We start from the raw sequence: 72,089 nt of genomic DNA on the forward strand, positions 1-72,089 counted from the left end.
AGAAGTGCAGCAGATCCCCACGCGCCAACGACGCCAATAAGGCGAAAAAACGCAAAATTGAATCACCAAACACAAACTCGAACCAACAGCAAACAACACAAATTAACACTCACAATAGGTTCGCAATACTGGAATCCTCAAACGACGCCATGGAAATCGCAGGCCCACCACCAAACCACCACGCACAGAGAAGCCCCCTCCCCAACCAATATTTGTTAATGATGTCATCGACATCCAGACAATGATCAAGTCCTTAGAGAGAGATATCTCCAAGGAAGACTACAACCTGAAGATTACCAACAACCAAGTCAAAATCCTGCCGACAAATCCAGAAGCCTACAGGAAGCTCACCAAGACACTTAGGGCCCTGAACGCCAATTTCCACACCTATCAACTCAAAGAAGAAAGACCTTTTCGGGTGGTGCTACGAAACATCCACCACTTCGCAGACATCGACAAGCTAAAAACCGAACTATCTAAACTCGGCCACGAAGTCATCAATGTCAGCAACATAAGGCATAGAGTCACGAAAGACCCGTTATCCCTATTCTTTATCGACTTAAAACAGAAACCCAACAACAAGGAAATCTACAACACCAATCGCCTAATGAACGCTATCGTAAAATTCGAACCACCGCAAATCGAAAAGGAGATAGTGCAATGCAAAAGGTGCCAAAGATACGGGCACACGCAGAAATACTGCAACCATACCTTCCGCTGCGTCAAATGTGCAGGAACACACCCCACCGACCAATGCAGGAAATCACCGGAAACCCCAGCGAAGTGCATCCACTGTCAAGGTGACCATCCTGCCAACTACAAAGGCTGCTCAGCCTACAAAACTCTGTACTCAAACAAGTACCCCAAACTTAGAACAAAAGAGGTAAACTACCAAACACCCAGCTCGCCGAAATTCACCTTTACCCCAATCCCCCCAACCAATCAAACACCCAGCCCTACCAAACTCACCACTCCCTCAACCTCCTATGCCCAAGCGGTACAAGGCACTCGAAATACACCAAATAGCCACAGGGATCCTCCCCAAAATAGTGCCTCCACCTCACCTAATTCAGATAACGTCTCTAGGCTTGAAAAGCTAATAGAGAAACAATCAGAGCAAATAAACAATTTGCTATCGCTATTAACACTCATCATGGATAAATTAATACGCCCCGACACAAAATAAAACCAAGACGCATAGCTCTGTGGAATGCCAACGGTCTAGCGCAACGCAAACTTGAACTAGAACTATTCTTAAAACAACAGCAAATCGATGTGATGCTCATATCCGAAACCCACTTCACCGACAAAAACTACCTCAAAATACACAGCTACGACTTCTACCACACCCAACACCCCAGCGTAAAGGCCCACGGCGGCACCGGAATCATAATCAAATCAAACATGAAGCACTACGAACTTCCACCATTCCAGAAAGACTACCTCCAAGCAACAAACGTAGCAATAGAAGACTGTCATGGTACAATCACCACTTCAGCTGTATACTGCCCTCCCAGACACTCCATCGCCAAAGAAGACTTTGACAGCTTCCTGGACACCCTGGGCAATAGATTCATAGCTGGAGGAGACTACAACGCCAAACACACCCAATGGGGCAGCAGACTGGTTACAGTAAGAGGCAAAAACCTCCTCAACAGCATAATAACCAACAACCTCAACTACCTTACCACATACGAACCCACACACTGGCCCACCGACACAAACAAAATACCCGATCTCCTTGATTTCCTCATAACTAAAAATATCTCGTCAAGACACGTCCAAATCAATTCCTCGGCTGATCTCTCCTCTGATCATTCCCCCGTGATAGTAACAGTCAGTTCAACTATCATCAAGAATACACCTAATGGCTGCATTCATAACCAACACACCAACTGGTAGCTCTATAGAGAAGTCTTTACCCATACAACTTCAGCCTCAACCTCACTAAAAACCAATGAAGAAATCGAAGCAGCCACGGAATACCTAAACGCGAGCATAATAAACGCTATCCGCTTCTCCACACCGGCAAAAACGTCCATCAGCAATCACGAATACCCCCAGTACATATTAAAAAAAATAGCAGAAAAACGTAGACTAAGAAGGATATGGCAGACCCACAGAACACCGGAGGACAAACGAAAACTAAACAACGCAACTAGAAAACTATCCAAAACCATAAAAAAACTACTATAATGACCGTTTTCACAAATATCTCACCAGCTTGTCCCCCACAGCCGACTCTAACTACTCACTATGGAAAGCCTCCAGGAAACTCACGCGCCCCCCACAAATAATACCTCCAATCCGCCGCCCGCAGGGTGGATGGGCGCGTAGCCCTATAGAAAAAGCCAACCTATTTGCCAAACACTTGACTGAAGTATTCCAACCCCATTCCTCCATAGCTGCAGCGGACGTCACCGAATACCTGCACACTCCCTTCCAAATGTCCCCTCCTATTGAGCCCTTCACTTCTGCAGAGATCATAGAAGCAATCAGTCGCCTAAACCCTAAGAAAGCAGCAGGTCACGACCTAATAGGAAATAAAGCAATCAAGGAACTTCCCATAAAAGGGATTGCACTCATCACATCAATCTTTAACGCCACCCTCCGCCTTGAACACTTTCCTAAGGCGTGGAATATCTCACTGATCACCCTCATCCCCAAACCCGGTAAACCAATATATGAAACCAGCTCCTATCGCCCAATCAGTCTTTTACCTACCCTGTCTAAACTATTCGAGAGGATGCTCACGAATCGTCTCCTTCCACTCCTACAAGAATTGAAAACACTCCCAGATCACCAATTCGGCTTCCGAAAACAACACTCAACAGTAGAGCAAATCCACCGCATAACCCACATGATCAGCCAAACCCTTGAAAAGAAAAAATACTGCTCAGCGGTGTTCCTAGACATCCAACAGGCATTCGATAAAGTATGGCATGAAGGGCTACTCTACAAGCTTAAAAAAATCCTACCCCACCCATACTACTCCATCTTAAAATCCTACCTAACCAACAGACAATTTATAGTTAATTGCCTAGACGCCACTTCCGCAACATTCCCAATAGAATCCGGCATACCACAAGGTAGTGTCCTCGGACCCCTACTGTTCTCCATGTACACTGCCGACTTACCCATATCAAACGAGGTAACAGTAGCAACATTTGCCGACGACACAGCACTATTAGCTACCCACGCTGACCCAGCAATTGCCTCATCCACTCTGCAGCCAAGTCTCGACTCCATGGAAAAGTGGTTCCAAAAATGGGGCTTTAAAATAAACGAAAAAAAATCCTCTCATGTAACCTTCACGCTCCGAAAACAAACCTGCCCCCAGGTCACCATTAACAACACAATAATCCCAAGCAAGGACTCCGTAAGATACCTGGGCATGACCCTGGACAGGAGGCTAACTTGGAAAAAACATATCTCAGAAAAAACAAAGCAACTAAAGGAAAAACTAAGAAAATTCTATTGGCTCACGAGCCGACGCTCCAAACTAAACATACAGAACAAAATAACCCTCTACAAGGCCTTAATAAAACCTGTCTGGACCTACGGAATCCAACTATGGGGAACAGCAAGTAACTCCAACATTGAAATACTCCAACGCTTCCAATCGAAAACGCTAAGATTCCTATTAAATGCACCCTGGTATGTTACCAACGAAACAATCCACCGTGACCTCAAGATACCTACAGTGAAAGATGAAATACACAAGTTCAGAAGCAGATATAACACAAGAATCAACAACCACCACAACCCACTAGTCATCCAACTACTGGACACGACGGACCAGATCCGCAGACTAAAAAGAAAATACCCTCTAGATTAAATCCCTAGTTTCTACTAGAACCAACAATATACAACTATTATAGTCCATGTCATTGTATCACGCCAAATTAAGTTACTGAAAATTCTCAACGAGAATTGATTGTAAATATTCTAATAAATAAAAAAAAACTCCAGTCTGCCACCAGGCAGCGCATACTACCGATGGTTTACACTTGAATATTCGTTCCATCAGACGGTGCGTATCGTCAAAAATGTATTTATTAGCAACTAGAAAAAATTGCCATATATTTGAACATTTAATGTATATTAATTAGAAAAAAGTAGGATTTATTTTATTTCATTTCAATATTATAAACATAACTTATAAAACAAAACTTCGGTAGATAAAGCATAACAATTCAATATTATAAACTTAACTTAATTGTTTATGTATTTCTATGCAATGTTTGGAAGCATTTGAAACAGAGCGCCGGCTAGCCCTCACAACGGTTGCAATACGTCGTTACTCTTTTAGTTTTCTTCGTGGCATAATCTCTACCTTTTTTTAAATATAAGCATTTATAATATTCCTTACATCTTTTTGTTTACTTTCTTGCTGACCCTTTATATGGATGAAGAAAATGTGAACCTTTTTTCCAATGTATTTGCTTTTCAATAGCCATTTCTTCTATGTGGTGATTATTGATCAAAAGGTGATCAATAATTTTTTTTCCAAATTGTAAAATATTAATGTTTATTACCCCATCTTTGATGTATATACCATGCATTTATGAAGAAAGTCTCGCATATTAATTGTATAATAATTTTTCTGTACCATTTAACGGTTTTACGCAAATAACTATAGTACAATGATCTATACGATTTGATTGTATAAATCAACACCTTTTTTTTCATTATTATAAAAGAAACAGCAACAGGCTCTAGTTTATCATTTTTTCCTTGAATTCTTTGATTGTACACGTGTGATTCTTGGAAGTAGTTAACATACAAGCTGGTCTTTTTGTCAGTCGATTTCAAAAATTTAACTCCGCTACGATTTTCAATACTCATAATCTCATCCTATTTTTGTTTTTGTTTGGCCTGTGGCAGCAGAAACTTTTTGTTTATTTTTACAGTACCACAAATAAATGTTTTTCTCTGCTAAAGTTTTTCAGCCAAAGGAACACTCATATAATAGCTATCTATAAATTAGTATGCGGCCCTCAAAAAATAATTCGTATGAGCGCCGTCCCACGGCGAGAAACACAAATAGCAGCACCGACGTGAACGTGTTAATGAGAAGAGACCTGCATCTTACGTTGCCACAGTATTACCCAATGTGCATTACGTTATTAAACGTGTTTCGCTCACATAGCGCGCAAAATGCAACAATCGCTGCAATCTGTAACAATGTTCGGAATGCATTAAACTTAAAAAAATGTAATTTTCATATTGTATAGGATCTAGTATAAAATTGTTCTTATACAATAAAGTTATTATTACAAACGCTTCTTATTTATGTACTTATTTGTACAAACGCTTCCAACCGATTGTAAAATGTAAAATTATAATAATTACGATACTCTTGATTAGTGATTCAAAGACTGATTTTTACCGCAAGATCGACAAGGTATCGCTATTGCCATATTACCAACATAGGCGATTTTTATATAATACAATAAAATCTTCATGAAAAGCATGATTTCCTTCGAAACTCATTTCAATTTGTAGACACTTTCGATTTCAATTTTTAGACACAACGATTTCGAACATGATTGTTCCGGACGTTCCCGATTGCCAGTGCACTCGTGTTTACGCTCACTAGTAGGATTCTAGGACTCTAGGACTAGTAGACTCGTAGGACTCTGGTAAACGACAATCGATTACACCACCTGAAATGAATGCACGCGAGCCTGAGCCACCTCTCACACTCACTGGCGCGCACGTAAACGCATGCCTGACCCGACAACGAACTGTTCTCGACCGATCCCACTAAAGACGAGCTCGTGATTGAGCTATAGGTACGGCACGTGGGTGAATTAGCAAAGAGGTGTGGTTGGCATGATTTATTGGTGATGCATTTGATCGCGTCCCGATTGCGGAAATACGCTAAGCAGTGGTGCGAAATCCGCCAACATATCACCACCACCTGTCCGCAAAGTACTGCAGGTGGCTCAGTTCTGGAAGACGGTACCATTTAGTCGTTTTTTCAAGGAGGCAGCGTTGTATGAGGCACGGTATGGGCAGGATTTTGGAGATTACTGTTTCCAGAAATTATACAAATTACGGAAGCTGGACATCGACATGGTAGTTCAGATTTTAGCAAGGAATCGACATAAAGTTTTAAAAAAGACCGTCCTGTATACTGCATATATTATTTTGTTGTATTATTGTATTATATTGTATTATTTTGTGTATCATTTACTATTATGAAACTTTGTAGCTAAACTCAATTGTAACCATTTCAAGAGTCCTATCCAGAAAAGTGCCCAATGCCCGAAGGTTGTGATTACACACCTGGTTCATCCACGCCCACTTTTTTCTTTTATTATTTAATTTGCACGTTACAAATTGTCTAGCTGGACATTCGTTAAATTTTTCTACCTTACTTTCCTAACTCGTTTTTCTAAACGGATTCAAAAATCATGACGGCTCGATACAAACAAGAATTTGTGACGGCACTCGACGACAGAAATTTCCGACGGCTTCGCGACACAAAGCGCTATACCTTTAAAGCGTAAGGCCGACATGCCTAATGTACCATCGATATCCCTACGGTTTTTTCGCTGAATATTCAGAAGAATGCATACGCGGCAACGGTCGCGAATATCTAACAAACGCGTGCGTAGTGGGGATATCAAGGGGCAACAAAGTAAAGAATTCGTTTGAGTTTGAACAAAAGATTTATTGCGTTCCGAACTGCGAAGTGCGAAGGGTCTAGCGTAACAGTGAAGCAAACACATTCAAGAAGCGTGATTGTTAATTGTTGATCGTTGATTGTTGACTGTTAATTGTTAAATAAACTCTTTTTGTTAAACATCGAGAGTATTCCTTGGGCACTTACACCTTAAATCACCTCAAATTTTCCTCAATAGAAAAGCTACATTTTCTAAGCCGGAAAATATAAACATTGAACGTTATTTCGTTGTCCAAGAAGGGATAATCAATAGCTTTGGACAATATAACTTAGAAGGCAATTTGCACGCTTCTAGCGACGAAGACCTGCTGACTGAAGCTGTAACTGATATGACGACAACTGCTGAAGATTCAGAATAGAGAAAAGAAGAAATTGCGTTATTAATAAAGTAATTTGATAGTGAGGTGTAATAACGTCATTTTCTTCTACTATTAATAATGCATTTACTTTAATTGTTTTCTTAACTGTGAAAGTATTTTTTAAATCTCATAACTTCATTAAATACCTATAAAAAGAACGCTCGAAATACAATGATTTGTTAAAATTAAAATTCAAAATATGATTTTTATCCTCAAATTTTATTCGTCTTCATCGAGCAATAATTAACGCAGCGTCGTTGCACAGTGATCTAGATCATACAATGAGGAGGAAAAAATCAAAAATTGAGCATAAAAAGATATAAACAGTAGTGTATGTTTCATCTATGTACAATATGCATACTATACATCTTACTGAAATGCAGAATGATCTTTGGTACTAGTTAATCAACAATGAAATAAATTAGAAAGACGAATGATGCGACACATTATTGTTTCATGTTACTTGTTCGTTTATTGCAAAACGCATAGTGTAACATTAAAGAGTGTTCATTGATTATTTGATTGTTATAAAAAAACTTTCATATTCATAATAATATAAATTCAATGATTGAAAGTAAGTATAAAAACAAAAAATTAATTTCAACTTAGTGGTTCAGATTATGGTTCATATTTCAGAACATCTTAACCTTCAGGGTACTCGTTTTTTTACGATTAATTACTTCTATTAATTACTTCTAGGCATTAGTAACATTCCTACACTTGATATAAATTAAATAGTTCTTTGCTGTTAATTGCCATTTTATAAGAAATAATTCTTTTTGTAGGCAGCGAACATGCTTATGCTCGGCGAGACGTTAAAAGAATTAAAATTCATGCAATCGACCATAACTAACAATGGTCAAATTCTCGTAAATTATTTAAATAATAAATTAAAAAGTAATGGCAGTCAATATTTTTCAACTGATGTTGTCAACAAATATATCTAATTTCATAATAGTTTTAAAAAATGTACTCTGCCATCATACGTCCAAGAAAGTGATGCACTTCTCTCGTGCCGTGAAAAGTGTTATCTTCTTCGCAGTTAGATCTCTACAAACAAACCAGGTCGTTATTCCTTTTCCATAGCATTTAGTCTTGAAACAATCAATTTTGTCATACAAAATATATTCTTTGAAAAATCAAGTTTAATGGTTTATTTATCTAATTTTAGAAAACTTTTTGTGTATATAGATATTACATAATTGTCTTCATTTGTAGAGAATAGTTATATAATAGTTATAGTTATACAGTTATAATTATTGTACTGTCTATGTAATGCATTATAGTTTTGTGAACTCTGTTTTTCCTAGATTTTAATAGTATAAAGATATTTTTTTCATACAGTGCGTGGACATTTTATCCTTATTTCGTTAAGGATGTGAACGACAGAGATATTGAAGCATTTTAATATCGAACTAGAATCAGATTAGAATCTTAACATCGGACGGTGGTGGTTCCACAAGTGACAAAAGTGACAAAAGTATCATGAATTTATCTCTGTAATATAAAGAGAAATTGAAAAAGACATGTTATGATCAGAAACTGTTACAGCATTATCAAGAGGAAGATTTTTAGGGTGTGAAGATTTGACATTTCAGTTTACACCTTCCGATTAAAAAACAGATATGTTTTCAATTTTTTCGCCTATAATTGATACACGGTCTTAGAGTTGATGTTGCACAATACTTATGGAAATGAAGCTAAAGAAAATATTCTATCCCACTGTCAATCTCGAATGAGTAGGTGAATGGATAGAAATACAAACGAAATGACATTTCTTAGTGTGCTACCACTGACTGAAATATTCAATTTTCCTACTTTGGAATTCCAGTGGAAAACAGATTCATTATATTATCGTTCATTTATACACAATATAGAAATGGCATATAATAAATTTTCTATTTCCTAGGTATTTTTCTAGAAAATCTATATTTTCGTTAATAATTCTGCATCGAACAATGACCATACATATAAAATTCAACACCTAATTGATGTGATTATTGTTAACTGCGGAAAAATATATAATTCAGGAGCAGTAATGGTTGTTGATAAATCCATAATTCCTTTCTGTAGCAGATTATTTTTTCGATACCACAAAAAAAGCTGTGTGCGGCAAAAGAATATATTTGGTCATACAAAATTCACAGTAGCCAGGACAATACTGTTTTTGATTTGGCAAACCGGGTACCACGATAGCAAAATTATGCGAGTCGTTATCAAATTAAAGAAAGATCATTATAACAGACAATTATTACACAAGTATTCCACTAGCAGAATATTTAAAAGGTAAAAAGTGCGAATGGCACAATACACAAAAATAAGGAACATACCCACAATAACAACAAATGGAAAGAGAAAGTCCTGTGAATGTATTGCTAGGCAGGGAAATAACATAGCAATTTTGATAATAATATATATTTATATAACAATTTTGATAATAATGATATAAATAGATAATATGCTGCTGAGAATATAACTGCACCTAAATAAAACGAAGTCAATTTTACAATTTCAGGAAGAATTAATCAGACACTTGTTAGCCACATCAAATGAAAACGAAGAAAGATATATGCAGTCGGCGTGAAAATCCACACATTTCTTATCCAGAATTAAACACACGTCCGTGAGCACGCACATCAACGATTCTCCCTAACGTTGAGCACGGCCAGGGAAAAACTGAACTATACATCACTGCTCCATGTACACTAGTGACATTATCCCTTTAACCTACAACCTCGAGTTAGACTTGTGGTACGTCCTTCGGGCCAAACATAAAGAACACGAGCATGAAACGTAGTACGTTCTTCGATCAATTATAAACACGTGCGATAAACATGGTACGTCCTTCGGCTCAAACATAAACAATACGCGCGAGAAACATGGTACGTCCTTCGGGCCAAATATAAAGAACACGAGCATGAAACGTAGTACGTTCTTCGATCAATTATAAACACGTGCAATAAACATGGTACGTCCTTCGGGTCAAACATAAACAACACGCGCGAGAAACATGGTACGTCCTTCGGGCCAAACATAATGAACACTAGCATGAAACGTAGATATATTTTCTTGAAAAATATTAGAAAGATATCCTTAAAAATGTCTTCAAGAAGAATATTAAGCGTTGTTGAAGACAGTGAAAGTTCTGCTAACATCGCAAAAAGTGATTTGATAGATATTTTAAATAAAGTGACAATAGTGATATTTTAATTCCTTTACCAAAACGTTTTAAGGGACTGGTTAATGAAGATGATACCGAAGATGAAGATCACAGTAATCATCAACAATCAGAGCTATTAGAATTTAGAATTTAGAAGGATTTAGAAAGAAGAAATTAATGAACCAACAATCTGGAACTATACGGAAATTCCTGGCATAAAAGTGACAACTTTAATTCAGTTAAGTGAAGACAGAAAAGAATTAGACTTTTAATATAATATTTGATAATATATATTGGGAAAATATTGTCACAAAGACGAATCTATACGCAAATAATGAACAATAAAAATAAAAGACTAAAAATAGATGGAAACTTGATTTCCTGTAGACTGTGATGAAATGAAAATGTATTTTGCATTATGTATAATAATGCCTAAATTTTTGCAAATTTTATCAAGACGTTAATAATGTAAAATATGTGTTTATTTAGAAATTCTAATAAAGATGTTATTGAAATATTATTTATTATTCACTTTAAGATCTTTCTTGTTCAATGATCAATTTGTAGTAATTATTTATCATACATTTTGCAACATAAAATTAGTTGTACGCTATACATCAAAAGAGCGGTGCGACTTGCACAACGTCGAACGCTCAGCTTGACCGTCAAATAGCTCGATGTCTGATCGACCCTGTAGAGGAAATAGGTTATGTTTCTTTCCTTACTACGGTGCGAATTTCGACAAAAGAATCGGCAATCGTTGCACAGCAACCTCATCATTTCTCAGTTAATCAGTCCTATCAAGCATTCGGCCGCAAAGTGACCTCAAAAGAATTCCAAACGTTACTTCTGCAATTCTGTCTGCTTATATATTTAATATCTTAGTGTGAAATGATAAATACATTAAATGTCGTGTAGTAAGCGTAGGAGAAATATGTTAATTATTTGTAATAAAATTAAAAGCATTGGAATGTTTGGATTATGGTCAACATGCAAATCTGATATGTAATGATTTGTATATCAGGAAGAGTACATCGAATGACCGGCGGAGAAACCGGAGAGATTTAGAGCTCCATGACTTTAGCGTAAAAAAAATAATTAATGCGTTGTGGATATGGCTCGTCTGGAAACCACGAAGAGGAACAGTTCTTAGTGGGCCAATTTTAGAAAAGAAGGCAATCCAATCGCACAAGAAATTCAGCGACGGAGTATTCTTGGCGAGCTTGGTCGACTTTCACGATGGACATCGTTCACGTCCATCGCAATACCGTGTGCCTTATTTAAGTATGTGTGGTGAAATATGATCAACAAATCAAAACGCTGTAAATAAATTTCCAAAAAAATTTGCAGACGTCCGGATTTCTCACTCTTTCGACTTTTTTTATTGATCCGACTAGCCAACCAGATCAAATTTGTGTGAAAGTGTAAGAAAATTGACTTTCGAGCTCAGTTTGAATAACAAACATAACAAAAAAAAAAAAAAGAAAAGAAGAAAGTAAACGTCGTAATATAAAGTTCGTAAATCACCAAGGAATCAAAGAGAAATGCAAACTATTGACTTTAATCGAAAATTAGAAAGAGTTCCACGAAATAACATGTTTAATTAACTTATCAGATTCACAGGAAATTACAATTACAAACATAAACATAAATTACAAACACAAATTACAAACATAATTTACATAATTTACTTACTCACACCCAGCAAAGCCTCAAGAAGAAGCCAAGAAAGCCAAATTTACTCCACCACACATGTGGTTCCATGTTCGCATCCTGTCCGGGAATAATCACTCCGCAAATTAACGCAATATCCGATCCTCAATGAGGGTAAAAACAAAAATCTACTTTAATTACAAAAGAACATAGCCAGAAAGACTAAAAGAAAATCGCTGTCGCGAATTGTTTTGCACCTCGTGCCAAGACGGTCAGACACGTTCTGTCTTCAAGATGATCGCTCTACCTTCTTCTCGCGATCGGCGGCCGTGTCTTCCAACATGTAAGTTCGTTCGGCTCTTCGATTGGTGATCGATTACAGACCTTTCTAGCCGACGCGCGGCGCTTCCTTCGGCTCGCCGGCTTTCGAGATTAGGTTTCGCTTCTTATTGAAAAAGCGTACGTGATGCGTACGTGCGTGTAGTTGCGTGCGGTTCTCTCATCTATTTTGTAATAAAGGAAATCCACACGCACTCCATATTCAAAAAGCTCTTGACGGTCCTCCACTGTCATAAACACTAAACACAAAAATTATTTCATTCCTTCTAACTTATTGTTCGTTAACCTTTTGTCTTGTTTTATGTGTGGACTTGTATATTAATTTAATTTTTTGCGTTCATTTTCTACAATTCTATCTCTCCCATCGAAAATACTTTCTTTACGACGCTATCAAACCGTTCGAGTAGGCGCTTACTCGGATCGGAAGCTGGAGGATTTCAGGTTGCATTCTAGGATGTAACATAATACAAGAGATGCAAGAAAACATTATACCGGATGCTACATGGATCATCGAAATAGTGACATGGATTGGAGAATTGCAGCAAGGAAGACGAACAAAGTAAATACTGAATGCAAGATATGCAATTAAAAAAATTATGTTCTAATTTATTCTAGAATTATATTCTAGAATATATTCTGGAATTATATTCTAGAAAAAACATTCATGAAAATGTCAACGTGTGAGTCAAGAACACGCGACTCATACCTGGGACAGTGGTCTGTGAACGTGATTGGATTCAATGACGTGGACCTTCAAATTATTAGAAATGAATTATGTCGAATGGATAGACATTGAAGACTATTAGAAATAAAAAGTTATTTTAGAATATTTTAAAATAGAAAAGACAGCTGATGTAGCGGTATTATACATGTCGGAGATGAAAGAATACTGGAACCTTCCCTTCGGAACTTTGGGAAGACCCCTAGTGTTGTAATTTAGATTTCACCATAGCCGAATTAAGAAACTGTTGTCATTCGATTCGACTGTACTTATTTGAGATTTATGATAGTGAGCTCGGGCTCGAGGCGACAACCAGTCGCCGAACGTAGTCGCGGTCAAGGGATGAACGTTTTGTCTAACAAAGGCATGAAGTAACTCTATAGCTCTCCTTAAAAGAAATACTTAGGACGGGGCACGACGGTAAGCATTTCAACGATTTCTGTCCCGTGGCTCGCCACACGCAGACTCTATTCTTTGAGTAAGATGATTACCAGATGTCGACGCGTCTCCACAGTACATGTTCAGCTAGCCCGAGGACCTGCTATAAATCTTAAGATCTGTTTAACTAAAGTCCTTCAAACCGACAAACAGTCCTCGTCCCAACTACGAGAAAATAGGAGAAATCTATTTTTCTCGCGAACGACGCTTCCTCTTCTCGAACTTTCTCTTAAGGGCGGCTAGCACCCTTCCCTAACCACCAACATGGAAATTGACCAATTAACAGTAACGCCAATTTCCCTCACTTTCCGAATGAAGGCTTCTCTCCACGAATCCGATGATTTTGTGCCCTTGGGCACACCCGTCATAGTTTTCCTCGACAGCGTTACCGTGATGGAGAACCACTCTCCGGTACGATCTCAAAGACGATTCAAGTAACTCTCAGATACGTAGTGATTGCCTCGTGCATTAACATTGAGTACAACTTAGACGCTGAAGAAAAGTAGAGTTCGTCATCCCCTTGACCGCGGATTCGTTAGTGAGCCTAGAATCATTGTCATTAGCTTCTCGAGTATCTAATTATCGCGATTACTTGTCCAATTCCATCATAGTCATATTTGCACTAGTAAATATCTCCTCTATTGCATAATGATCACGTCTAGCGCCAATAGGGATTCGTTTCACGCCCTCAACCCTAACTCAAATCTTAACGCCAACCCGACATCAGAAGTGGGATCAGTGCCGATTATAACAGTGCTAGAACTTACGATCATCGTGCGCAAGTCGCAAGTCGTCTGCAATTCAGTCGCTAGTGCAAATCGAGTGTGAAACCTAACAATTATCGCTACCACGTTTTAATCCTTAAAATCGCGTGCTCCGACTCCGCTGCATGGGCTGCAGCTGCCAACCTGATTATGGAAGGAAACTATAATTTCAATAACGGGCGGCGAGTCGATTTCTACGTACTGGAAGCACCAACGGATAGATCAAGTCATCTGGATGAGTCGTTTCCATTTTACTCCGATTCGGGAGCCGAGCGTTCACTAATTAAAGAGTCCGCGGCCTCGAGATTTTCTGGCAAAGGAATGACTGACATATTAGTAATGCGAGGAGTAGGGAATACCTGTATTAAACATACGCCTCCCATTTGTTCATCGTGTGTATTAATGATTTTTACATCGAAGATAATTTCTCATGTCCTTGCTGATAGTTATTTGAAATATGATGTCGCGATTAGTTGCGGAACTCTAAGTCTGGTTTTCGACGTAACATTAAACAAAATAGCCTCGCTATGTGTAAAACAAAAATGATTGGTGTCTGTAATGAAACCACTGCAAACGAGATCGTCGTTAATGAAGTTGACGCTGATGTACATGGTAATAATAAAAGTCGATCAATTTCTCTTCTCGACAAATTCAAAGATTCATTCGTTACGGGTTTCCTACGTATTCGCGTAAATGTAGGCCGGTTAGAAATACGATTAATTGATCCTAACACCACCGTAGGAGGAAGTCCTTATAGACTTAGCGAGGAGGAGCGGAGAGCGGTACGTGAGAAAACAAGCGTTCTAATTAAAGCAAAGATTATAAGGCCTAGTAATTCGCCATTAGCGAGCCGTAACTCGTGAAGAAAAAAAACGGCTCAGATAGATTACGAGTGGATCCCCGAGATCTAAATCAAAGTATCGTCGCGGATCGGTACCCTTTACTCCTTATTGCGGATCAAGTCGCGAGATTGCAAGAGGCGAGATATTTTATTAGCCTGGATATGGCCAGCGGGTTTCACCAAATTTTTATTTATCCTAATCCAACGGAGTTTACAGCGTTCGTTACCCCGACAGACAATACGAGTAGATAACGATGCCGTTTGGACTGAAAAAATGCGCCGTCCGTCTTTTGGAGGGTCATTCGCAAGGCCTTAGGTGATCTCGCTCATTCGTACGTTGTTATTTATTTCAATGACGTCCTAATTATTGCCAACTCGATAGATCAAGCTTTAGAAAGATTGAACACCGTATTAGATACCCTCGTAAAAGCCGGATTCTCTTTTAATTTTGCGAAACGTTCTTTTTTTAAAGACATCGGTGCTCTATTTGCGATATGTAATTCATAACGGAGAAGTTCGTCCTAACCCGGGTAAAATACACACCTTAAGTTCTTCACCTGTGCCAATGACCGTTACACAGTTCAAGCAGTTCATAGGGTTAGCTCCGTACTTCCGAAAATTCATCCCTAAATTCTCACAGACGATGAAATCCCTGTATGCGCTCATCTCAGATAACAGAAATATAACTTGGACAGATAGACACGAGAAAATAAGACAACAGGTAGTTTCCGCCCTGACCGACGCGCCGGTGCTAACGATATTCAACCCCAATTACCCGATAGAACTACATACTGACGCTAGCTCGGAGAGTTACGGGGTGATTCTGACGCATCAAGCCGAAGGTAAGACCAAGGTAATATCACTTCTATGAACTCAATACATTAGCTATCGTAAACGCCGTAAAACATTTCTGTCACTATCTATAGGGACGGGAATTCCTTATCGTCACGGATTGCAACTCGTCGAACGCATCGAGTGATAAAGTACATTTAAATGACAGGGACCATAGGTGATGGGCTTACTTGCAGACTTTTATTTTTGACATTATGTATCGGGAAAGTAAACGGGCGGCTCACAAATTTCTTGTCGCGAAACCCCACAGGCGTTGACCCTATTAAATTCGACAAAATCAAAGAGAAAATAGCTGACTGGCCGAAGTTTCGGAAGATTGGCTATTAGCGGGACAACGTCGTGATTCTCAAACCTTGGAAATCGTCAAGGGATTGCAAAACGATGGACTCGCGGAAGACATCGCGAATACATACGAATTACGGTTCGGTACTCTGCACCGTAGGATACAAAGAAAAGGCAGGATTCTCTGTGTACCTATAGACCCAAGATGTTTTAGATAGTCTGTTATTAACCATGTGCACCAGTCAATTATGCACTTAGGGTGGGAGAAAACGCTGGAGAAACTATACGAGCATTACTGGTTCGAAGGGATGGCGAAGTACGTTCGCCGATTCATTGAGAACTGTCATGCTTGTCAAGTTTCGAAAGCTAGTTCAGGTAAGATACAAGCCGAACTACATCCTATACCTAAGACCAGCATGCCCTGGCATACGGTCCACATGGACATAACAGGCAAGTTGAGTGGTAAAAGCGATTCAAAGGAGTACGTCATTGTTTTGATCAACGTGCTCACTAAATTCGTATACCTGCATCATAATCGTAAGATAGATTTCCATAACACCATTAAAGCGCTTAAATCCGCTATATTTTTATTCGGAAGTCCCTGCCGGATAATAGCAGATCAGGAAAGATGTTCTAAGGGTAAAGAATTTCGAGAATTCTGCGAAAGCAAACGAATTAAAGTTCGCTTGATAGCGACCGGTGCTAGTAGAGCCAATAGACAGGTAGAGCGTGTTATGCGTACATTGAAAATATGTTCACGGTAGTAGAGACGACCGGGCGGTCATGGCAAGACGCGATTGGGGAGATACAATTGGCCCTGAATTGCACCACCAACCGCGTGACTAAGGCGAGCCCACTGAAACTACTAATCGGTAGGACAGCAAGACCGTACGACTTGTTGCTACCTGATAGCGTTGAAGAAAGAGGAATAGACATCTCCGATGTAAGACAACAGGCGACAAAAAAAAAATATAGCAAGTAGCGCCAAACACGACAAAGAAAGATTCGATAACACCAAAGCTAAAGTGGTTAGGTTTAATGTCGGTGATTTCGCATTGCGCAAAATCGAGGAAAGAAACCAAACCAAGTTAGATCCAAAGTTTAGGGGCCCATTCGTAATAGCAGAGATTTTGGAAGGGGATAGATATACTTTAAAGACATTAGACGGCAAACGATCGTATAAATACAGTCATGACAGATTAAGAAAAATGCCGAATAGTTGCGTTCCTGCTGAGTTGGACGTCTGTAGTGATGACAATGGCAGTGACAATGACGATATGACTACACCGATCTCAGAGGATCATTAACACTATGACTATGACATGTAACATAGTGTTTCCACACACAAGCCTAGTGTTACCATACACTAGCACACAAGCCTAGTGCGACCACACACTAGCATTCGATATTTCCACACAAGCCTAGTGCGACCACACACTAGCATTCGATATTTCCACACAAGCCTAGTGCGACCACACACTAGCATTCGATATTCCCACATAAGCCTAGTGTGACCACACACTAGCATTCAGTGTCTCCATACACGCCTATTACATCAATGCACTCGTGTTCAGTGTCTCCATACACTGCACTCGCATTCAGTGTCTCCATACACGCCTATTACATCAATGCACTCGTGTTCAGTGTCTCCATACACTGCACTCGCATTCAGTGTCTCCATACACGCCTATTACATCAATGCACCCGTGTTCAGTGTCCCCATACACTGCACTCGCATTCAGTGTCTTCATACACACCTATTACGTCAATGCACCCGCACTCAGTGTCTCCACACACGCCCAGTAACGTAAAAGTATATAACGATACACGTCATATAGATATGCAATATAACGTTATACGCGATAACGTAATAGTATATAACGTTATACGTGATAACGTAATAGTATATGACGTTATACGTCATAACGAAATAGTATATAACATTATACGTCATATAGTAATGCGATATAACGTAATACGTTATAACGTAATATTATTTAACGTTACACGACATAAGGTAATAGTATATAACGTTATACGTCATATAGTTATGCAATATAACGTTATACGTCATAATATAGTAGTATGTAACATTATACGTCATATAGTAATGCAATATAACGTTATATGTCCTATAGTGATGGAATATAACGTTATACCTTATAACGTAATAGTATATAACGTTATACATCATATCGTGATGCAATATAACGTTATACCATATAACGTAATAGTATACAACGTTATACATCATATCGTGATGCAATATAACGTTATACGTGATGACGTAATAGTATATAACGTTAGACGTGATAACGTAATGGTATATGACGTTATACGTCATAACGTAATAGGTTATAACATTATACGTCATATAGTGATGCGACATAACGTTATACGTGACAACGCAATAGTATATAACGTTATACGTCATATAGTGATGCAATATAACGTTATAGGTCCTATAGTGATGGAATATAACGTTATACCTTATAACATAATAGTATATAACGTTATACATCATATCGTGATGCAATATAACGTTATACGTGATAACGTAATAGTATATAACGCTAGACGTGATAACGTAATAGCATATAACGTTATACGGAATAACGTAGTAGTGTATAACGTTATACGTCATATAGTGATGCGATATAACGTTATAGGTGATAACTTTATAGTATATAACGTTATACGTGATAACGTAATAGTATATAGCGCTAGACGTGATAACGTAATAGCATATAACGTTATACGGAATAACGTAGTAGTGTATAACGTTATACGTCATATAGTGCTGCGATATAACGTTATAGGTGATAACTTTATAGTATATAACGTTATACGTGATAACGTAATAGTATATAACGTTATACGTGATAACGTAATAGTATATAACGTTATACGTGATAACGTAATAGTATATAACGTTATACGTGATAACGTAATAGTATATGACGTTATACGACATAACGCAATAGTAAATAACATTATTCGTCATATAGTGATGCGATATAACGTTATACGTCATATAGTGATGCAATATAACGTTGTACGTGACAACGTAATAGTATATAACGTTATACGTCATATAGTTATGCAATAAAACGTTATAGGTCCTATAGTGAAGGAATATAACGTTATACCTTATAAAGTAATAGTATATAACGTTATACATCATATAGTTCTCGAATATAACGTTATACGTGATAACGTAATAGTATATACCGTTAGACGTGATAACGTAATAGTATATAACGTTATACGGCATAACGTAATAGTATATAACATTATACGTCATATAGTGATGCGATATAACGTTATACGTTATAACGTAATCGTATAAAACGTTACAAGATATAACGTAATAGTATATAACGTTATACGTCATATAGTGATGCGATATAACTATAAAAATCCCCTATCGCTATTCTTCGTAGATTTAAAACAAAAAGGAAATAACAAAGAAATCTACAACGTCAACCGGCTGATGAACTCAATAGTTAAGTTCGAGCCACCCCTTGTAAAGAAAGAAATAGTACAACGCAAAACGTGCCAAAGGTGCGGCCACACACAGAAATACTGCAATCATAACTTCTGGTGCGTAATATGTGCAGGTAATCACCCCACTGACCAATGCACTAAATCCCCTGAAACCCCCGCGAAGTGCATCCACTGTCAAGGAGAGCATCCTGCGAACAACAAAGGATGCTCAGCCTATAAAACGCTACATAATATCAAGTATCCAAAGCAATGAACCAAGGAGATCACCATACAGGAACCAAGACCCCAAAAACTCAGCACACCATCAATATCCTATGCGCAGGCAACACAAGGAAACGTAAACAACTCGAAAACCCACAGTGAACACACAGAAAATAGTGCTCCCACCCTACAAAACACAGACAACTTCACCAGACTCGAAAAACTTATCCAGAAGCAATCTGAGCAAATTAACAACTTACTGTCACCTCTCACACTCTTCATGGACAAACTCATACGCACAGACGCAAAATAAAACCAATGCGAATAGCTCTGTGGAACGCCAACGGTCTAGCTCAGAACAAATTTGAACTAGAACTATTCTTAAAACAACAGCAAATCGATGTATTGCTCAAATCCGAAACCCACTTCACCGACAAAAGCTACCACAAAATACACGGTTGCAACTTCTACAACACACAACACCCCAGTGGAAAGGCACACGACGGCACCGGAATTATCATCAAATCCAGCATTAAGCACTACGAGCTTCCATCATTCCAGAAAGACTACCTTCAAGCAACAAGCGTAGCAATAGAAGACCGCCATGGTACAATCACCACCCTAGCAGTATAGTGCCCTCCCAGACACTCGATTGCAAAAGAAAACTTCGACAGCCTATTTGACGCCCTAGGCAACAGATTCATAGCTGGAGGAGACTATAACGCCAAACATATCCAATGGGGCAGCAGACTTGTCACAGCAAGAGGCAAAAACCTCCTGCAAAGCATAGCCACCAACAATCTCAACTACCACACCACATATGAACCCACATACTGGCCCACTGACACCAACAAAATCCCCGATTTACTCGTCTTCTTCATAACCAAAAATATCTCGCCCAGATACGTCCAAATCAACTCCTCGACTGAACTCTCTTCCGACCACTTCCCCGTAATAGCAACAGTCGGTTCAGCAATAATCGAGAACCCACCTAATAGCCTTATTCACAACCAACTCACCAACTGGCAGCTCTTTGGAGAAATCTTTAACCGCTCAACCTCTGCCTCAATCTCACTAAAAACAAAGACAGATATCGAAACTGCCACAGAATACCTAAACACGAGCATAACAATCGCCATCCACTCCTCAACACCTACTAAGACTTCTGCCAGCAAACACGAATATCCCCATTACATATTAAACAAAATTACAGAAAAACGAATACTAAGAAGAGTATGGCAAACCCATAGAACACCGGACGACAAACGCGAGCTAAACAACGCAACCAGGAAGTTAACCAAAATCATTAAAAAAAGCCAAAAACGACTGTTTCCAAAAGTACCTTGTCAATTAGTCCCCCACTGCCGACTCCAACTACTCACTATGGAAGGTTCCCAGGAAACTCACGCGTCCCCCCCCCCAAATAATCCCATCAATTTGTTGTCCGCAAGGCGGATGGGCACGAAGCTCTATAGAAAAAGTCAACCTCTTCGCCAACTACCTATCCAACGTTTTCAAACCCCACACCTGAAATAACAGAATACCTGCATTCTCCCTTCCAAATGTCTCTCCCCATTAAACCTTTCACTTCTCTAGAGGTTACTGAATTAATCCATCGTCTGAACACCAGGAAAGCACCGGGACATGATCAAATAAGTAACAAAGCAATTAAGGAACTACCTGTAAAAGGGATTGCACTCATTTCTACAATCTTGAACGCAATTCTTCGCCTTGAATACTATCCCAAAACCTGGAAAACGTCACAAATTACGCTCATCCCTAAGCTCGGAAAACCAATACACGAAACTAGCTCCTATCGTCCAATTAGTGTTCTACCCACTTTGTCAAAACTATTCGAAAAGTTGCTAACGAATCTACTCCTTCCACTAATAGAAGATCTGAAAACTCTGCCAGATCATCAATTCGGTTTTCGAAAGCAGCATTCCACAATAGAGCAAATCCACCGAATAACACACAATATCAGCCAAACCCTCGAAAAGAAGAAATACTGCTCAGCGGTATTCCTTGATATTCAACAGGCATTCGACAAAGTATGGCATGAAGGGCTTCTTTACAAACTTAAAAAGGCCCTACCACACACTTACTACTCCATCCTAAAGTCCTACCTAACAAATAGGCAATTCATGGTTAAATACGCAGACGCCATTACCACAACTTTTCCAATAGAAGCGGGCATACCCCAAGGCAGTGTCCTCGGGCCCCTTCTATTCTCCATCTACACTGCCGACTTACCAATATCAACAGGAATAACCATAGCAACATTTGCCGACGACACAACGCTATTGGCGTCCCACGCCAACCCGACAACAGCTTCATCCACTCTCCAGCGAGGTCTCGACTTAATGGAAAAGTGATTCTATAAATGGGGCTTCAAAATTAATGAAAAAAAATCCACTCATGTAACCTTCACGCTGCGAAAACAAACCTGCCCACAGGTCTCCATTAACAATATAACAGTTCCTAACAAGGACACAGTCAGATACCTGGGCATGACTTTGGACAGGAGATTAACCTGGAAACAACATATCGTAGACAAATCTAAACAACTCAGGGGCAAACTCAAGAAGTTTTATTGGCTCATTGACCGTCGTTCCAACCTAAGCACGCAGAACAAAATTACGCTCTATAAGGCCGTAATAAAACCAGTCTGGACCTACGAAATCCAACTATGGGGAACAGCAAGTAATTCCAACATTAAAATACTCCCACGCTTCCAATTAAAAACGCTGAGATCTCTATTAAATGCACCCTGGTATGTTACCAACGAAACAATCCACCGTGACTTCAAGATACCTACAGTCAAAGATGAAATACACAAGTCCAGAAGCAGATGTAACACAAGAGTCAACAACTACCACAACCCATTCGTCACCCAACTACTAGACACGACCGACCAGATCCGCAGACTAAAAAGAAAATACCCTCCAGATTAAATCCTTAGATTCTACTAGAACCAACAATATAAAACTATTATAAGCCATGTCATTGTATTACGCCAAATGAAGTTACTGAAAATTCTCAACGAGAGTTGATTGTAAATATTTTAATAAATAAAAAAAAAATTCTTGCTAACATGATTTTTCTGCACAAGGCCTGAAACCTTGCTCAGTCGTCTTCCTTCTTCACAGTTAACTATTAAGTATTCCGTTGTTAGTGGGTGCCGACATAATTTTCAAGTGCCGTCTTCTCACGTATCCACCTTAGGCAGTGGAATAACATATGTTCAGCGTCATCACCACCATTGCAGTCCCAACATCTGGAGTGGTCCTCGTTATTAATCATTTTACAATACACATTAAAAACTCCATGCCCTGCCAGGATCTGCATGGTGACGTGATCAATATTCCTTCTATATCTTCTAAATAAACATACATCCGCTACCAGTCGCTTCGTACAATTGTCTTTTCTGTAAAATCGTCACTTCTCCTTCCATTTTTCCATGATGCCATAATCCATTTCCACTGTCATTTTCGGCCCGAAGCTCCGCTGTGAAATAAATGAGCATAATGTCCATAAGTACGCACAGTGCTGCATGGGACACTGTACGGTAGGCCGTCGAAACTCCTGTCAATGCTGCCCTTTGGGCCCTCTTCAAGATGTTCCTATTCTTCCTAATTTCTACTACCTTGGCCCATACAGACGCCGCATATAACACCGTCGACTCCCCGATCTCATAATAGAGTCTTCTAACAAAGACGGTGGGCCCGTTGACATAGGGGGGCAAAGATTTAAATGCTCCCATAAGGGCGTCAGCCGCACATCTTTTCCAAGTGAGCTCCGAACCTTCTTTTACAATTCAGCTGGACTCCAAGGTACTTCCTATCTCATTATCAGGAGGTATCCCTCCACTTTTATCTCGATTACCTTGGGGGTTCGTTTGCCCGTCTAGAATATCATCCCAGTTTTCTCATGAGCAATCCCTAACCCACAATGGGCACACCACCGCGAAATCACATCCATCGCATCGGAAAACTTCGTGGTCGCCTCTTCCTGCTTAGCCACGTCAAGTATGACCGCTAAGTCGTCGGTAAATATCACCGCGTTCAGGTGAGGAATCGCCTTTAACTTCTTTAATAGTCCGTCGTACATCAGGTTCCAAAGCAGCGGCCCCAGTATTGATCCCTGAGAAACACCCGCGTACACGTTCCTCCTAACTTTTCCTCCCGTCGCTCTCACTATAATCCTTCTGTCCTCCAAATAATTTTCGAGAAGCGTCAACAGTTTCTTGGGTATCCCTCTAACATCCACTTCCCTCAAAATTACGCTCCAACTGAGGGTATTAAACGCGTTCTTCACGTCAACTGCTACCAACACAGTTATTCTGTTTCTTCTTTTGGTTCACTCGGCAAGATCAACCACACGGCGCAGGGTGCCCACGGTACTTCTCCTTCTTCTGAACCCATATTAGTCTTCATGAAATGGGTCCAGCCCCAGACTTTTCTCGATTAGACCCTTAAACATGTGCTCCTAGACTTTACTCAGTGCTAGGAGCACGTTGGTCGGCTGGAATGATGAAGTTAGTGCTGGGTCCCTATCCGGTTTGGGAATGAGGACCACACTCGCTTCCTTCCATTTTGCCGGAATCTTGCCTTCAGTGTTCACCGCGTTTAATGCCCTCAGTACTTCCAATTCTTCTATCAATACTCTGACCGCCGTCCCTGCTATACCATCTGCACCGACCGCCTTCTTCTGATTAATCCTCTTGCCGGCGTCCCGCAAGTTTTCCACCATAATCCTGCAGCCATCATTATCCACATCACCACCTTCGTTCAAATTTCTAGATCTACCGTCATTACTTCCCGTCGGCCTCGTCAGGAAGAGCTCGTCAACTATGTCACGGATCCTGTCCACGTGGAGGCCTTCCGTCCTCGTTCTCCTAGCCATCCTGGACATGATAACCCTGTACGGCCTCCCCCATAGATCCCGAATCAGCGTCGCGCAGAATTCCTTCCAATACCTTTCCTTGGCGTTCTTAATCATCCTCGCCAACTTCTTGTTCGCCTTAAATTCTTCGCCCAATTGGACCGCGTCGTTTGTGCCTCTCATCCAGGCTCTCAGCGCCTTTCTCCTGCTCTTCATCGTCATTCTTCTAAAATTGTCGATTTCAGCATTCCACCAATAGTTGATGCATCTCTTCCCTGTCGGTGGATAAACCTTTTTCAATTCCGAGGCTCATGTCATCTCCAGTGCCTTTTGCAAACGATCACCGTGTGCCTCTTTGTCGCTCTTATTGTCTTCCAATAAATTATTCTAATTATCATCAAATGCTAAAAGAAATTTCTCCATGTCAGTGTCCTTTGTTGAGTATTTAAAATTCTCGTCATTATGCCTCGTCCTTGCAGTCTTAAAATTATATAGTATCTTCCCACCGACATACTTCCTCGTCAGTCTCTTGCTCACGCTGATCACGTCAATGAAACTTGTTCCCCCGTTTCTAGAGAACGTGTAATCCGCGCGCGTCATTCTAATTGATACAATTCCATTCTTCATTGTTATATCCGGGAGGCAAGTTCCCCTGCGGTCATTCGCCCTGCCACCCCACGCGGTGGCCTTTGAATTGAAGTCGCCGGCGATCATCATCGCTGGATAATTTCTCTTAGCTGCACGTATCAGTGTGTCCAGATCGTTAATAATAAGATAACCTACTTTATTGAAAAAGATATAAGAAGCAATAATTTTTTCAACTCGTTTATCTCTTCTACCTTAATTAATTTTTTCTATGTATACATTACATTTTATATTAAAAGCCGCAAAATATTATAATTTTTATGATATAAATATTTTATTCTTTTCTACGTTTTGGAGATTTTACATCAATGTGCGACGTGCAAGTAGAACCAAACTGTGCTCTTTCTCTCTCTCTCTCTCTCTCTCTCTCATTTTATTTTTCTCTAAATTGACAAACAATAGTTAGAGAGTGAACTTGAAGAAATTCTAGACAATGATTCTCTAATGTTAAATGAGTTGAAGACAAAGCTGTATCCATCACTATATAGCAAATGAGATACTAATATCTAAATGGAAATGAGAAGGAGGTATAGAAGAGATTATTGAAAAAATACTCTCACGCAATTGCTTCACGCAATTGGAAGTGCCGAAGGTTAACCTGCAGATTGCACTAAAACTACTAAAATATTTGTAAGCCAGAGGCCATCGTATGAGCAGAAGACATAAGCTTGTAGGTTCTGCTCTGAGCATCATTGGATGGACCATGTCTACCTTAATAGAAGAGAAAGAAAGCATCCACAAGGTTTTAATTGAGAGGTTGGGTGATGCAGAAAAGTTGATCGCAGATTCGTATCTGCGCATAAACAAACACAATCGAGGATTGCTTTGATTACTGCTGGGGGTAATCAAAGAAACAAGAAGCATCTTAAAAAGCAACAAAGCTTAGGAGTTGCATTTCAAAATGAAAGGTATAAGAACGGCAGAGAAATTAATTTTCCTATGTTGTTACACGAGTACAGTTGATCTTTTTTTCTTTTTTTTTTTTTTTACGTAGAGGAAATCTGCACGGACACCAAGCCACTTCTGGGGGGGGGGGGGGAGTGGCGTGGTAGTGCCGGACTCCAACCGACTAAAACCTCCACGATGACGACTCGGCTGCGATCGAAAGAGGCCCGGGAACCGGTGCGAGCGACACAACGGGCCCCTCACGCGCACAAAATGCATCGTCTCCGGGGCCGCCGTACAAGGCAGTCCGATTCCCCTACCGGACTGCCTGGCGGTCCCGAGGAGCTAATCTATCAGCACCTAACTTTGACCCCCACCGGGGGCAACGGCGGTCCTGGAGCGCCTTGTCCAAGCGTGCCCGCGACGTCTGCCGCGCCCCCGCCGGTCGATCCTCTCGGGGTGGGAGCTCCGCACCCTCACTCTTTCCGCTGCCTCCTTCCGAAGCATAACCTGCTCACAGAAGGAGGTCACGGCCCTCCTCCCTCTCTCGCTCGCCAACAGTGCCGCGAGAATCGCCTGTGACGAGAGATCCCACCCGATTTCCGCGATGAGATCGCGGCGCAGCCGCGCCCATGTCGAACAGGACTCTAACGTGTGCTGCGCCGAATCCACACTCGCATCGCAGTGGTGGCAACGCGCGGTCGCTTTCTTCCTGATTCAGTGCAAGTATTCGCCAAAGCACCCGTGCCCGGTGAGCACCTGCGTCACCCTGTAAGTCAGGGGGGGGCCGGCCCCATCCAACCAAACATCCCAGTTTGGAAGGACGGCCACGAGAACCCTTAGCCCCGGCGCGCCCGTCCTCATGTCGAGGCTGACACGCCATCTGTCGAGCAGCGCCCGTCGAGCCCGACCCTCAACGTCGTCGTCGCCCACCGTCCCGACCCCGTCCGACAGGCCCCGCGTGTGGAGGTAAATTTCACGACACCTCAGTGCCTGCAGTTCGAGCGGGGGGAACCCGGCGAGCACCGCCGCTGCTGTCGCCGAAATGGTGCGGAAGCCCCTCACTACCCTGATGGCCACCGTCCTGTGCAACCTCCTGACCTTCAGGAGGCTACGGCGGCTGGCCATCAAGTCCTCTGCCCAGATCGGAGCTCCACAAAGGAGCCTCGATCGCACCACGCCGGCGTACAGACGGCACACTCCAGGGCCTGCCCAGCCGAGGCAGCAGACGTCCTAATGCATTCGCCGTCTCCTCGACCGATGGTGCCAGGCGCTCGAAGTGAGCGCGGAAGGTCCAGTGACTGTCAAGGGTCAGGCCCAGGTATTTCATGCTGGTTCCGACCTCGATCTCAGCCCTCTCCAACCTCAGGCGATAGCCCGCTGGAGGAGTATAGTTAATCTAGACGACGTTTGCTATGCAATCCTATCATGTGAAAGGAACCGGAAATATTTGCAGTTCAGGTGATAAAGTCGCCATTTTCAGGTTTTTTGCCTACCTTTCGTTTTAAACATAAGCCCATTTATTTTTACGAAATTATTAAAACTTGTCATCAACTATTTACGGTCATAGGGACTAATCTCAGTGATCTTTTTGGATGATATTCCATGCATTGGGGATAATTTCGAGACATGTAAAAGGAATATTACAAAGACGGAAAAATTGTTCCGGTTTTTAGGCCTCCGGATTAATAAGGAAAAAAGTACTATGGTCTCTAACATTAGATGTAAATCTGTAGATCTGATTATCGAGTAGGTACAGTACTGTATCGAATTATCAGAAAAACGATCGAAACGGATCTATGATTACTTTCGATAAAGAAGATGTGGGAAATCAAAGAATATGAACGAACAATAAGCAAGTGAATTTGCACATTAACAAAGGCGTAAGAGGATCGATAAGGATATCTTATAGGAGCGTAAGAAGAGCAAAAAACAAGAGGTTGTTGGATACTGAAATTGTGAGTAAAATAGAACAGGCATCTGCATCTGCACTAACCAATCATCATCTATCATTTACATTTGGAATAATGATTTTTTTTCAGCTACCGACTTCCACAAATGAAATGTTTTAGTCAGAAATTGTCAGACAATTCGCTGAAGCAAATATTCGTAAGATAACCACAAGGAAATGCCTTAAAGCCACTGTTTTAATAGATAGTTTAATAGATAGACAGTTTGCAAAAAACAAGAAAAATAAAAAAGGGATACAGATAAAAAACAGAAATTAAAAGAAACAAGATGGTCAAGAAGGAAATTATACGAAATAAATAGGCTGAATCTTTTTCTTTTGAAGATATTTTTTTTATTTATTTCTTTTTATTCACAATTTGTCCAATTTGGACATTTGGTAGAATTTTTTAACAGTTATATTAACATGTTGGTCGCTACCTCCAGCGGGGTACCATCCTCGCGTTTGCTAAGTTATATCCTTTGTAAATCTGCTGGGTGTTTCCTTTTTAGCCTTCTTTCCATATTTGAGGTGTTGATCATTTCCGCAGCTAGCCGGTTTGGGTATGAAAGAATTCTTTCTTTGTATCTTTCCGCATAACTGCTAATTACTTCTTTGACCGTTGGTATTCCCAGGTCCCTCCGTTCTCGTTTCTAACGTACCATGGGGCGTTTACTATCGTTCTAAGAATTTTAGCTTGTATTGTCTCTATTTTGTTTATATGGCTCATTGCTTCTGTCCCCCATAGTGGTATTCCGTACGTCCAGATTGGTTTTATGATCGTTTTGTATATTTTTAATTTATTTTCTATGCTTAATTTGGATTTTCGACTTGTTAGCCAATTCATTTGTCTCCTTGTTGTCTGTATTTTGTCTATTATTGATTTAGTATGCTGTTTCCATTTGAGTCGTGTATCTAAGTGGTGTCCTAGGTATTTGACTTGCCTTGTTTATGTTATATGCGTGCCGTTCAGTAGGATGTTTGGTGGTATCTTTTTTCGTAGCGTGAATGTAATATGGTTGCATTTATTGGGGTTTGCTTTTATTTGTTTTTCTTGTAGCCAATTTTCTATTTTTGTGATATGTTCTTGTAGTATTTTGACTGCCGTTTCTGGGTTAGTATGCCTGATTAGTATAGCTGTGTCGTCCGCGAATGTCAGTACTGTGTTGTTGGTAGTTGTCGGTATGTTCGTCGTGTATAATGTGTATAGTATTGAGCCTAGGACGCTTCCTTGTGGTACTCCTGCCTTGATGTCTTTAACTTCAGAATATGTGTCCTTGATTTTTATTACGAAGGTTCTACTGCTTAAGTAAGATTTTATTAATTGGTATATTTGTTCCGCAAATTGTTTCCTGATTATTTGTAGTAGGCTTTCGTGGTTTATTTTGTCAAGTGTTTTCTTTATGTTCATAAAGAGGGCTGTGCAGTATTGTTTGTTTTCTAATGCTGGTATTATTTCGTTAATGAGTCTGTGCTCTATCGTGGAATGTTTGTTTCTGAATCCAAATTGGTGATCTGGTATTAATTTTTCCTTCTCTATTATTGGTTTTATGCGGTCATATATTATTTTTTCCAGTATTTTGGAAAACACAGGAAGTAGTGATATTGGTCTGTAAGATGCAGTTTGGTGTGGGTCTTTGCCTGGTTTAGGTAACATTATGATCTGTGCTAGTTCCCATAGTTTAGGAAAGTATTGGATTCTTAGTATTGCATTGAATGCTATTATTAGCTATTATTATTGCATTGCTATACTATTGCTATACATATTGCTATACTATCATACAATATTTTTGGCCATCTACCTTATTATTAAGTGTTTATTTTCTTCTGTGAATACATTTTCTGTGAATCACTTATTTTATTAACATCCACATTGGAAGTTATCGTCAATGTTCTTACTAGACAACGAATGAAAAAATATAATGGTAATTACTTTTTCAACTCTATTTGGATTTCCGCGAATGTTTTACCTTTTGTCTCAGGGGTAACATGCAATATAATTGCTGTACAAACTGCTACGATTATAAAATACACAAAAAAAGGAAGCGAATGACCGTAATTCAAAGTTATTGCTATCCATATATAAAGTTTACTTCCTAATGTAGCAAGCAATCCGCCGATTACACCGACGAGACATGTGCTTATTGCTTTAATCTCAGTTGCAAAGATTTCTGACATTAGAATAATCTGTAAACATAATAAGCCGCAATTGAAAGTGAAAATTAATATAAGAGATGATATAAATGGAATCCATGAAACCGATAGCACATCTGCGTGCATATATTCTTTCGAAAAGAAATAAAAACCGATCACGAAATTGCAAATTGCAGCGCTGACACCTGACGCAAGTATTAGTGGTTTGCGACCAAATTTGTCGACTAGCAGGGTTGTTACAAGAGCAGAAATAAGTTGTACTACACCAATTACAACATTTACGACATAATCTGACATTATATTGTTTATTGATTTAAAAATCAATTGACCATACGTCAGAATCGTAAAGAAACCTCCAAAATGTTGCGTCACTGCAAACAGCATTATACTAAGAAATGCACGAAAATTTGCTTTCGACGTAAAGATATCTTTCAAATTTCCACTTTTCGATGATTGCTTGTCCATTTTTGAAAGGGAATCGACGATCGTTTGAAGCTCTTCGGAAATGTCACTTTTGCCCCGTAGTTTTTCCAAAACTTCTTCCGCTTCGTCTATTCTATTCCTCATTACGAAAAAGTACGGCGATTCTGGCATAAACCAGAATATGATTACAAACCCAATGTTAATGATCAGAAAAGCTCCTGCCATTGCAGATAATGAAAGATGCGGTGCAACTATGAAGGTTACAAGAATACCGATGTTATAGATGATAGTCGTCAGAGAACCTCCAGCTCCTCGCGTATCTGGTGATGATATTTCACCTATGTATATTGGAGCGACACAGATAAATAATCCTAGTGTTATTCCAGCCAGAAATCTTGCCACATATAGTTCCTGTAAAAAAAAATAAGAAGTTATTTCTGGATTATGATATAATGACGAAGAAAGAACAAAAAGAAAGAAACAGGAGTTAAAATTTAATGGAACTGCAGAAAATCTAATTACCCTCCGATCTCGATGATTTTGAATATATTTTAAAAGTCGATATTCTGAATAAGATTTTTATATATATATATGTAAGGTGTGACTCGTTTAGTTTCAAAGATGTTCACGATAAACTGCTGATGCCACTATAATGAATTCAGTCTATAGTTGTGCATTTGTGGCTGCGTGTGCGTTAGTATTGATTACCCGTTGCCAATTATGTTCTGCTTATAAACTTTCGTCGGTCATGCTTAAAGGCATCGTGCTTGAAAGTATAACGTGCATATGTGAGGCTGTAAGAAACGTCTGTTAGAACTTATTGGTCGAGACGCTAGACTCGAAAGGATCACAAAATGTTCTGGACCCTAGGCTCAGAAGAATGTAGCAGCAGCAAAGATTATTTGCCACAGGAAGGAAAGGCTGATTATTTTACCAGTACGAAAAAGCTGTAAAATTTACATGAAGTGGACTGTATATAAGCTGAATGTGTTTGATGTAAAATGATTCTGAGTTTGAAAGCGAAATAAGCTTGAGAGTAAGTATCAATGGACTGTATAAATGAATTGACTTGATAAACTGAGTCAATGAATTGGGTCAGTGAACTGTCTCAGTGAACTGACTCAATGAAATGATTCAAGAAACTGATTCAATGAACTGGGTCAATGAACTGTGTCAACTTTCCCGAGAAAAAGCTCTTATAATTCGTCTGAGAAACGATAGGGGGCAAGACACGCGAGTTCGTTATTTGGTAATTTTCCTTCCACACGTGACCATCCCCACGTTATTGATTTTGCGGTTCGTGGGGGTTTACACAGGAATGTCGGCAACGCTTACATAAAATAATAACAAATTAATTGTAAAAACACTACGCGAATGAATAATTGATATTACTACGAAAAGAACTTTCTTGAGTTGTAAGTTCTAACAGATGCTTTCTACAAACTCGCACGTGCTCGTAGTGCACGGGGCCTTCAAGCCAACCATCTTCGTTTATAAACAAAAGATAAGCGGCCAGCGGACGGTAATCAATGCTAACGCATTCACTGCTACAAATGTACAACTATAGGCAGAATTTACTGTAGTGATACCGGCAGCTTTTGGCGAATATGTCAGAAATTAAGTGCATCCAGCTTTTACATGTATAGGAAAATATTGTAACATATTGAGTTTCGCAATATATCAAAAAGTCATCCAAATCGGAGGATCCGAATTTTCTACAGTTTCACCTTGGAATTCTATAATTAAAGCTGTTGTACCTATGTGTATAAATAGACATTTCATTTTTAACATATATTAATATAGATATAGAGAATGATTATTCAATTTTGTTTCGTTTTGAATTTATAATCTTTTTTATAATATGAAAAATGATAATTTTAAAGTGGGAATAATTATTTTGAAAGTTATGCGTAAAGTTTATACCATAAAACTGGAATTGTTGGACTTTATCTTGAAAGCTATTACATAAGATATTACATGATAAAAAAATAAGTCAGAAATTGCGCGTATTTCAAAAGCCAAAGTTTGACGAAAATAACTTTACACAGCAAATGTAGGGAAAAATGTAGTAAGATGGCAATATTAAGGGGAAAAGAGCATATAATCGTATAGAGATGTATAAAAAGTAAGCGTAAAAACCACAATAGTGTAATTGTACAACTCGGGGACTGTGGAAACTTCTGAAAAAATTGACATTGAGTATGATATTCAAGGCCAAGGTTTTTTTATTGCAACGTATTCTACACATCACGAGGAACAAAACTTATAGGAACCACATATCGCAAATGAAACCTTCTCTCGGAAAGAAATGTTAAAGTTTTAATAGTTCTCAGATGCAGGCAAAATTAAGTAGCAAAAATAACAGTCGCTAAAAACCGCATTGTAACGGAATATCTTCTGCATGTAGTAATGGTTCCTTTGAGATTTTGGTTCTTTCATCGCGGTGAGTGGAATATGTAGCAATAAAAAAGAGTTTTGCCCTTGAAAATGCTCAAATGCTCAATTTTCCAAGAACTTTTTTTACAGATTTCTAAAGATTCGGAGGTGTAGAATAACGCTGCGGTAGTTTTTATATCTACTCTTTGTATACTCTGTGTACAACTGTGTACAAATTTTGTGATCTATGTAGCACAGAGAAATACTTGTACAAAATATTTTTATGGAGTTTGAGTATATATTATATGTGTTATGTAAACCATTCTGAAATTTCATTAAAGATATGATAATATGTAAAATATGATTATCATGATTAATATTGGTACATTTTAAAACAAAGCTAAAAATGTACTTAAAAATTATAAGATTTTTATTACAAATATATAGTACACTTCGCAAAAGTTACAAAACTTTTGTATTCAGACGGACTATTTTTTATTGTATATTTTATTATATGTTTAAGACGAGTATTGACGTTGCATACTAATTTCTTATCGATTATCTTGTAACATTTTGTATATACGTTATTTCAATTTGATTTTAAATTTTACGAATATAATTACGCTAGTCAAGTTTCATTATATATTAAAATTTCAAAGAGATTGAACACGTAACATGTTAATTTTCTATCGTATGTGTTCAAACATCTGATATATATAATTTCACATTTGAAAACTTGGTAATTCGCTACCTTATTAGGTTCAGTAACTTCCGAGTACGACGATGAAGTATTTTTATGTAAAATAGTATATGAGAATAAACTATAAAAATATATATAAATATATTTTATATACATACATAAGTATGTATATAAAGCTACTACATAAGATATTACATGATAAAAAAAATAAGTCAGAAATTGCGCGTATTTCAAAAGCCAAAGTTTGACGAAAATAACTTTACACAGCAAATGTAGGGAAAAATTTAGTAAGATGGCAATATCACTCCTGCTCGGACAGCCGAGGAGGACGGACGTGTCTAGACGGTCGTCCTCTCCAGGTATAAGTGAATAGTGAAAAAGTGCTCCAAAGTAATAGTGCTGCAAAGTGATAATGAGGAGGAAATAAAATAACAATGCAGATACCAACTATAAACATAGCAACAAAAGGAGAAACATATTATATAAAAACCAAACAAACCAACATGGAGACAGAAGAAACAAAAGAGCATCGGGGACAGGAAGATAGCAATTCAGAACATGAAAGATACTACCAGGATGAAAGCTGGAAGCCAGTGAAGGCTAGCAAAAAACGTAAAACAACCACAGACACAAGTGCCATAGGAAACCCAGTCACAGAAAAGCAGCGATGGCTGCAAGAATTACCACTAAGTAACTCCTTCAACTCACTAACTGAAGAAATAGACTCTGACCCCGTAAGTAAAACCATTACCCAAACAAACCATATTACAAAACCACCACCAATCTTTGTCGAGGCCCAAATAATAGACCCGCTCATTGATCTACTAAATAATCTAGAAGAGAAAAACAATTACACAATAAAGCAAACAAAATTGGATCAAGTAAAAATTCAAACAAACACACCAGAATCATTTAGGAAAGTTATAAAAGCATTAAAAGAAAAAAATGCCATCTACCACACTTATCAGCTTAAAACTGAAAGGAGCTATAAAATTGTCATAAGAGGATTGCATCCTAAAACCAACGTACATAAACTAAGCGATGAGCTAGCTAAAATTGGACATCAAACTAGAACAATAAACAATATAACAAGATTCGACACTAAGCAACCACTACCACTATTCTTAATAGAACTTGAACCCAGAATCAATAACAAGGAAATATATGATATCAAACAAATACTAAACACAATAGTAACAGTCGAACCACCACGACACAAAAAAGATATACCTCAATGCATGCGGTGTCAACAATACGGACACACTAAGAACTACTGCAACAGAAGCCCAGCCTGCGTCAAGTGCGCAAAAAATCACTTAACTGCACACTGCCCATATTCAGGAAAAATAGAAAAAGTTAAATGCTCCAACTGTAACGGTAACCACCCAGCCAGCTATAAAGGCTGTGAAGTAAGAAAACAACTACAACGAAAACTGTTCCCTCCCCTACGAAGCAGGACAAGCACTAACAAGCAAGCCCATCATGACAGCACAAAACCTGAAATATTACCAAATACAGAGCAAGCAATAAATACCAAACCTATCAGCACCAACACCATTGGTGGTCTAAGCTATGCTCAAGTAACCAGCCAACCAACACACACACATAACCAATACCACAGCAATAGTAACAACGACACTGCAGAAATCAAAGAACTGCTCAAACAATCCATAAAGAACACCGAAATGCTAGCCAGAATGATAAGCGAACAAAATGCAGTACTCAAACAGCAAACCCAACAAATCACAGTCATGCTACAACTAATTACAAACGTGCTAAGCAAAAAATAAAAACGGACACTCTAAAAATAGCAGCCTGGAACTCAAACGGCCTACAACAACGGGCCCTCGAAATTAAAACATTCATATACAATAATAATATAGACATACTACTTGTCTCAGAAACACACTTCACTACAAAAAGCTATTTGAAAATACCATACTACACCATATATGATACCAAACACCCCTCAGGAAAAGCTCACGGAGGGACAGCAGTGATAGTCAGAAACGATATCAAACATTATCTTCACAGCCAAGTTAACAAAGAATATTTACAAGCAACCACTGTTACAGTTCAAACTAGCAGCAACTACTTCCAGTTGTCAGCAGTATACGTGCCCCCGCGACACAAAATAACAACACAAATGTGGGAAGAATACTTCCAGGACCTAGGGGACAAGTACATCGCAGCGGGAGACTACAACTCAAAGCACACGCTCTGGGGATCAAGAAACATTACACCTCGAGGTAGAACACTGGAAAAATACATTAGAAATAATAACCTCAATATATTATCCACAGGAACACCGACACATTGGCCGACTGACCTGAACAAAAAACCAGATCTTCTGGACTTTGCAGTTACAAGGGGACTAAACACAAATAAACTAAAAATAACACCCAACCTCGAGCTCAGCTCCGATCATACACCCATAATAATTGAATACAGAAACAAACCAATTCACTATAGCAAACCAGAAACACTATGCAATAAAACCACCAATTGGCAAACTTTCAAAGAAATAATAGAAAGCAAAATAAACTGCAACATCCCGTTAAAAACTCCTGAACACATAGAACAGGCAGTAGCAACATTGACAGCAACTATTCAGGAAGCAGCAAGGACAACCACTACTCCCGAACCAACCAGCAGACAAACAATAACAATCCCGCAAGAAATACTTGACAAAATCAAAGAAAAAAGAAAAGCAAAAGCAAAATGGCAAAAATACAGAACCCGAGAAAACAAAAAACACTTAAACAAACTCGCAAAGGAAATAAAAAACAAAATAAAGAAGCACAACGATAACGAATTCTCAAAGTTCATAGGGACACTCTCCACACACGAGAACACCAACTATTCACTATGGAAATCCACGAAAAAAATAAGGAAGCCAATAATACCCGTCCCGGCAATCAGAAAAGCAGATAACACATGGGCAAGAAGCAACGAAGAACAAGCTGAAGAATTCTCCAACCACCTCTACAACACATTCACACCACACATTACCAACAACAGCAACCTCAAAAGTCATACGGAGGAGGATCCACAAACCACTGCTACCACAGCCGACAAGGAATACACCATACCTAAAACATCGGCACAAGAAATTAGAAACATAATTGATAAAACAAAAAACAACAAAGCGCCAGGAATCGACCTAATTAATGGTAAAATCTTAAAAAACCTTCCGCCAAAAGCAATAAGACTAATAACAGTAATATTCAACGCAATTCTAAGAATTCAATACTTCCCCAAACCATGGAAATTAGCACAGATCAAAATGTTACATAAACCAGGCAAAGACCCGCACCAAACTGCATCTTACAGACCAATATCACTGCTTCCAGTATTTTCCAAAATACTGGAAAAGATAATATACGACCGCATAAAACCAATAATAGAGACAAAAAAACTAATACCGGATCACCAATTTGGTTTCAGAAACAAACACTCCACGATAGAGCAAATGCACAGGCTTATAAACGAAATAATAGTAGCACTAGAAAACAAGGAATACTGCACAGCCCTCTTCATAGACATAGAGAAAGCATTCGATAAAATTAACCATGAAAGTCTACTACAAACAATTAGGAAACAATTCCCGGAGCAAATACACCACTTAATAAAATCCTACCTAAGCTGCAGAACCTTCGTAATAAAAATCAAGGACACACATTCTCAAGTTAAAGACATCAAGGCCGGGGTACCACAAGGAAGCGTCCTAGGCCCAATACTATACACATTATACACGGCGAACATACCAACAACTACCAACAGCACAGTATTGACATTCGCGGACGACACAGCTATACTAGTCAGGCATACTAACCCAGAAACGGCAGTCAAAATACTACAAGAACACATCGTAAAAATAGACAATTGGCTACAAGAAAAACAAATAAAAGCAAACCCCAATAAATGCAACCATATTACATTCACGCTACGGAAAAAGACACCACCAAACATCCTATTGAACGGCACACATATAACACAAACAAAGCATGTCAAATACCTAGGACTCCACTTAGATCAAAAACTCACCTGGAAACTACACATCAAATCAATAGTAGAAAAAATACAGAAAACAAGAAGACAAATGCATTGGCTAACAAGCCGAAAATCCAAACTAAGCACAGAAAACAAGTTAAAAATATATAAAACGATCATAAAACCAATCTGGACGTATACTGGAATACCACTATGGGGGACGGCAGCAATGAGCCATATAAACAAAATAGAGGTAATACAGGCTAAAATCCTCAGGACAATAGTAAACGGACCTTGGTACGTCAGAAACGAAGATATACGAAGGGACCTGGGAATGCCAACGGTCAAGGAAGAAATCAACAGATACTCCGAGAAATACAAATTAAGAATAGCAACACACATAAACCGGCTAGCTGCGGAAACATACAAAATCATAAATATGGACAGAAGACTAAAAAGGAAGCACGCAGCAGACCTTATAAAGGACATAACCTAAGAAACACGAGGATGGTACCCCGCTGGGGGTAGCCACCAACATGCTAATTTAACCGTTAAAAAATTCCACCAAATGTCCAAATTGGACAAATTGTGAATTTTAATAAATAAATAAAAAAAAAAAAAAAAGATGGCAATATTAAGGGGAAAAGAGCATATAATCGTATAGAGATGTATAAATAGTAATATACATACATACATAAGTATACATACATAAGTATGTATATAAAATCGTTGTTTATTAAAAATTAAATTCTTTTCTTAAAATTAAATTTCTTGTTTGGTTAAATTTTGTTTTGAAATAGTTACGAGTTAGCTTGTTTGAATAGGTAAATGATTTTTCTTCGAATTATTCCATTATTTAACTATCAAATAGAATTTTATATTTTAATAAATGTTCCTTGAAACAATGTCTCAAATATTTCGATTTTATTATATCAATAATTGCATCAGAAACACTGATTTTACTAGGTACTCATATTCAGATAGTATTGATCGAAGACAATTGAAATAAAAATAATTCTGAGAACAAATGTTGTTATGTTGTAAAATAATTTGACTAGATTATGCCTGAAACATATGCAAAATGCAACAATTAAAACTCAAATTAATATTAAAATTCAAATTATTTATTATTTTGTTTGAAAGTATTATCTAAAATGGAAATTACTTGAAAATAATTTATTTGATCCTAAACACAAAATAATCTATATTATTTGTAAAATAAAAATGTGAATTAAAGTAATTGATCCATTACTTCAAATTGTGACTTTTCATCATTGTCCCAAATAAAATTTGTCCACGCCTAATAATATTTAAAATCATGTATAAGCCGCAAATGAATTTTGATTAATTATTTACAAAACGATCCTTCTTTATTATTTCGGTGATTTTCAGATATGTACTCAAAGTTGATTTCTGAAGAATTACATTTATATATATTAACCATCGCTTGGTATTTGTTTCATAGATATACAGACTATATATTATATTATATTATAATATTAATATTATATACTATATAATATTTGTAATGTACTTTCAGATGTTAGGAATATACTTGAGCCACGTTTTGGTTAGTTTTGATTTTGATTATGTTTGTATTTGGTTCATGTTAGATTTGAGAACGCAAATGTGTAAAGAGGACACTTTATTGCTAGGCATTGTGCATTTTATCGTGCATTTGGCCAAATTATGCTTATCGATCACTTTCATTTCTAATAAAACATTTCAGTCTTTGCTAGATGTCGTCTGTAAATTAATTAACGCGGTACCACAAAAATTCTCAATTGTTGGAAATCTTATGTAATATTGAATGAAAGAAAAGAACGGGAAAACAGAAAAATGAAAAAGGGCGAGTGTTTCGTGCAAAGGTCGCTTAAAGGATACAGTACTGCAGTCTAATACGACAGTTCCTTAGACATCTAACAAAAAACATCACCTAAGCGTGACACGCTGATTTTTATGAAATTTCATAAATTTTTTTAAATTATAAATAATAATGCTACCAAAGACGTTGGGCGCGTATAGTATACGAAATCTCCATAGTTCCGCTAAAAGTTTTATTTCTTTGGTGGTTATTGATTCAGTTCTGAACAGCTCCCGACTCTGATGGCTGAAGTCATCATTTCATATTTGTATTCTTTATCATTGTTTCTTGATTGTTACGTCTTGTTCTAATTAGTAATGTAACATTTGATCATATTGCAAATGTGATCGAAATTCCCATAGTTACAATTTTCTTTCTTATCACCTTTAGCTGTATAAGTAGCGAGAGCGCATTTGGAAAAGTATTAAATTTGTTATATTTTAATTAAATAGAGTATATTTTTAGGTTAATTTAGTTTATTTTAAATATCCCAAGAGATATTTTGCTAAATCAAGAGAAAAAGGCCAAAATTATAGCTTACAAGGATGCAGGACCCTCATAAAGAAATTGCCCTTAGAATAAAGAAATTACATCATTTCATAAATAATTTTATTAAATTATTAGGCGATCCTATGAAGAAAAGTACCCAAAGAGCGAAAATGGGAAGCTTACGTGAAGTCACATTTCGTTAATGTTGTGAACTGAAACAAAGGAGAATCTAACAGCGAGTTAAATACGAGCAGATTAAAATCTACCGGTTAATAAAAGGCGTTGCCAATAAGTTTTGCGAAACATTAAACATATAGAACAAAATTTCGGAAATACCCCTAACGTAACATCATAAACATTTCTCGCATTTGCGAAATATCATATGACTTGGGATGAAAAGTAAAAAAATGTAATTCTTTCGGATGAAAAAAAGTTTAACCATGACGGACCAAATGGGTTTAAATTTTACTGTCATGATTTAACTATTATGGTACAAGCTGCATTTATCTACGCTGCAAAAACTTTAATGCATTGGGTATTAAAACTAAGATTATGAAAACTGTATGTTGCAGCAAAACAATATAACCATTATTTTCAAACGAAAAATAAGCAGTAGCCCATGCATCCTCCTGATCCCCCATATTTCCTAATTGAAATCCTTCGGGGAATATTAGCTCCCAAAATATACGCAAATACAACGCAGTATACTAAATGCTAGATCTTAAGGGTGGCATAAGACAAGCGTGTGCTATCATAAAAATCGTGACTACAAATTTTAATCGAAAGTATGAAAGAAAGAAGTTTTGAAGTTATCCACAGAAATAGGGCAAATACATGTGTATTAACATGTAATTTTTAAACAAAATATTTTGTTCTATAGATTAAATATAGTACAATATTAAATTGAACTACGGATATTTTACCCCATCCTCTTACTGTAAATATACATACATATTTCAAGAATTGTGTACATAAAGACATATATTTACCTTACAATTGTTCAGTTGTCCTTTTTATCACTCTAATATTACATATTGTATAAAATATTGCGCGAAACTATGGAAATTTCACGTATTATATTTTTGTTAAAACAATTACATTTTTTGGTGAAAATGAAACTTAGAACTCCTAGAGATAGAATAATTATATCAGTTAGAATTCTATGTTTATGAACGGAAAACATAGATGTGTAAACAAATTTTAAAAAATTCATTTGTTTAGATAATATTTTAAAAATTATAACCTTTTTATTAATTCCTCTTTTAAATATTTATCGATTTTCATAAACATTTATATATGTGAACTACAAACTTATACTCGAAATAAATCAGAATTTTGATTCTTTTTGCAAATTAACGAATATAATTGTTATTTCAAAATGGACAAACAAAATGTTCCTAGTTGGTTTGTGTATCATTCGGGATAGGAAATGTAATCAATGTGTCTGTTTCTAGCGTGGTAAAAACGAATAGTATTAAATGCTGAAAAAGAAGAAATGAATTTGATATAACGAATTAATAGTTTTTTATCAATACATACGGTGAATTATAAATACACGTCATATTTCAGAAGGCGTATCTACACAAAAATAAAATAAGTACAAATCTTATAAGTATATGTTCCTACATACCTTAATTTTCGAGTTATGCACGATTAAAGAAGATGTTCAAAGTGTCCGCTTTGTACCTCAACATCATCTAGGTATTGCGTGCTGTAACACATCGCTGTACGATCATGTACATTATTCGTTTGCATCGAATACACAATAGATTTTAAACGATTCCAAAAACAAAAATCTAACGATCTGTATCACAGTAGCCATGCAATGGGTCCATCTTACCCTATCTATCAGCTTGCGATAATACTGTTAAACAATACTTTAAAAAAAAACGAGGTGAAAACTTCGAACATTTTTTTGTAATCATTTATAACTCGAAAACTCAAATAAGTAGGACGTTCGAGTATATTCATATGACGCCTTTTACATATTTTAATATGCAAATTCACCCACTGTTGTATGGACATGATTCATCCTCTAATATAACTTACCCAAATAGACGTTGCGATAGTAATTAAACTCCAACTGACTAAGAGCGGTAAAGCACTAAACAACAGAGTATTTTTTCTGCCAAATTTATCAACGATAAAAATATTAATTGGTGGCGCTAACATATGTCCAACAGCCACAACTGCCACCAACGTAGAAATAGATGATGCTGTGACTGGAATAGGCGAGTCTTCGGACATTAATATTACTATACTTGGTGAATTCCATCCTACGACGAATCCAATGCAACCACTCATAATGGAACCTGATAGATTCATGTACGTAATGTACATGTACGGTATATTTATCAATAAGGAAAAATAATTCGACAATATTATTATAGATCATTATTATAGATATTATATAATCAAAAATACAACTTTAACCTGCTGCGTTTTTTTCTTTTTAGTTACTTTCTTTCCAATGTTATTTTTTATGGCTAACAGATTTCTTAAGATTTAAGAAAAAATTGTCGCTATAAAGAATAACTGTCAGTGGAATGTGTAATTTTTCATTTCAGGTCTTTGATAGATCTTTTTCTTTAGAATTTAAAAAAAATATCGAAGAGCAAAATAATTTTATAATTACATGTCAAAATAGCCAAATATTCCCAAGTTTTTGAACCATCTGGTGATGTATATTTCCTTCCGTCTGCATCAATACTCATCTTTACAATTTATATTTCATACACTTCGAGAATAAATTACACAACGGATGTTAACCTACAACTGAGTCAAACGAACTAAACGTGTTTCATCACATTATTTAATCAACGTGAGAGACAACAACTTGCTACCAAAAAATGCAAAACAGACATAAATCCTGCTTATCGTGTTTGTAATAGTAAACTGTCATATTTGAAAAAAGAAACACACATTCGCTGTAGACAGTATCATTTCCTTTTGCGATGGTACGTAGATCCGTAATCCTCAAATAAGAGTTTGCGTCACGCAATCTTGATAAGAAATGTCATCAGCTTATATCAAATTATTTAGATATAAACATATACATTTTCCGTGAACACGAGAAATTTTCCGTGAAAAATTACCGCGGTGATAATTTGTTAATAGTTTCTGTTCACTAGTAGTTTTCAAATTTTATTGAAATAATATATATGTATAGTCGAAACCATTGTTACTTATAAATCAAGATATCTTTGTTAAGATGTGTACACTTTAATTAATTCACCTGCAACATATTCGTTTCGAACGAGTGACGTTATTCTGCAAAAAGAGTAACAGATAAGATTGAAATCTGTATGATCTAACTCCACATAATCCTGAAGCACAGTTAACAATTATTACTTCGCTATTTTGCATTTTTCGAAATCAGAAATTTCTAAAAAAGTATAATAAAAGGTAAAGACTAAACAAACTGTCAAAATAATCATAGTGAAATCAACAAGGATGTGATTCTATGTGAAAAAATTAATTTGATATAAAATCAAACTTTTTCATGTGACACTTTGTTTCCAAAAAAGTTGGGTTTAGAAATTTCATAAATACTAGATATATGTAACTTGGACTAATCCCTGACTAGCTAAGAATGAATAGTTAGCAGGATTCGATTTTATAATAAATACAGAAATAAGTTAAGAGTATATTTTTTCATTTTTACATTTTTACGTCAGCACGTGATTAGGGAGACCAATTTTTGAAGGCCAATTTGCCGAACAGTACTTTCTCAATACGGTGCTAATAGAATCGGCTTCCTGCTCGCATTTGATTCTATTCAAGAAACTTTTTGACGCGAGCAGACTACTTATAATAAAATTCACAAAAACGTTCATTTCCCATGGCAAATCGTCGGCATCGGTCTCACTTTGATATAGGGAGTTCCTAAACAAAGAATCCGCGACGGTTGACTCTTGTCCGGAAACATAAACTACCATATAATAATACCGCTTATAATAATTCTTATCTATATCATCCTGCAGCAAGGCTGCGTTCAGGCCATAGCCCGAAGTATTCTCTTGAACGATAACATCTTTAGAGAAATTAAAATGTGTCAAAGTTGGGACTCTTTTTACATGATCTTTTGTCTCTTCGAACACCCGTTTTTGAGGTTCAGGTGAAATAAACGTCTTTTAGCAACAAACTAAGTGGTTCGAAGATCTTTGATTTATTCGGATTCTTTATCTTTATTATATATGTCGGTTTGGCGTTAAGATTTGAGTTAGGGTTGAGGTCGTGAAACGAATCCCTATTGGCGCTAGACGTGATCATTATGCAATAGAGGAAATATTTACTAGTGCAAATATGACTATGATGGAATTGGACAAGTAATCGCGATAATTAGATACTCGAAAAGCTAATGACAATGATTCTAGGCTCACTAACGAATCCGCGGTCAAGGGGATGACGAACTCTACTTTTCTTCAGCGTCTAAGTTGTACTCAACGTTAATGCACGAGGCAATCACTACGTATCTGAGAGTTACTTGAATCGTCTTTGAGATCGTACCGGAGAGTGGTTCTCCATCACGGTAATGCTGTCGAGGAAAACTATGACGGGTGTGCCTAAGGGCACGAAATCATCGGATTCGTGGAGAAAAGCCTTCATTCGGAAAGTGAGGGAAATTGGCGTTACTGTTAATTGGTCAATTTCCATGTTGGTGGTTAGGGAAGGGTGCTAGCCGCCCTTAAGAGAAAGTTCGAGAAGAGGAAGCGTTGTTGGTGAGAAAAATAGATTTCTCCTATTTTCTCGTAGTTGGGACGAGGACTGTTTGTCGGTTTGAAGGACTTTAGTTAAACAGATCTTAAGATTTATAGCAGGTCCTCGGGCTAACTGAACATGTACTGTGGAGACGCGTCGACATCTGGTAATCATCTTACTCAAAGAATAGAGTCTGCGTGTGGCGAGCCACGGGACAGAAATCGTTGAAATGCTTACCGTCGTGCCTCGTCCTAAGTATTTCTTTTAAGGAGAGCTATAGAGTTACTTCATGCCTTTGTTAGACAAAACGTTCATCCCTTGACCGCGACTACGTTCGGCGACTGGTTGTCGCCTCGAGTCCGAGCTCACTATCATAAATCTCAAATAAATACAGTCGAATCGAATGACAACAGTTTCTTAATTCGGCTATGGTGAAATCTAAATTACAATACTAGGGGTCTTCCCAAAGTTCCGAAGGGAAGGTTCCAGTATTCTTTCATCTCCGACATATATATTTTTCGATGTAATTTACTCTGAGGAATTGTATTGAAGCGCCCTTGTTGTTTGGCAAAGGAAAACAACGAAAATGCATTTACTTTTATTCATTATGAGAAATAATCCAATGTACAGTTTACGCCAAAAGGCAAACGGGTAAACACCTTCCGAAGGCGATTATAAACATAATTAGGTATTGACTTTTCTTGCTTAATTTAGTTTGCTGGTATCCCGAGCTTGTATATAATATAGAAAATATTTTTGTCCCTTTTAACCTAAATAGAGATACCTCTATCTTCGTTGCCGAGTGAATTGCGCGTTTTATGATATTATTGAGCTTGATAAAATTGCAACAAAAACGAATTTCGTTAATATTCTATTTAGGCACGATTACCATCGGGCTACACCATTCCGTTGGACAATTTACCGGTTCTGGCATTATATACTTAACGAGCTTATCTAACTCTTTCTTTAGCTTCGAGAGTAACAGTATGGCCACTTCACGCAAAACGGATTGAAAAATAGGTTCGGTACTTATACGCGTCCAAACACTCGCGGTTGTGAGCGGAATGACGGAGGAAAGGAGTTGCAAACCAGACAGATTACGAAATCAGATCCGCCTGTGCAGGCGACCTAACGGACGTGCGAGACAGTGCTTCAGTGAAAGTGCGGCAAGAGGGAAGAGAAAGCGGTAAAGTAAACGCCCATCGACAAAACGTGGAATCATGCAGATTCCACCAATAAAAATAACTAACACAGGAGAAACATACTTTATAAATAGAGCTACAGGCTCTACAGAGGCAGAAAAAAAGACGTTAACATGGAAATATCACAAGCCAATGACGGGAGCAATGAACCAACACATCACGAAGAAAGCTGGACGGTGGCAACTTCCAGTAAAAAACGCAAAGTAACCCCGTTCGCAAGCGGGAGGAATACCGAAATACCAGAACAAAATAATGGCTGCAGGAAATCAAACTGCATAATTCATTTAGCGCACTGCCAGAAGAGAGAACAACGGACCCAACGGAAAGCCCGACTACCCGCATTGCTAAACCACCACCAATATACATAGATGCGAAAATAATAGATCCCCTCATTGAACTGTTAAACAACACGGCAGGGAAAGACAACTATGTCATCAAACAGATAAAAATAGACCAGGTGAAAGTGCAAACCAACACCCCAGAAATATTTAGAAAAATTACAAGATCACTAAAGGAAAAAAACGCAGCGTATCACACTTTTCAACTCAAAACTGACAAAAGCTACAAGGCAGTAATCAGGGAACTACACCCAAAAACAAATACCGGAAAAATAAGTGAAGAACTGGCAAAAATCGGACACCAGGTAAGGACAATTAATAACATTAACAAATACGATACCAAACAACCATTACCGCTATTCCTAGTTGAACTAGAACCTAGAAACAACAACAAAGAAATATACGATATAGAAAAATTACTAAACACAATAGTAAAAGTGGAGCCACCTAAACATAAAAAAGAAATCCCACAATGCATAAGGTGCCAACAATACGGACACACTAAAAACTATTGCAATATAACCCCGGCATGGGTTAAATGCGCAAAAAATCATCTTACGATACACTGCCCATCCACGGCAAAAATAGAGGAGGTAAAATGCTACAACTGCAACGGAAAACACCCAGCCAGTTACAAAGGTTGCGAAGCTGGGAAACAATTACAACGCAAACTGTGCCCGCCCCTACGAAGCAGGACAATCGCTAACACACAAGCCCAACAGGACAGCAACGAAATTATACCAAATACAGAGCAAGCAACAAACTCCAAACCCACCAACACCAACACCATTGGTAGTCTAAGCTACGCTCAAGTAACCAGCCAAACGACACATACAGACAACCAATACCACAGCAATAGTGACAACGACACTGCAGAAATCAAAGAACTGCTCAAACAATCCATAAAGAACACCGAAATGCTAACCAGAATGATAAGCGAACAAAACGCAGTACTCAGACAGCAAACCCAACAAATCACAGTCATGCTACAACTAATTACAAACGTGCTAAGCAAAAAATAAAAACAGACACTATAAAAATAGAACTCAAACGGCCTACAACAACGGGCCCTCGAAATTAAAACATTCATATACAATAACAATATAGACATACTACTTGTCTCAGAAACACACTTCACTACAAAAAGCTACTTGAAAATACCATACTACACCATATATGATACCAAACACCCCTCAGGAAAAGCTCACGGAGGGACAGCTCACGGATAGTCAGAAACGATATCAAACATTATCTACACAGCCAAGTTAACAAAGAATATTTACAAGCAACCACCGTTACAGTTCAAACTAGCAGCAACTACTTCCAGTTGTCAGCAGTATATGTGCCTCCGCGACACAAAATAACATCACAAATGTGGGATCACTCCTGCTCGGACAGCCGAGGAGGACGGACGTGTCTAGACGGTCGTCCTCTCCAGGTATAAGTGAATAGTGAAAAAGTGCTCCAAAGTAATAGTGCTGCAAAGTGATAGTGAGGAGGAAATAAAATAACAATGCAGATACCAACTATAAACATAGCAACAAAAGGAGAAACATATTATATAAAAACCAAACAAACCAACATGGAGACAGAAGAAACAAAAGAGCATCGGGGACAGGAAGATAGCAATTCAGAACATGAAAGATACTACCAGGATGAAAGCTGGAAGCCAGTGAAGGCTAGCAAAAAACGTAAAACAACCACAGACACAAGTGCCATAGGAAACCCAGTCACAGAAAAGCAGCGATGGCTGCAAGAATTACCACTAAGTAACTCCTTCAACTCACTAACTGAAGAAATAGACTCTGACCCCGTAAGTAAAACCATTACCCAAACAAACCATATTACAAAACCACCACCAATCTTTGTCGAGGCCCAAATAATAGACCCGCTCATTGATCTACTAAATAATCTAGAAGAGAAAAACAATTACACAATAAAGCAAACAAAATTGGATCAAGTAAAAATTCAAACAAACACACCAGAATCATTTAGGAAAGTTATAAAAGCATTAAAAGAAAAAAATGCCATCTACCACACTTATCAGCTTAAAACTGAAAGGAGCTATAAAATTGTCATAAGAGGATTGCATCCTAAAACCAACGTACATAAACTAAGCGATGAGTTAGCTAAAATTGGACATCAAACTAGAACAATAAACAATATAACAAGATTCGACACTAAGCAACCCCTACCACTATTCTTAATAGAACTTGAACCCAGAATCAATAACAAGGAAATATATGATATCAAACAAATACTAAACACAATAGTAACAGTCGAACCACCACGACACAAAAAAGATATACCTCAATGCATGCGGTATCAACAATACGGACACACTAAAAACTACTGCAACAGAAGCCCAGCCTGCGTCAAGTGCGCAAAAAATCACTTAACTGCACACTGCCCATATTCAGGAAAAATAGAGAAAGTTAAATGCTTCAACTGTAACGGTAACCACCCAGCCAGCTATAAAGGCTGTGAAGTAAGAAAACAACTACAACGAAAACTGTCCCCGCCCCTACGAAGCAGGACAAGCACTAACACACAAGCCCATCATGACAGTACAAAACCTGAAACATTACCAAATACAGAGCAAGCAATAAACACCAAACCTATCAGCACCAACACCATTGGTGGTCTAAGCTATGCTCAAGTAATCAGCCAACCAACACACACACATAACCAATACCACAGCAATAGTAACAACGACACTGCAGAAATCAAAGAACTGCTCAAACAATCCATAAAGAACACCGAAATGCTAACCAGAATGATAAGCGAACAAAATGCAGTACTCAAACAGCAAACCCAACAAATCACAGTCATGCTACAACTAATTACAAACGTGCTAAGCAAAAAATAAAAACGGACACTCTAAAAATAGCAGCCTGGAACTCAAACGGCCTACAACAACGGGCCCTCGAAACTAAAACATTCATATACAATAATAATATAGACATATTACTTGTCTCAGAAACACACTTCACTACAAAAAGCTATTTGAAAATACCATACTACACCATATATGATACCAAACACCCCTCAGGAAAAGCTCACGGAGGGACAGCAGTAATAGTCAGAAACGATATCAAACATCATCTTCACAGCCAAGTTAACAAAGAATATTTACAAGCAACCACTGTTACAGTTCAAACTAGCAGCAACCACTTCCAGTTGTCAGCAGTATACGTGCCTCCGCGACACAAAATAACAACACAAATGTGGGAAGAATACTTCCAGGACCTAGGGGACAAGTACATCGCAGCGGGAGACTACAACTCAAAGCACACGCTCTGGGGATCAAGAAACATTACACCTCGAGGTAGAACACTGGAAAAATACATTAGAAATAATAACCTCAATATATTATCCACAGGAACACCGACACATTGGCCGACTGACCTGAACAAAAAACCAGATCTTCTGGACTTTGCAGTTACAAGGGGACTAAACACAAATAAACTAAAAATAACACCCAACCTCGCGCTCAGCTCCGATCATACACCCATAATAATAGAATACAGAAACAAACCAATTCACTATAGCAAACCAGAAACACTATGCAATAAAACCACCAATTGGCAAACTTTCAAAGAAATAATAGAAAGCAAAATAAACTGCAACATCCCGTTAAAAACTCCTGAACACATAGAACAGGCAGTAGCAACATTGACAGCAACTATTCAGGAAGCAGCAAGGACAACCACTACTCCCGAATCAACCAGCAGACAAACAATAACAATACCGCAAGAAATACTCGACAAAATCAAAGAAAAAAGAAAAGCAAAAGCAAAATGGCAAAAATACAGAACCCGAGAAAACAATAAACACTTAAACAAACTTGCAAAGGAAATAAAAAACAAAATAAAGGAGCACAACGATAACGAATTCTCAAAGTTCATAGGGACACTCTCCACAGACGAAAACACCAACTATTCACTATGGAAAGCCACGAAAAAAATAAGGAAGCCAATAATACCCGTCCCGGCAATCAGAAAAGCAGATAACACATGGGCAAGAAGCAACGAAGAACAAGCTGAAGAATTCTCCAACCACCTCTACAACACATTCACACCACACATTACCAACAACAGCAACCTCAAAAGTCATACGGAGGAGGATCCACAAACCACTGCTACCACAGCCGACAAGGAATACACCATACCTAAAACATCGGCACAAGAAATTAGAAACATAATTGATAAAACAAAAAACAACAAAGCGCCAGGAATCGACCTAATTAATGGTAAAATCTTAAAAAACCTTCCGCCAAAAGCAATAAGACTAATAACAGTAATATTCAACGCAATTCTAAGAATTCAATACTTCCCCAAACCATGGAAATTAGCACAGATCAAAATGTTACATAAACCAGGCAAAGACCCGCACCAAACTGCATCTTACAGACCAATATCACTGCTTCCAGTATTTTCCAAAATACTGGAAAAGATAATATACGACCGCATAAAACCAATAATAGAGACAAAAAAACTAATACCGGATCACCAATTTGGTTTCAGAAACAAACACTCCACGATAGAGCAAATGCACAGGCTTATAAACGAAATAATAGTAGCACTAGAAAACAAGGAATACTGCACAGCCCTCTTCATAGACATAGAGAAAGCATTCGATAAAATTAACCATGAAAGTCTACTACAAACAATTAGGAAACAATTCCCGGAGCAAATACACCACTTAATAAAATCCTACCTAAGCTGCAGAACCTTCGTAATAAAAATCAAGGACACACATTCTCAAGTTAAAGACATCAAGGCCGGGGTACCACAAGGAAGCGTCCTAGGCCCAATACTATACACATTATACACGGCGAACATACCAACAACTACCAACAGCACAGTATTGACATTCGCGGACGACACAGCTATACTAGTCAGGCATACTAACCCAGAAACGGCAGTCAAAATACTACAAGAACACATCGTAAAAATAGAAAATTGGCTACAAGAAAAACAAATAAAAGCAAACCCCAATAAATGCAACCATATTACATTCACGCTACGGAAAAAGACACCACCAAACATCCTATTGAACGGCACGCATATAACGCAAACAAAGCATGTCAAATACCTAGGACTCCACTTAGATCAAAAACTCACCTGGAAACTACACATCAAATCAATAGTAGAAAAAATACAGAAAACAAGAAGACAAATGCATTGGCTAACAAGCCGAAAATCCAAACTAAGCACAGAAAACAAGTTAAAAATATATAAAACGATCATAAAACCAATCTGGACGTACGGAATACCACTATGGGGGACGGCAGCAATGAGCCATATAAACAAAATAGAGGTAATACAGGCTAAAATCCTCAGGACAATAGTAAACGGACCTTGGTACGTCAGAAACGAAGATATACGAAGGGACCTGGGAATGCCAACGGTCAAGGAAGAAATCAACAGATACTCCGAGAAATACAAATTAAGAATAGCAACACACATAAACCGGCTAGCTGCGGAAACATACAAAATCACAAATATGGACAGAAGACTAAAAAGGAAGCACCCAGCAGACCTTATAAAGGACACAACCTAAGAAACACGAGGATGGTACCCCGCTGGGGGTAGCCACCAACATGCTAATTTAACCGTTAAAAAATTCCACCAAATGTCCAAATTGGACAAATTGTGAATTTTAATAAATAAATAAAAAAAAACAAATGTGGGAAGAATACTTCCAGCATCTAGGAGACAAGTACATCGCAGCGGGAGACTACAACTCAAAGCACACGCTATGGGGATCAAGAAACACTACACCTCGAGGCAGAACACTGGAAAAATACATTAGAAATAATAACCTCAATATATTATCCACAGGAACACCGACATATTGGCCGACTGACTTGAACAAAAAACCAGATCTTCTGGACTTTGCAGTTACAAGGAGACTAAACACAAATGAACTAAAAATAACACCCAACCTCGAGCTCAGCTCCGATCATACACCCATAATAATTGAATACAGAAACAAACCAATTCACTATAGCAAACCAGAAACACTATGCAATAAAACCACCAATTGGCAAACTTTCAAAGAAATAATAGAAAGCAAAATAAACTGCAACATCCCGTTAAAAACTCCTGAACACATAGAACAGGCAGTAGCAACATTGACAGCAACTATCCAGGAAGCAGCAAGGACAACCACTACACCCGAATCAACCACCAGACAAACAATAACAATTCCGCAAGCAATACTCGACAAAATTAGAGAAAAAAGAAAAGTGAAAGCAAAATGGCAAAAACACAGAACTCGAGAAAACAAAAAACACTTAAACAAACTTGCAAAGGAAATAAAAAACAAAATAAAGGAGCACAACGATAACGAATTCGCAAAGTTCATAGGGACACTCTCCACACACGAGAACACCAACTATTCACTATGGAAAGTCACGAAAAAAATAAGGGAGCCAATAATACCCGTCCCATCAATCAGAAAAGCAGATAACACATGGGCAAGAAGCAACGAAGAACAAGCTGAAGAATTCTCCAACCACCTCTGCAACATATTCACACCACACATTATCAACAACAGCAACCTCAAAAGTCATACGGAGGAGGATCCAAAAACCACTATTACCACAACCGACAAGGAATACATCATACCAATACATCAGCACAAGAAATTAAAAACATAACTGATAAAACAAAAAACAACAAAGCACCAGGAATCGACCTAATCAATGGCAAAATCTTGAAAAACCTTCCGCCAAAAGCAATAAGACTAATGACAATAATATTCAATGCAATTCTAAGAATTCAACACTTCCCCAAACCATGCAAATTAGCATAGATCAAAATGTTACACAAACCAGGCAAAGACCCACACCAAACTGCATCTTACAGACCAATATCACTGCTTCCAGTATTTTCCAAAATACTGGAAAAAATAATATATTGCCGGATAGAAACAATAATAGAGACAAAAAAACTAATACCGGATCACCAATTTGGTTTCAGAAACAAACACTCCACGATAGAGCAAATGCACAGGCTTATAAACGAAATAATAGTAGCACTAGAAAACAAGGAATACTGCACAGCCCTCTTTGTAGACATAGAGAAAGCATTCGATAAAATTAACCATGAAAGTCTACTACAAACAATTAGGAAACAATTCCCGAAGCAAATACACCAATTAATAAAATCCTACCTAAGCAGCAGAACCTTCGTAATAAAAATCAAGGACACACATTCTCAAGTTAATGACATCAAGGCCGGGATAACACAAGGAAGCGTCCTAGGCCCAATACTATACACATTATACACGGCGAACATACCAACAACTACCAACAGCACAGTATTGACATTCGCGGACGACACAGCTATACTAATCAGGCATACTAACCCAGAAACGGCAGTCAAAATACTACAAGAACATATCATAAAAATAGAAAATTGGCTACAAGAAAAACAAATAAAAGCAAACCCCAATAAATGCAACCATATTACATTCACGCTACGAAAAAAGATACCACCAAACATCCTATTGAACGGCACGCATATAACACAAACTAAGCATGTCAAATACCTAGGACTTCACTTAGATACACAACTCACATGGAAACTACATATCAAATCAATAGTAGAAAAAATACAGAAAACAAGGAGACAAATGCATTGACTAAGAAGCCGAAAATCCAAATTAAGCATAGAAAATAAATTAAAAATATATAAAACGATCATAAGACCAATCTGGACGTACGGAATACCGTTATGGGGGACGGCAGCAATGAGCCATATAAACAAAATAGAGGTAATACAGGCTAAAATCCTTAGAACAATAGTAAACGGTCCTTGGTACGTCAGAAACAAGGACATACGGAGGGACTTGGGAATAACAACGGTCAAGGAAGAAATTAGCAGACACTCAGAAAAATACAAATCAAGAATAGCAACACACCCAAACCGGCTAGCTGCGGAAACGTACAAAACCATAAATATGGACAGAAGACTAAAAAGGAAGCACCCAGCAGACCTTATAAAGGACATAACCTAGCAAACACGAGGATGGTACCCCGCTGGGTGTAGCCACGAACATGCTAATTATCTGTTCAAAAATTCCACCAAATGTCCAAATTGGACAAATTGTGAATTTCAATAAAGAAATAAAAAAAAAACAGTGGAATAACTTAAATCTATACTAAATCTGCAATTAACTCCAACTTTATGTCGATACAATTCTCCCAATTTTCTTTTTTTTCTTTAGTTGTCAAAATAATTCTTAGCTTCCAGAATAGTTCTGCTTTCCTACCCAGTTTCTAAAATCGCTAAAACACGTTATGTAACAAGGTAATAAAGGAAAATTTATTCAGAAAAAAAATTTATGATATTCTTCGCCAACGCTTTCGTTTTCTTTATATAATTTTATCGAAAGTAACCAGGGACATTTACGACTGAGGTGTTCAGCACATATAATTGTCAGCCTTAGATATGCTGATTTAAAAATGTTTAGAACTCCCTTGCAAAGACAGTATCATTTCGGCAACGATAAATACAATTTTTCATTTGACTGTACACTAATTTATATTATTACACATTACTCCATCAAACGATACCTTAATTAATTCTTCGAATATAATTTAAATAAACTTTTTCGTAAGAACTTTTGGTTTCTTCATTCTTATATCATATGTATGCATGTGAATATTGTAATATACAGTGGTTAGTAATTTGTGTGTAATGCAAGACACTGTTCGACCACACTCCTGCTCGGACAGCCGAGGAGGACGGACGTGTCTAGACGGTCGTCCTCTCCAGGTATAAGTGAATAGTGAAAAAGTGCTCCAAAGTAATAGTGCTGCAAAGTGATAGTGAGGAGGAAATATAATAACAATGCAGATACCAACTATAAACATAGCAACAAAAGGAGAAACATATTATATAAAAACCAAACAAATTAACATGGAGACAGAAGAAACAAAAGAGCATCGGGGACAGGAAGATAGCAATTCAGAACATGAAAGATACTACCAGGACGAAAGCTGGAAGCCAGTGAAGGTTAGCAAAAAACGCAAAACAACCACAGACACAAGTGCCATAGGAAACCCAGTCACAGAAAAGCAGCGATGGCTGCAAGAATTACCATTAAGTAACTCCTTCAACTCACTAACTGAAGAAATAGACACTGACCCCGTAAGTAAAACCACTATCCAAACAAACCATATTACAAAACCACCACCAATCTTTGTTGAGGCCCAAATAATAGACCCGCTCATTGATCTACTAAATAATCTAGATGAGAAAAACAACTACACAATAAAGCAAACAAAATTGGATCAAGTAAAAATTCAAACAAACACACCAGAATCATTTAGGAAAGTTATAAAAGCATTAAAAGAAAAAAATGCTATCTACCACACGTATCAGCTTAAAACTGAAAGGAGCTATAAAATTGTCATAAGAGGATTGCATCCTAAAACCAACATACATAAACTAAGCGATGAGTTAGCTAAAATTGGACATCAAACAAGAACAATAAACAATATAACAAGATTCGACACAAAGCAACCACTACCACTATTCTTAATAGAACTTGAACCCAGAATCAATAACAAGGAAATATATGATATCAAACAAATACTAAACACAATAGTAACAGTCGAACCACCACGACACAAAAAAGATATACCTCAATGCATGCGGTGTCAACAATACGGACACACTAAGAACTACTGCAACAGAAGCCCAGCCTGCGTCAAGTGCGCAAAAAATCACTTAACTGCACACTGCCCATATTCAGGAAAAATAGAAAAAGTTAAATGCTTTAACTGTAACGGAAACCACCCAGCCAGCTATAAAGGCTGTGAAGTAAGAAAACAACTACAACGAAAACTGTTCCCGCCCCTACGAAGCAGGACAAGCACTAACACACAAGCCCATCATGACAGCACAAAACCTGAAATATTACCAAATACAGAGCAAGCAATAAACACCAAACCTATCAGCACCAACACCATTGGTGGTCTAAGCTATGCTCAAGTAACCAGCCAACCAACACACACACATAACCAATACCACAGCAATAGTAACAACGACACTGCAGAAATCAAAGAACTGCTCAAACAATCCATAAAGAACACCGAAATGCTAACCAGAATGATAAGCGAACAAAACGCAGTACTCAAACAGCAAACCCAACAAATCACAGTCATGCTACAACTAATTACAAACGTGCTAAGCAAAAAATAAAAACGGACACTCTAAAAATAGCAGCCTGGAACTCAAACGGCCTACAACAACGGGCTCTCGAAACTAAAACATTCATATACAATAATGATATAGACATACTACTTGTCTCAGAAACACACTTCACTACAAAAAGCTATTTGAAAATACCATACTACACCATATATGATACCAAACACCCCTCAGGAAAAGCTCACGGAGGGACAGCAGTGATAGTCAGAAACGATATCAAACATTATCTACACAGCCAAGTTAACAAAGAATATTTACAAGCAACCACTGTTACAGTTCAAACTAGCAGCAACTACTTCCAGTTGTCAGCAGTATACGTGCCTCCGCGACACAAAATAACAACACAAATGTGGGAAGAATACTTCCAGGACCTAGGGGACAAGTACATCGCAGCGGGAGACTACAACTCAAAGCACACGCTTTGGGGGTCAAGAAACATTACACCTCGAGGTAGAACACTGGAAAAATACATTAGAAATAATAACCTCAATATATTATCCACAGGAACACCGACACATTGGCCGACTGACCTGAACAAAAAACCAGATCTTCTGGACTTTGCAGTTACAAGGGGACTAAACACAAATAAACTAAAAATAACATCCAACCTCGAGCTCAGCTCCGATCATACACCCATAATAATTGAATACAGAAACAAACCAATTCACTATAGCAAACCAGAAACACTATGCAATAAAACCACCAAATGGCAAACTTTCAAAGAAATAATAGAAAGCAAAATAAACTGCAACATCCCGTTAAAAACTCCTGAACACATAGAACAGGCAGTAGCAACATTGACAGCAACTATTCAGGAAGCAGCAAGGACAACCACTACTCCCGAACCAACCAGCAGACAAACAATAACAATCCCGCAAGAAATACTCGACAAAATCAAAGAAAAAAGAAAAGCAAAAGCAAAATGGCAAAAATACAGAACCCGAGAAAACAAAAAACACTTAAACAAACTTGCAAAGGAAATAAAAAACAAAATAAAGGAGCACAACGATAACGAATTCGCAAAGTTCATAGGGACACTCTCCACACACGAGAACACCAACTATTCACTATGGAAAGCCACGAAAAAAATAAGGAAGCCAATAATACCCGTCCCGGCAATCAGAAAAGCAGATAACACATGGGCAAGAAGCAACGAAGAACAAGCTGAAGAATTCTCCAACCACCTCTACAACACATTCACACCACACATTATCAACAACAGCAACCTCAAAAGTCAAACGGAGGAGGATCCACAAACCACTGCTACCACAGCCGACAAGAAATACATCATACCTAAAACATCGGCACAAGAAATTAGAAACATAATTGATAAAACAAAAAACAACAAAGCGCCAGGAATCGACCTAATCAGTGGTAAAATCTTAAAAAACCTTCCGCCAAAAGCAATAAGACTAATAACAGTAATATTCAACGCAATTCTAAGAATTCAATACTTCCCCAAACCATGGAAATTAGCACAGATCAAAATGTTACATAAACCAGGCAAAGACCCGCACCAAACTGCATCTTACAGACCAATATCACTGCTTATGCAGTATTTTCCAAAATACTGGAAAAGATAATATACGACCGCATAAAACCAATAATAGAGACAAAAAAACTAATACCGGATCACCAATTTGGTTTCAGAAACAAACACTCCACGATAGAGCAAATGCACAGGCTTATAAACGAAATAATAGTAGCACTAGAAAACAAGGAATACTGCACAGCCCTCTTTATAGACATAGAGAAAGCATTCGATAAAATTAACCATGAAAGTCTACTACAAACAATTAGGAAACAATTCCCGGAGCAAATACACCACTTAATAAAATCCTACCTAAGCTGCAGAACCTTCGTAATATAAATCAAGGACACACTTTCTCAAGTTAAAGACATCAAGGCCGGGGTACCACAAGGAAGCGTCCTAGGCCCAATACTATACACATTATACACGGCGAACATACCAACAACTACCAACAGTACAGTATTGACATTCGCGGACGACACAGCTATACTAGTCAGGCATACTAACCCAGAAACGGCAGTCAAAATACTACAAGAACATATCGTAAAAATAGAAAATTGGCTACAAGAAAAACAAATAAAAGCAAACCCCAATAAATGCAACCATATTACATTCACGCTACGGAAAAAGATACCACCAAACATCCTATTGAACGGCACGCATATAACGCAAACAAAGCATGTCAAATACCTAGGACTCCACTTAGATCAAAAACTCACCTGGAAACTACACATCAAATCAATAGTAGAAAAAATACAGAAAACAAGGAGACAAATGCATTGGCTAACAAGCCGAAAATCCAAAATAAGCACAGAAAACAAGTTAAAAATATATAAAACGATCATAAAACCAATCTGGACGTACGGAATACCACTATGGGGGACGGCAGCAATGAGCCATATAAACAAAATAGAGGTAATACAGGCTAAAATCCTCAGGACAATAGTAAACGGACCTTGGTACGTCAGAAACGAAGATATACGAAGGGACCTGGGAATGCCAACGGTCAAGGAAGAAATCAACAGATACTCCGAGAAATACAAATTAAGAATAGCAACACACATAAACCGGCTAGCTGCGGAAACATACAAAATCATAAATATGGACAGAAGACTAAAAAGGAAGCACCCAGCAGACCTTATAAAGGACATAACCTAAGAAACACGAGGATGGTACCCCGCTGGGGGTAGCCACCAACATGCTAATTTAACCGTTAAAAAATTCCACCAAATGTCCAAATTGGACAAATTGTGAATTTTAATAAATAAATAAAAAAAAAAAAAAAAAAAAACTGTTCGACCACATTAGTAGTACCTCAAGAATATTTGATGCGTATGTGATTTTTCTGTGAATATCCGCAGATGGATCGATTGGAATGAGTGTATGAAATCTGCATAAACAGTTTTTTTATGTGCTATTATTTATTAGTTATCCATGGAGGCAAAGAATTAGTGGAAACATTAGTCTTCTCCATACGAAAATTCCATGGGATAGTTTTCGTTACGCTGCTATGGATTTTAATGAATAAGTAGATCTAATATTTAATCTACGATTTTTCTTACAAAATCTCGCACAGGATGATTTACGTCTTCGAATGCCATAATCTTCTTTTCTACTATTTGTACGAGGTAAGTTAGTGCCCATGTATCATTCGATTTGAGGATCTCTGTTCACGCCGCTTCTTAGGCTGACCTACTTTCGCTCGTGTAAAGAGGTTTGCTCGCGCATAGGGATATTTCGTCTAATTTTTAATTGTTAATAACTAAAAAATGAAGTCGAAAATGTAGTTTTTTGTTTTTTTATCTTATTTTAATTTCACGAATCACCCCTTAAATTACCTAAACCTGTTTCCGAACATCCTGTATAAATATGTTTATTTTTTTATGTGTGTTTGCCAACTTCTTCAGGATGGCTTGACCAATCAGGATGATTACTTTTCTATCTCATAGGGCATACTCTTCCGCTGGTTGCTTTTCATGAAGAATATTTTTTGCAAGAATCGAACTTTTATGTATGTTTGTCGATTGCTCGGACTGAATTAAGCTATCAGGATGAAACCTTTTATATCTCGTAAAGATAGTCATCTGATGAGTACTGTTCACAAAATCTCTTCCTTTGTAACTATTGTTATGGAAAACACTATCCACTCATCTGTGTCTAATCGTTCACTAGCTCGTCACTGGAAGCAATGGAAGTGACCAATTTTGTTTACAGAATTGTCTATGGAAGAGTACCGTGTCCCATTCTGTACACAAGCTTGTCATTCAAATCTAATTTGATTAATTTTTTTTACTATTAATTCCTCGCTTCAGGAATACTTGTGTTCAGGAAGAGTGGTTATAGGGAATAAGTTTCATTTATTCCTTTGCGAAAGAAATTATCGTAATCTTTGCATTTCTACAAGTAATCTTTTGTCATATGGTTTATTCAAATTTGACTCTTGCAGAGTTCTTTTTGTAAGGTCAACTACAGTCCTATTTATTATAGCTCCTTGCGATTTATGTACTGCTCAGCTTAGGATAAGCGATAACATTTTTTGTTTTATATCTCCTTTATCTTCCGCTGCCTAAAAATGTTGCTTCTAATGGATTAGTCGTCCAATTTGACAAGTACTCAGTCTACTAATTCCCCCTCTTCCAGCTGAACTTTTCAAAGTGCTACCTATATTGATTTCTTTACGATTATCACTGCTAAGTTTATCAAACTGTTTATCAAAGGTATTGTAGTTGCCAAGGTAGTGTGATTTTTTCCATGAGTTACAGTTTGAAAGTGGTTGAGTCAGCAATGGCGTGCGAAGCTTTCAGCATTCTCGCGTACTAAACTGGACCTCACTGACTGCTCTTTGATTCCCGTTACGAAATTGGAGCAGTTATGTAAGCGTTTTTCTATCCTTTATGGACAACCAATCAATGGTAAAATAGATCCGCGTATAATACAAGTAGTAAACTGTAGAACGACATCTGTCGCGTCTCTCAATGTTGAACGGTCTAGCGTTGGCGATATTTTTGAAGAAAAACCTATCTTGGAGGCACTTGGTGCTAGAGAAACGTTTTCTCTTTTAATTACGTGAAATGGTCGCAGATATCAATAGGAATAAGTTTCACTGCAATAGAATGAAAAATGTGAAATTTATTGCATTTTACAATTAAAAAAAACAGACTCCTTCACGCTTTTTACTAATTTATAACCTAACAATCATTACAAAATAAGTATCGTTTTAAAGATAATTTTATTAATTAAAACTTTTTACTAAAACCTTTTTGCGTACGACGAATAGACTAAGATATAAAGCGAAATGTAAAAAGGAAAATCGATATTTCTTTAAAACACATCAAAGCAAAATTGTTTCAAAGTCGCTTATTTCGTTCTAAATATTGTTCCGAACCAGATTCTGCAAAAACATTTCTACTATAAATTTGTTTCTAAATAAATGTTAATTTGATTGGGCTATCTATCGAAAGCTAATGTTTGCGTCGTTTATCGACATCTCGGAAGGTATAAACACGATAATATGCCACCTGAGCCACCACACTCTAGTGCTTATCGGCATTTACTGATAAGCGTTTCCTATCTTCTCTCCACATCACCTCCATATTCCATATACATCTTATCGATATTCGTTTTAACCTTCACTATGATCAACTTATCCTTCTACACTACATTTTTTATCATAGAAATTACAGATATTGAATTCTTTACAATGAGATTTAAGAAAGGTTTAAAGGCTACGTATTTTTTTGTAGATCTAGCATTGTATTGAGTAAGATGTGTTTTAGAACAACAAAAATGTGTTAATAATCCTCTTTTAAGGAGGTATTCTAGTCTAAAGGCATGAATTTCCGGCGGTTTTTGAAGCTCTGTACAAACGAAACAAAAAATATGTTTACTATCCATTTTTTTATCATTTGTTTATTGATATTTTAAGATTACATAAAAAATTAACTGAAAAAGCTCAAAATTTACAAAATTATGAGCTGGCAAAGTGGGGGGTCTAAAAAAAGGGTGTCCTGGCGAGCATGATTTCAACCCTTTTGATCATGTGAAGCAAAAAAGCCGAACGGATTCCTAATTAATATAGATGCGACTATAGCTTGAACCTTGAGAAAGTCAAAAAAATATTTTTTCACAAAATGGCAGTCGTTTGAAAAAAAAGTTTCTTTTTTGGCATGTTTTTTTGACAATTCTGAATTTTTTAAACATAGTAAAATTAAAAATTTTGATCTTAGCGTGGTAGAGGCGATAGAAGAATGTATAAAGAATATTTACACCAAATTTTAAATAAATCGATTTATTAAAACTTGAGATACTGTGCACGTCAACTCGAAAAAAGTAGTTTCGAGAAAAACGCGTTTAAAGTTTTGAGACAAGTTTTTGGCAATTTTACTCATAGAATGGTACAGCATATTTACATATTTTTAGTCGGTGACTCCTGCTCTATACAAGAAACCTTCCTCTACTTCAAAATGCTCATTCTCCGTCATTCTCCGAACTTCGTCTCGCCTGACTGCGAACGCATGAGCTTCTGGGCCAATCGTGATTCCCAAGACACTTAAGATTTTTAATATGGGTATAAAACCTTCATTAAAAATACACACTGCGAGGAAAGTGGAAATTTGAATTGTCTGCGTTCCTGTGTGGGTGTGCTTCGGAGAAAAAGTTTATGTTAACAAATTTAACGATTCGCTATTATTTTGGGTTTCAGAACCCAAACATCGTTCCAATTGAATTATTGAATTAAAAATACATTAAAAGGGGATAAAATACAATAATGATTTTGTGAAGGTATTCATACGTAGGTACTCGGGCAGCGTCTACCGTCTATTGTTCATTTGTTTCGGTCGGATCGGAACAGATGCCGCGTCACAGAAATGGCTGTAACTCATAAAATAATTGAAATTTTGAAAAATCCTTTTAAGGGCATATTTTTGAATGTCTAAACTTTGGAAATACGAAAAAAACAATTTTCGATTTTTTCAAATTTGTAGACTAAAATACCTCCTTAATCTAATCACAATTTAGTCTTATTATTGTACAATATATTCACTGATAGAAATACTAAAAGCTCTCGAAATAAGCTAATGTGGTGAATATTTCAATGGAGCATATCCATTCATTCTTTGGTGAGGAGATTCGCTAAAGTACAGCAAGGGGTTAAGGTAAGGCCTTATCGCTTCTTGTAAGTGTCAAATATAATAAAGCAAACTTGCACTTCTTCATTCACGTCGTGTAAGCGCTCAATACGCTGTTCACATCATTGCTTAAGCTGACCTCCCTTCGTTCATGTAAAGAGGCCCACTCACACACTGTAAAGAGGACTTCAAATGAAAAACAGGAATTAAGGGGACACGTTCCTATGTTTTTTCTTTTTTTTTGTTTCTTTTTGTTAGCGTTGATCTCAATCATCTCGTTGATAACGTCCGCGTTATCAATAATATATATCGTTTATGTAACAACAACGCGCTGAATATCAGCCCATTTGTCGACTCAATAAACAATATACCGAAAAAATCACCGCGATAGAATGGAAATACCCATTATAGTCGATACAGTATCGTGCAGAGATTTTATCCTGATATATGCGGCAATACTAGCCATTGTATGTCATCAATTAAAATAAATTTCGAACTAGTTCCTTTAATCGATCATTACTTCGAATTTCTTCCATTGATATCGAATGCAAACATTCATGGTAAAATTCTTTGTATTTCTAACAACTATTTGCATGTATGGTTAATTCTACGGGAATAGGAACTTTTTGTGGCTCTCACTTTCTAGCATTCTTAAAAATGATAAATTGCATTATATTTGTATTATATTTGGAATATAATAATTATAACTTCATCGTCGAGTTATGAAGAACTATGAATTTAACTTATTTATATCCAAAAATTACCCTTTATACATGCAATTTGCAAACCCCTGTCATACTAAAACTACAACATTTACTCTACGATCTATGTTCAGTCAATAGATTTGATGTTATTTACTAATATTTCCGTTTTATATATATTTTATAATAGTCCTACTTATCATTCACATTTATTTTTACTTTAATTGGTTTCATTTTATTAACAAAAAACACCCACAATCTTTGCCACAACTTTTACATTTCATTATCTGTGAAATCATTTCTAAAAAGGAAAGTGATATCTATGATATTAAGAAAAGTAAAGTTGAAAGTAATTAAGTGACGTCAATATACCTCATATGTTTTGTAACAAGTGGTCACTTCTAAGTAAATATAATTATAAAATACTAGTAAGAACATTCAATTTATAATGCATATCAGCAGATATTCCGACACTTACAACTGATTAATTAATCCTCGCAATGGACAGAACTTCGCGTATATCCTTTTATGTGCCACACTTCAACAGGAACTGTTTGAACAAGATCGAGCCTAGAGTGCATCAGTATCCTGAAACGTATCCCTATCGTATAAGAGAACAGTTTGGTAGGAATCATTAAAATTTGCCGAACCAAGCTTCTCTACTGTGTCAAACGAAAGAAGTTTAGAGATATATTTCCTCAGAACGGTAGTTTTCTCTCGAGCTCAATTTTTAATTTTCTCTCGCGTTTCTGTTTTTCTGTCCCAACCCCGGTCAGCATAACTAAGCGATATTGTCAGGGAGATGTCGACCGTTTAACACGCTCGACGCACCCGTCGCCCAGATTTTCGCCACCTTCCTGTCAACAACGTTGTATGATTGTTTCCTCATCTTGGGAAGCTGATTGCTCTATCAGCGGAATGGGTAATCTCGATGAACGAATCTAAATTAAGAAAAAGAATGCTGCGCGCGATTTCGCGATAACTAAACCAAGCTTCGATCGATGGAAGTTTAAAGAGAAGAGTAATCAAAAGAAACAACACATCATCGCGAAAACGCGGATGATTCACTGATGGGATGGATAGTGTGCGGTGGTAGGCAATCAAGAAGCAATAAAAACGCGAAAACGCAAGGCGAATTACCTACAGCTGTGCGGCGTGGATAATCAAACTGACCGCCGCGCTGGTCCAACGTAAAAGTGGGAACTTCATTCACGGCAAGAATACTAATTCTTCGCGCGTTTCTTCAAAAACGTATTTTCCCACGCCACTCATTATCGTCGCCTCACTCTTCAAATGCCCGTTTAATTCGGTCTGATGTCATAAATATTTGTGATTTGTCGATATTCAGGAAAATTGGATTCGAGCCGAATATATTCCCGATCGGGAAAACCAATATACTCCATCGACATTCCCACGGATGGAATCAATCACTGAATCCTTGGAAACACGAATCCTAGTGAACGTACTCCGCTCCGTAATCGTCCTAATAAATAATAGAATAAAAGCTGATTAAGAATTGCGGTCTAAAGGCAATGAAGTACATGTATAAGGTGATATAATTGCAATTGAATCTTAACTCTTACAAAACTGAATTTTTTAAACTTGTAAAAATAATTGTTCTCAATTGTTAATAATAGAAATACATCTTCTTGAGCGTTTTTAACCAGTTAGCTGTTTTTGATGAGTATACTTGTCATGAAGAAATGGCAATATTTTGTGTTATGACGAGTATACTCGTTATATGTAAAAAGTAGTTATAATTTGCTGTTTAGATTGCAATTTAACAATTGCAGTAAATTGCAGTAATAAAATCAAAAAATAAAACAGTCATTTCATTACAACTTAATTCTATATTATAACAGTCACAGAACTCAGTGTTTAACGAGTATATTCGTCATCGTTTACTTTTTACGATACATTTTAGGTACATACTTTTCAAAGAGGTCGCAATCGCTAACTGGTTAAGATGACATAAAACACTAAAATGTAGGTGTGTAGAGATTTATGTGTACAGGATGGTTGGTCGGTGAGGTTTAATGGACGAGATTGCTTGTTGTTGAAACCGTCGAATATATTTAAAATAATAAATTAATGTACAGCCTGTATACGTTGAGTCGTTAGTACAAAGTATAAATCGCAAAATAAAATCACGGATAAATACTCGTTAATACTCGTCGCATAACTCGGTAGATACTCGTGATAATGCTTGGATCGCTCGTCGGTACAGAATAGATACTTAAAGATACTGTACTCTTTTCGGTTGCGTCGGTTTATTTAGACTAGTTGGGGGAGAGACGGAAAATTCAAATTCGTCTTTATTCGACGGTTGCATATAGCGGCGACATTGTTTTGCCCGGAATTTATTTATCATTACGTTTCATACGTCAAGGCTGTGTCAATGTCCTGAGGCAAAACAACAACATGGGTCGCTCTTGATTCACATCGTCCTTTGACTCCTGTGCCGCTACAGGTGTTACGATCTGATCTTGATTTTCGGTGTTCGTAACCGTTATGTGGTACTCTAGATGTCGAATTTTAGATTTCTCGAGTTATATTTATGTCAAAACCGTGGTTGCTGCCACCACCATATTTGTAACAAATAGTTATTAACTATATCGATTAATTCGACTTTCATTTGTTATTTTTGAAACAAGGCAAACGACTGAATGGAATGATTTTAGAAACTTGTTGTACTCTTCTAGATCGCGACACTATTCCGAATATCCCAGGAGGTGTTTTAATTACTTCCGCGACAACCGAATCGATTAAAAAACTTATCGCAGGACTATTTTGAATTTCCAAACTGTTGTATCCTTGATGTTTTAATTCGTTAATGTAACCGTATGGATAGCGTTTACTAGCGTATGAATGCAACTGGTAAATAAAATTTCACGTTTCGCCTTATCCGCTATGTGCAAGAGTACTAGCACGGGAAGGACTAAAGTTTTGTTGGAATAAATAAATATTTCTAATATCATCTTAATTATTGACAATGATATTCAATGAATAATTTTATTGAAGTCGTATATATTAGTCATACATGAAGTGGCACAAGTCCGAAATTGATAAAGAAAATGTTACAATGTTTAACTTCTCATCTTGCTTCTATGTATGGGTCGATCGCACTCTTGGAATATCGTACTGAGTTAGCATAATTGTTGGAGGACTGAATTGACAACTGAACAACTGAACTCTTAACAAACTTTTACCTGAACTACGGTTTGAGAAAATTTCAACTGGGCCCTTATAAATTTTAACGGAACTGCTTGAACTTTTAACTGAACTGAACTCTTTCAGATTTTGAACTGAACTACAAGACTCTCACAATAAAATTTCGACCGACTAGATTGGACTTTATAACTAAACTGAATGACTGACTCAATAACTAAAAATCGACTTTAACTGACTGACTTTTAAACAAAAAACCAATTGACTGCTTTTTGACAATTTTTACTGAATTGTTACAACATTTTTATTGAACTCCCTGTCTCTAAATGGCTACACTTATTTTTATGATGAGACTATCATGGCCAAATGTCACATGACGGATTATTCCATGATAGCGCTGAGTTTTGGTACGTGATTTCTTCTTCGGACGCTGGAATCTTTGGTTTTACTGGTATCCTTTCAGAAATGCTAGTGTTTCAGCTGATGTAGTTTTCGTGGAATTATTATTGAAGTTGCCCTTTTCTAGAAGTCCTTGTTGCTGCACTCTTCATGCAGTATTAGTTTCTGTTGATGGCAAGTCTTACGTACAGGTCGCTAAATACGCAGTCACCTTGTGATGCCGATACTTCATACTTTGGCGCGTGTGTTTGTTTGCCGCTGCAGATGCTGTGTGAGAGGATTGCAGCATATCAGCTTTCATTATCTGCTTATTACACTGTGTATTGTGGTGGGAGGGCGCGCGCAATGCGGTGCATATCAGTGGACATCTTATTGTTCCTTGTTTCTATTTCGGTATTCTTAGATTTTAATTTTGTTCAACAATAATGTTGTGTACTTATTTATTGATTTATTATGATATTAAAGTATTTGTACGTGCCATATTTTTTATTTCCCTTAAGTTTTGTGTTTTTAATTCCATTTGCCTAGAGTTGAGGCTCGCGCAATTCGCGATTTACTACGCATTTCTTTCACGGTGCTCTGCACGAGCCGTGACAATAGGACTGGTTTATTCGCTTTTCCGATACCGTTTTATCGAAGAGAAGTACATTCATCGTTTGTTATATGTTGCGTATAGTATATAGTATATCGAATATGAAAGTATTAATTGTAAATTTTAATATTTTAAGAATTTGTTAAAAACGAAAATATTTGTTTTAGTAGTTAGAGCGTAAAGAATATTTTGAGGTTATGTGTTACGTTAACGTATCATATACCGTATACTGGATATGCATCAGGCAACGAGGCTCGTTTAACCAGTCAAGGATTGTCAGAATAAAATAGAATTCCCGCGTCGAAGAGGGGTGACTTTGATTATGTTTAAATTAAATTCGTTCGTTATGTGACTCGATTTTTGATAATGCAGCCTCTCTTAACCAATCAACATTCATCATCTGATAACCATAGCCGTGGGTTATGACAATATCGCTCTTGAAATACAATTGTCTTTCCTAATGGATTAATTAAAGTACAAGCGAGAATCTCGGTATACGCATGATTTTCACGTGATTCTTGTGAAATGCACGGAACTCTTCTCCATGCAACGTTCTCTTTTTTCTTTTCCTTCTTTAAGAAATCTAATTAAAGGCAAAGCAGAAAAGGAAAAGGAAAATAGTGAAGGAGAATTCCATCGCAAGGAAATCTTTTGAAACAATGTAAGGTCTTCACGAAAATTCAGAATTCGTGAAATGGAAGGAAGGAAATAGGCACTGAAAGGATTAATTAAGAGTCTTGATGAGTTACCGCGCAACAAGTAAGATGATACTTGCAGGATGTTCACTGTCAAAATATTTAATACAGATTGCTGTGTGAACGATAGAACGTCCGCAATGATTGCAACGTGGCCTTGCATAACCAAGCCGGGAATTAAACTGTAGGTAGTTTAGTTAACACGGGAAGTATTTTAATACAATTCGCGTACTTCCACGAAAACCAGAGACTTTCTTATTCGATACATCGTCAGTGAGTAAAGGTATGATGTTGCCTCGTAACTAGTGACGTAAACTGATTAAATTTCTCGTTATCAACGCCATTTCCTTCGTTATACTAATGCAAGTAGCATCGTAGATAACAAAAATTGGATGGTCAATGCACGCGTTAACATCAGAATGCAACAGACTTTTTATTCACCATATCAGACACGGTTCATCGAATAAAACACGATAGGAACGAAAACTTGCGGATCGGTCGATACCATCTTACCATTTATTTAGAGCAACGATTGTTCTTTAGGTCTCGAGAGGGCAGAGAGGAACAAACTACTAATGATTGATCCTATCGTGGACGAGTGGCGTCCTAATACTTATAACGGAAGAATAAATGCCACGCGCAAAAGGTAAAACAGAGAAAGTAGACAAAAGAAAACGATGTCTACGACGATTCCTAACAGAATGCGAAAGCATGTTGGGGATACATACGGCGTGTGTACATGTATGGGAAGGAAATTATATGTCGCAATCACTATAACGTGATTCTACATCTTTGCATCGGTGGAAATTTATTAAAAAGAAGTGCTGAAAACTTAACCCTGGAATTCAAATTTGTTTCTAGTTGCATGGAACCGGAATTCATGAAACGGAGTTCACTTGAAAATTTAGTTTTCAATAGCTTTTGCATCTATTTTATCTTTGATGTGCTTTATAATATGATTTCATAGTTCAATGGCTGCGCCGTGTTTCTGATAACTCACTGCAGCTCGTAAAGAATACTTCAATAGTGATATATTGTTCTGTTGCTGATATCCGCATCATCAGCTGCCTAGTGTTATGATGCAAATTATTTACATTTGGGCGATATACGAATAGTATAGTTAATAATTTCCCTCTTAATTTACTGTCATACACAGTAATGAAATTTTAGTTTCTCGTTGATACGAGAATGCGCAATATTACCTCTTGGTCACCAAATCGTTGGTCTAGCCAATCGCATCAATCTGGACTTTGTATTTAATAGTGACCCTCTATTATTTCCTGAGCTACTGAGTAGCTTTTTGTTGTTTTATCAACAATGCTCATATTATAGTCAATAACATAATATTTATATTGTATATTTTCTTTTTGAATATATTCATATCATAAATAAAATAGCTGCAATAACTACTGAAACGTTAACATCATTATTAAAAAAAAAAAAACGATTGAATTTCGACCCATAGTTCTCTTGATAAAGGTGGTCCTCGTAGCGAGTAGAATACGATGCGACCAATTTTAACCTTGAATTTCAAATCTGTACCGATTTAGAGGTATAGAATCAAGCTACGATGATTGCGACACATAATTTCCCAGGGTGCATCTCTTCCAAGTGTCTGGTCGATGTCCAAAAGAGGAAGAGAAATAATGATAACAAGATTGGTACAGCTTGATTGGTACAGCGCCGCGATGCTATATACTGGAGGTTGCCTACATGCGCCTGTATGCATATGCAACTTCCGAATGTACGTTGCCTCTCGCCGGATCTCACATCCATTCCCTGTCGCTCGCTGTGTTTTCCAGAGAACGATCAAATAATGCTCTCTACTTTCCTTTTACAGCTATCAGCTTGATGGAATTACTAACTACGTAAAAAGGTAAGATTTAAAAGTGCACGAACGTTTTAAGGGGGAAACATTCGGAGATATTGATTGCCAAAAGTGATTTGTATCGATTTCTATCGTGATAGTCCCTTACCGCGGACATCATGGCTTAAGGATATTACTGTAATTATTTTATGAACATTCGAAAATTCATGAACGAGTTCTTCTGTGGCAAATAATTCAATCACATTAAATCCGTAAATGGACAATTGATTGACGGCAGCCGTAATGCTTTTTTTCATATCTGAAAAAGGATATCTGTAAAAGAAATAGAATAGGGGAAGTCTTCTTTAATCGCGTTCGATTCTTCTATAATCCGCGATGTAGAAAATTCGATTGGAAACATTTGCGACCAGCTAGGTTTCTAATGAATTATTTTTAATCAGAGCTCGCGGGCGAGTCTAAATTTATTGTGTAGCTACATTTTTCTCTAACGTGCGTGGTCATTTGAAATACGAAGAAATTTACGATTCAGCCGAATAACGATCCGAAACCAAAGTAATTTATCGCGCTTTTAACATGTACTCGTTAATTTATTTATTAGAATATTTATTAGATACGTGGTGAAAAATCGCGCCTCTCAATATTTCATACATAGATGGAGATTAAGTTTTTTAATGGAACAAACATTCAACACCGACGATGCGCGATGCGATAAAAATTGTAATGTATAATTAACCACTTTGTTTTAAACAAGTGATCATATTAACAGGATTTAGCATTTAATATCAGCGTAGTTTTGCCATTTCTGACGAAAATAATTATAGAAGTTCACTACTTGTGACGCCAGAGGATCGTTAAATTTTCATAAGAGCTGCACGAAAGCGTCGAAAGTTTATTGTCTACTTTGAATCGTGAACTATCGAAAAATAATTCTACATAGAAACGGAAAAATCACTAGGAGAAAACACCGAAGTAAATTTAAAAGAAGGATAAAGGAAATTATACAATTATAAAATTAAAATCATAAAATTTAAATTATAAGATACAATAAGATTTATTGAAGTTAGATCGCTTCTACATTAATAACACTGCACTGACACTGCAATGCTAAAACTGTGTAAAGAAATGCAAATCAAACATACTCATCCTTTGACCAAAATATATTAGGAGTAGTATACATAACAGTAGCAGATCCAGGAATAGTTATCGAATTTGTGAAGACAGTGGTACCTGGATGAAGATTGGAACCAACGCTGACGGTATGAACTATTAGAGTAGAAGAAAGTGGCAGAACAGCTCTAGCATTTACGGTGACAGGTACATTGGCAAAATTAAACATAACAATTACAGTGTCATTTCCTAGAGTGCGAGTAATACTCAGAACCCTTTGGTCGTATACGGTAACAT

The 72,089-nt window shown here is 37.4% G+C and overlaps 2 protein-coding genes across 3 annotated transcripts in view; both read right to left on the reverse strand.

The window, feature by feature from the left end:
• Positions 1 to 29,972: 29,972 nt before the first annotated feature.
• LOC100646248 (facilitated trehalose transporter Tret1-like) lies at positions 29,973 to 42,968 on the reverse strand. Of its 2 annotated transcripts, XM_020867837.2 has the most exons (4): positions 42,808 to 42,968; positions 42,222 to 42,484; positions 31,023 to 31,161; positions 29,973 to 30,914 (listed from the first exon to the last, which is right to left on the reverse strand). In XM_020867837.2, the coding sequence occupies exons 1-4, from the start codon at positions 42,884 to 42,886 to the stop codon at positions 30,103 to 30,105; spliced, it is 1,293 nt and encodes a 430-aa protein (XP_020723496.2). In that variant the 5' UTR covers positions 42,887 to 42,968; the 3' UTR covers positions 29,973 to 30,102. The 2 variants fall into 2 exon arrangements, with proteins under 2 accessions (XP_020723496.2, XP_003402688.2); XM_003402640.4 differs by having other exon boundaries at positions 29,973 to 31,161.
• Positions 42,969 to 71,711: 28,743 nt separating this feature from the next.
• The window catches only part of LOC100646641 (alpha-glucosidase-like), a 1,858-nt gene continuing 1,480 nt past the window's right edge, over positions 71,712 to 72,089 (reverse strand). The window contains exon 1 of the mRNA XM_048407944.1: positions 71,712 to 72,089. This exon is cut by the window's right edge and continues 1,480 nt beyond it. Coding sequence (XP_048263901.1) covers positions 71,815 to 72,089 — 275 coding nt within the window. The 3' untranslated portion in view covers positions 71,712 to 71,814.

The sequence above is a fragment of the Bombus terrestris genome, chromosome 8 (assembly GCF_910591885.1).
Source record: "Bombus terrestris chromosome 8, iyBomTerr1.2, whole genome shotgun sequence".
Classification (NCBI taxonomy): Eukaryota; Metazoa; Arthropoda; class Insecta; order Hymenoptera; family Apidae; genus Bombus; species Bombus terrestris.

Excerpts from the sequence above, each read along its gene's own strand:
- LOC100646248 (XM_003402640.4), bottom strand. The coding sequence starts at position 42,886 with ATGAGTATTGATGCAGACGGAAGGAAATATACATCACCAGATGGTTCA. Across the intron at positions 42,485-42,807 it reads ATATTTGGCTATTTTGACAT|GTTCCATTATGAGTGGTTGC; the intron begins GTAATTATAAAA and ends TGAATCTATCAG. Across the intron at positions 31,162-42,221 it reads CTATCGCAACGTCTATTTGG|GAACTATATGTGGCAAGATT; the intron begins GTAAGTTATATT and ends TTTTTTTTACAG.